This window comes from Dipteris shenzhenensis, chromosome 33, assembly GCF_047967505.1.
Source record: "Dipteris shenzhenensis isolate YYH24624 ecotype China chromosome 33, Dip_SZ_1.0, whole genome shotgun sequence".
NCBI classification, from domain to species: Eukaryota; Viridiplantae; Streptophyta; class Polypodiopsida; order Gleicheniales; family Dipteridaceae; genus Dipteris; species Dipteris shenzhenensis.
This window is the reverse complement of record NC_141628.1, coordinates 37,273,924-37,346,012: the sequence shown is the minus strand read 5'-3', so window position 1 is coordinate 37,346,012 and position 72,089 is coordinate 37,273,924. Positions and strand designations below refer to the sequence as shown.

Sequence of the window (72,089 nt, the reverse complement as noted above, 5' to 3'; positions counted from 1 at the left end):
CATGTCTATTAGCCTGTCTATCAACACATCTAATAGCGCAGTTATTCATGCATCTAATAGCGCATCTACATTGTGTTTTAGACGCGTTTATAAACGCGCATTAGAGAGTAAAATTTTTATACAGGCTGATAAATGTGCATCACTACTTTCCAAACATTGCCTATAATTACCAAAGCACATACTTTTTAAAAAATATCAATGCTATGCATGTGTCACACATGATAATATGCTTTTTGACAAACCCACATATACAAAAATTAAGTGAGGTGAGGAGAATGAGACAATATATAAAATAGTTTTGCCAATATTAATGATGGGCTATGGTTCAATCTCATCCTCAATGAGATCAACCCTTGCCACACTATCTACTTCAATACCCAAACCAATGTTGAGATCTACAAATACATTCAGCCCACTACTACTTGTGCTACTGTGCTCATCAAAATCAGCATCACTAATGGCAGGCTCATCCTATCTCATGATCATCCTCCTCTCTCGTATCACGATCATCATCACCTCCATGGCCATGATCATCTTCCATATGCTTTGGAACGTGGCATAATATGAATGTATTATACATCACTTTGGAACGTGGTGTAATAGGTATGATGTGCCACCACCTATTATTTTCCACCATTGGTTGATAGACAACCTAATTCAAACACAAATACAAACTTGTTATTTTCCTTACATCAAAGGTATCAAATATTCAAAAGTAAGTATTTTTATATATGCATACAGTACTTGTTCACATTGTTGTGGTAGTACTAGTGTGTCCTTGCTTTGCCAAAACTTTGTGGAGTCAATAGTTACAAAGCCACTTGCATGGCATTTGATTGTTGCATTAGGGCATCTTTCCACCATGTCCTTAAACCACTTGATATCCAAAACATATACAAAGAAGCGTCGAAAGTCAAGCTTAATTATATCTTGGATTATGCCACAATAATCATCCATGGCTCCATTGGCTCCCTCAAAGCTAGCAATGACATTGCAATCTTGTGTGTTTCTCTTATCATCAATCCGTTGTGTCAAAAATGCTTGCCCTCACACCATATAGCATTGAACGTAGTACACTACACCTCGAAGGGTACACTACTTAGAAACCCTATGTATCTCGTGCATTCAAGGGGTATTTAAAAAACCCCTCAGCTAGAATTTCCCCCCCATTAAAACCACCCCTCTTTACTTATGGACTAAGTGATTTTTTGCTAAAGCCTTGCTTGGAGCATTGATACACTTCATATTTTGTATATTGTAAAGTACCTCACAAGCTCACCCATCTTGTAAATATAATCATTCACATCCTTCGATGCACTACGAGAAATGCTAGTAGGTAGTATGAATTTAACACATGAGCGATGGTTGATTAGTTGCTTCTACACTCACAAATTTGGAAGGAAAAAGAGATTATGCCAAGTCATACTTGGAGCATCTTGTGCCAATCATGAGATCTCAAGCTGTATAATTGCTCTACACCTCTTTTTCTGCTCTTTGTGAAGGCCCCCTTCAAAAACCTCATGCATCCAATGGGAGTATGAATTGTAGTGATAGCTTGCTTCACCATATAGCACACAATACTTACAAACCCTTACCGGCTCATGCCAAGTGGAGGAGGAGTCGTGGAGTTTGTAAAGTAGACTTTAACGCTTACTTGAGTAATTCATTCAAACTTGCATTGCTACATCCATAGATGGTTTGCAAGTTTAGTAACTCAAGGGAGGCACGTAGAATAGATAATGTGCACCCCTCAAACAGTGGTGTCGATGCTCCAATAAAAAGTTAATCCTACTCCATGCTGTCATCCCTACTTGAGGACTAATGTGGACAATTAAATCTTGCACCATATCATCGAACACCTCCTCCTCCACGGGCTCATGAGGTAATGATGGCAGGCTACTATCACCATCACTCCATGCATCCATAACGGTCCCTCTTGAAGATCCCACCTCATATCGCCGATGCTTTGCCTCCTCACGACGAGTATAGGGCAACATATGAGGGTGTGGCACTGCATCCTGTATCAAATTAAAAAATGATCATATATCAAACACATGAACACCCATAGGTATCTCAATCAACCTCAACACTTTAACACTCGCCAAGGAGATGGTCGCATCCCATTCTCCATACTTTGAGATGTGATTGAGTGTAATTCTACATGCACTATACATATTTCCTCGACATCAATCACACATACATTTGATTTTTTTCTCCAACCACATTTCTTGATGGTGGATATGAAGGGATTCATCCTCACTAGAGGTACTTGTTGAGGATGAAGACATCTTATAGATAAACAACCCAAAAAATGTGTTTTCCCTTGAGGATTTAATGAGAAAACTCTGTAGCACATCTATAGGCGCATCTGTACTATGGAACACATCTATAGGCACATCTAAAGCATAGTGTAGACATGCTATTAGATGTGCTTTGAGACGTGTGGACTGGTTTTTAAACCTACATTTCGCTCATTGTCAAACTCCACTGCGCTTGCAAACCTTTCAATACACAAGTCTCTAGGCATACACACACAGCTCCAGGCACCCACTTTCATCTCCAAGCACACACTCATCCACAAGCATACAAGAGAAGAGGGTCAAGAAGGAAGCCACAAGAGAAGAAGGAGAGGAAGCTTTGAACAAGGACAAGAAGCTTTCATACCTCTATCCAAGGTAAGTCTCTTGTTAGTTGGTCTACTCTCTCAATCCATGATGCTTTTGGTACACTCTGGAAGTTGTTCTCTTCAAATTCGTCCTTTGTCGCATGCAAGAAAGGATGTTTTTGGTACTTTTGTTCTTTTTGGTGTCAGGCGCCTGTCATTGTTATCTTTTTGTCAAAATCTATCTATCGGAGCACGTCTAACAGCATGTCTAACAATGTGTCAACTGTTTGGCAAAATAGTGTAGCTGTGTCTATAGACACACTGTTAGCCACGTCTATAGACGTGCTCTAACAAACACATCCTGACCTTTTCTTCTCCTTCTCCTTCTCCTTCTCCTTCTCCTTCCCCTTTCCCTTCCCCTTCCCCTTCCCATCTCCCTTCTCCTTAATCCATTCCGCCTTCTCCTTCTGTTCTCCATCCTCTTTTAATTCTGCCATCCTCCCTTCTCTTTCCTTTCTCCTTTCCCTTGCATGCATGTTTAAGTCAAATTTTCAATGCCTTAAGCATTCATGAGGAAATAAGGGATTGCATGAATGAGGTAAATAAGTGATTGCATGAGGGCGAGATAAAGAAAGAGGGCATGCATGATGGAAATCACGGGATCGCATAACTCTTTTAATATATACATATGGAAAGAGGGCATGCATGATGGTATTATTATTTTCTTCTTTTCTGTAGTTCATCATGTGGCCAAGAAGCTCTTGAGGAGCCTCGCCTGATCTTTGGGATGCCATATTACAACAGTTATATAACATTTTGGGGCACCCTCCCACTCCTCAAGAGTCATACACATACATGACAAGTACTCAAAACACCCACCAGGAGTTGGCAGTACAAACTCCAAACCACCCCATACCCACACCAGCTGAGATTACTCCTGTGGAGTCGAGACATCCCAGTAGGCAGCATAGCTACCAGCCTTCTCCCTGATCATCAAGATTCCCTTCTCCCTTGCGTTTTGGAGTCCCTTCTCCCCTGCGGCAATCTAGAGTCCCTTCTTCCCTACCATCAAGAGGCCATTCTGCCTCCTAGAGTCATTAGTGTACTCCCGTGCAGTTGGGAGTTTCTTCTCTAGAGGTGAGTGCCCACCGTACTAGCTCGTCATGATAAGGCAACAAGTGTAGTAGTAGGGAGAGCTCTGGGGGATGTATGGCACAATGCTTTGGGGGTAATGGTGGGGGTGGGGAGGATTTAGATGATGCAGATGAGCCAAAGGGTGATGGTACAATCTTCTATGACATCATTGTGGCAGGAGGCATCTTGATGGGTGCACAAGGGAAGGACATCATGGCCTTCATGTGCTCTGTAGTTGCTAACAACTATAGGCTTTATTCCATTCAAAGAACAGAAAAAAAATTTGTGTAATGATACCATCAATGCAATACGCTCTAGGTATCCCAATCCCCCCAATGTTGAGTTCACAAAGAAATGGGCAAATTCAAAGATTACCATTATACTTGCCAATAAAAGAAATTTGCTTAAGAGGCAGGCACTAGCCAAGATTGCCAAGAGAGAGGGAGGTCAACCACCAAGGGGCCAACCCCACACCGATCATAAGCATGAGTGGAAGAAAGCGATGAAGGCGGCGAAGGCGGGACCCCTGTCTACAGCATGTGGAGGCACGAAGGATCCAAATGGAGTAGTATAGAAACATGCATTTTGGAGCAGGATGTATTGCATCATGGGACGCTCAATTTGTAAGTATCGATCTCAAATTATATTGTGTTTATGTGGTTTATTAGGAGGTTGTTTCTTTGTACTAACCCCTCTGCAAATTGTGTCATCTTGCAGCTTGATATCATGGGCAGATACCCTACTCCTGCAGAGACAGCCTACCATTGTGGACATTGCAAACGACATACATGGAGGCACTTCTATGATGAGGGGTTGATTATCGAGGAGCAGTATATCCGAGCTACGGGAGCGCCCTCTAGGTATTTAAAATTACTTAAATAATCTCAATGTTGTAAATAAAGATTTGATTTTTCATACATTGATACATGTTGTACCTCGTTTACAGGCCCCTGGGGATATTCATGAGGAAGAAGGCGAGGATACTCAAGAGGGAGAAGGTGACAAAGAAGGCTATGAAGAAGGGAGCGAGGACACGGATTGCTTAGATTAGTCATAGAAGTAGTGCTAGCTACTCTTTTTTGTACTTGAAGCCATTGGCTTGGCTTTGTGCCTCTCTTGTATATACATTCCTCTTATTTTTTATACTTGAAGCCACAGGTGGCTTGGCTTCATGCTATATGTATATACAAGCACTTTTCGGGCTATGAATTAATATACACTCCTTTTATTTTTTTGTCATTCAATTTCCTTGTGCAATGTTCTATCAATGAATGCCTTGTGAACTAAATGTTTTGGAGTTGTAATGTTTTATTCGAAATTGTAATAGTCGGCTATAGACGTGCATAGAATTGTGCTAATTAAAATGTGGTGGTTGTAAGAATTGAATTACACACAGTAGAAATGGGATTCCTGCAACCACACAGCATACACAACATTCTACTCAACCAAACAGAATTCTACTTGAAAAATAAAATAAAATTGTAGAGTGTCTATAAGCGTGTCTATTAGCGTGTCTTTCTATTTTTTTTAAATTTCTATAGAGCATCTAATAGTGCGTCTATAGGCACATCTGTCTCTTATGTAGGTGCGCCTATCGATGCAGATCCATAGATGTGCTAATAAATCCATAAATGGACATGTCCATAACTTTTTTTTAATTTAAGGAAATGCATCTATGGATGCATTGTGGTGTTGTGTTCGCCATCAACCTCATATGTCTCCCTCACCTCTATAGCATCACCCACATATTTTCATACCATTTTCATTCATGATTGACCTTTGAAATTCCAATATTTAGCAAAACTAACACCATGAAAGATACTGTGAATCAGCTAGCTTGGTTGCCCTTTCAAAAATGTGAGATTCTTCGAAGCTTTAAGCCTTTTTAATTTCGATAACAATTCAAAGGTGTTTTTTTATTGATGTGCACATCATTGATAACACTGTATTCAAAAAAATTGGACTTTCTCGCTTCCTTTGGACTTTTTTTCTGAACTAGTCACCTCCACTCAATATCACTTAGTAGACTCATAAATTGGGTATTTTGGGAACACTAGATATGTAAGTTCCACATAAAAAACCTAAAAATTCCCCAAGATTGTAAGTGGTGACCTCCAATCGAAACATCATGGGTAATTTTGCAAAAAAATGGATCACCCCCACACAAATATGGTCTAATAAAGCTTAAAATATTGTGCACCTCCACTCAATATGCAATATATGGAAAGAGTTGATTGAATTAAATATATAGGGGGTGTATAAATACACCATTTGATTGTATGGAAAAGAGTTTATCAAATTCAATATATAGGGGGTGTATAGATACACTATTTGATTGAATAATATATTTAAAGGTCACAATGTAAAGATATACCATTTTTCAGGAACAAGGCATACAATATATTATCCTATGCTTCTGAATCTCGTTCAGAGTCATCAGATTCTAGTATTGCATATTCACTTGATGGGTTAAGCCTAGCCAAATGATGTTTAATATGTGTAAGGCTAAGATTAGGAATTGTGATATATTTTTCAACATCATAGCCATGCTTCTTTTTGTAACTTCGAGTCCTTGATTTCCAAAAATGAATAATGCTACTCACTTCCACCTCTATCAAGCCCTCTTTATTTAGAATCCATTCACCTCCCTTTTGCAAGAAACCCTCATACAGTTGTTTCATTGTGTATTTTTTGGGGAGACTTTTCAAAGGTTTTGGTTCATACCATAAAGCTGTGAATATTATAGGCATTCCCTTCTGATCCCTTGCTATATGAGCAACCTTTTGGGTGGAGACTTTTCAAAGGTTTTGGTTCATACCATAAAGCTGTGAATATTATAGGCATTCCCTTCTGATCCCTTGCTATATGAGCAACCTTTTCCACCCAAATTGGGATACCTTGTTCATCTAACTCTGAATCTGCATCAGATGCCCAAGTTGCAACAAACATACCCTCTTCAATGTCATCATATGGTATAAACTTCTGGAAAGGGTTTATCCCCCTTCCTACCACAATATTTTTGAGGTAAGAGGCATTGCTTAGCTTCTTCCTCATCTATTGCAGTATTTGTATCCAATGTGGATCTCGGTGCCCTAGCTTCTTTTGGCCAAAAAGATTCAAAGTATTCAATGCTCATTAAATTTTCTTGTTTTTCTAAAGTTTTGACAAGTGTCTCAACTAACTTGATTATCTCCTCATTCTTTATTGCCTGCTCAGGATAATTTTGCGTCATACTTTGAAGATGTTTAATAAAGGCATACTTTCATTTCATCTATGTCAAGTGTTTTGTTCTTTGCAAGAACAAATCTAGTTTTCTCCAATGGAGTGATTCGCTGTAATAAAGCATATGGCTCACTCCATAAATTATCTCCATCAATTGAGTAGTGCTTCCATTGCATCACTGGAATATTGTTATGCATGCTAAATCAGAAATAGTGTGGATTTGTGTGCCCTATTAATGCATCGTCTCCCCCTTTTAAATTTGACTCTATGAATGATCTCCAATCTACCATTATCTCCAAGATAGCCACTTCTGGTTCCTCCTTTCAAGAGCCTCCAATTTTGTTCCAAATTTGAGACATCATATCCTCCCATGTCAGAACATCCCTTGACTTTAACTCACCAGAGTTAACACTAAAGATTTGATCTATGTCTTCATGTGTATGGCCGATAAGAAGAAAACTAACTTCCACTTCTTCAAATGTTTTCAAACCAACTAGCATAGAGCATAAACCAAATATATATCTATAATTTCTTGTTTTCTCTCCAGCAATATACGCAAGGTGCAAGGTAAACAATCCACATGCATCTCTAACCTTCCTTATTGCTTTCATGATGGATGTTGCCACTTGTTTACTATCGTGTTCATGCAAGCAATCAATCCATATATTGCAAAAGAGTCAAAATCCATGCACTAATACTCCACACAAATGTGTTTTTAGTCCACGTTTACCCTCCAATGGTGGTGGGGTAAGTCTATACCTTGGTAATGTTGTTGTATTTGGATCTATGCCATCAATATCTCTGATTCTCTGACTCTCTCAGAGCCTAGATAATGAAAGCTGTTGTTGTTGTTGTTGTTGTATTTGGTAGAGTCTAAATATCTCTGATTCTCTGACTCTCTCAGAGCCTAGATAATGAAAGCTGCAGCATAGACTTGATGACACCTGCTCTACAGACTCGATGACACCCGCTCTGATGATGGTGGCTGCACAATAGCCTTAGAAATTTTCAGAAGTTCAGACTCACAGCCTCCCACAGTCCTGTTGCGCAACTGTATTTCAGAGTAGGCTAGTACTAGTGGCCTACTAGTACTAGATGATAGTGCGTAGTGCACATGGTTCTCCAAAGTCCATTGTTCTGAGCTACTGCTACGCCATTAAATTGCTACTGCACCATCAAACTACTGCGCCACTAAAGCCCGCTATGGGCCGCACAACTTCGAGCATTAAAGTCCTTCTTGATGCACTTACTCTCATGGCAGTGAGTCTCGTCTCCTTTGCTTTCACCTTCCCATAACTCTTGTCCCCTTTGCTCTGATACCAATGAAACATCCTTGATTCTGAGGGCCTTGCTCATTTCCTCCCATCCATGATTTCGTAGTGACCCCGTAAGTATACTTTCCTTTTGTTTATCTTCTTGAAGATTACTCTCTGGAAACCTCCCCCAAGCCCAATGGTTGCAATGTGGCCTCCTCTTTTTGTCCCATGTGTCCCACAAGGAATCTTACCCTTCTAGCCCCCTCCTGGGCTCTCCTTTGCACCTCTCAATTAATGTATAGGCCTAGGCATGACCCTAGACCCAAACCCTCTAGGCCCCATAGTATGTAAGCATCGTCAAGCCCTCTAGTTTCCCGCCTAACCACAATCACAATACATGGCTCAGGGATTATGGCTGACGTAACACTCTCTCTCTCGGTCCTCTCTTCCTTCACCTCTCCCTCTCTCTCTCTCTCTCTCTCTCTCTCTCTCTCTCTCTCTCTCTCTCACGTGCTGTTACAGTAGCGTGCCTCTCTTTCTTCACCCCTCCCTCTCTCTCTCTCTCTCTCTCTCTCTCTCCCTCTCTCCCTCTCTCGCATGTTGCTGCAACAGTGCACCTCTCTTTCTTCACCTCTCCCTCTCTCTCTCTGCCTCTCTCCCTCTCACTCTCTCTCTCTCGCGCGTTGCCTCTCTCTCTCTCTCTCTCTCTCTCTCTCTCTCTCTCACTGCCATTGTAATGCACCTCTCTTCCTTCATCTCTCTCTCTCTCTCCCTCTCTCTCTCTCTCTCTCTCTCTCTCTCTCTCTCTCTCACGTGCGTGTGTGCTGCCTCTCTCCCTCTCCCTCCCTCCCTCTCTCTTCTCTCTCTCTCTCTCTCTCTCTCTCTCTCGCACGCACGTGCGAGCTGCCGTGATAGCATGTCTCTCTTGCTTCACCTCTCCTCCTCACTCTCCCCCCTCTCTCTCTCTCGTGCTGCCTCTCTCCCTCTCTATCTTCCTTCACCTCTCCCTCTCCCTCTCTCTCTCTCGTACACTGTTGCAGCAGCGCACCTCTCTTCATTCACCTCTCCCTCTCCCTCTCTCTCTGTCCCCTCCCTCTCTCTCTCTCTCTCTCTCTCTCTCTCGTGCACTGCCTCTCTCTCTCTCTCTCTCTCACTCACTCTCTCTCTCTCTCTCTCTCTCTCTCTCTCTCTCTTGTGCACTGCTGTGGTAGCGTGCCTCTCTTCCTTCACCTCTCCTCCCTCTCTCTCTCTCTCTCTCTCTCTCTCTCTCGCTCTCTCTCTCGCATGCTGCCTCTCTTCCTCTCTCTCTCTCTCTCTCTCTCTCTCTCTCTCTCTCTCTCTCTCTCTCTCTCCTCTCTCTCTCTCTCGCGCCTCTCTTCCTTCACCTCTCCCTCTCCCTCTCCCTCTCTCTCTCATGTGCGCTGTCGTGATAGCATGCCTCTCTTCCTTTACCTCTCCTCCGCTCTCTCTTTCTCTCTCTCTCGCTACCATAGTAGCGCACCTCTCTTCCTTTACCTACCTCTCTCTCTCTCTCTCTCTCTCTCTCTCTCTCTCTCTCTCTCTCTCTCTCTCTCTCTCGCTCTCGCTGCCCCTCTCTCTCTCTCTCTCACATGCTACATCTCTCTCTATTGTGCATTGCCTGGCGACAGTGTGCCTCTCTTCCTTCACCTCTCTCTCTCTCTCTCCCACTCTCTCTCTCTCACGTGGCCCTCTCTCTCTCTCTCTCTCTCTCTCTCTAGTGCGCTGCCGTGGTGTCTCTCTTCTTTCACCTCGCCTCTCTTCCTTCACCTCTCCCTCTCTCTCTCTCTCTCTCTCTCTCTCTCTCTCTCTCTCTCTCTCTCTCTCTCGCACAACCTCTCTCTCTCTCTCTCTCTCTCTCTCTCTCTCTCTCTCTCTCCCTCCCTCTCTCGCACAACCTCTCTCTCCCTCTTTTGCACGGCCCTCCCTCTGTCTCTCTCTCTCTAGTGCGACAGCGGTGCCTCTCTCATTTCACCTCTCCCTCTTCCTCTCTCTCTCTCGCTCGCTCCCTCTCTCCCTCTCCCTCTCTCTCTCTCCCTCTCTCTCGGCCCTCTCTTCCTTCACCTCTGTCTCTCCCTCTCTCTCTCTCTCTAGCTTCTTCTCTCTCTCTCTCTCTCTCTCGCTGCCGAAGCAGAGAGACTCTCCCTCTTCCTATCTCTCTCTAAATGTCTCCTCCACTTCTCTCTCTCTCTCTCTTTTCTTTATCTCTCTAAGTTCTCTCTGTATAATAAAATTTCAAAGAATAAAATTTAAAAAAAGTACCTAGAAGAAAGTTGAGATGTATGCTTGCTTGCTTTTACTTTTGCTCTTGCTCCTCCTTTTGCTTCTCCTCTTGCTCTTTCTTGTTGAAATGAGAGAAACAATGAGAGGAGGAGAGTATATATAAGAAAAGCTAGGGTTTTAAGTGCTTCTCTCTCATTGGTCCTTCTATATCATTGTCTCCTCTCTCATTGGCCTCTCCATCACATTATCTTCTCTTCCATTTGTCCCTCCATCCAAGTATCTCTCCCTCTCCCACCCACTCCCACTCCCATCCTCCCACCCCCACCCCCAACCCCACCTCCCCCATTCCCACTCCCTCTCCCACTCCCACTCCCATTCTCCCACCCCCACCTCCCCCATTCCCACTCCCACACCCATCCTCCCACCCCCACCCCTCCCCCATTCCCACTCCCTCTCCCACTCCCACTCCCATTCTCCCACCCCCACCCCCACCTCCCCCATTCCCACTCCCTCTCCCACTCCCATGCCCATCCTCCCACCCCCACCCCCACCTCCCCCATTCCCACTCCGTCTCCCACTCCCACGTCCACCTCCCCTCTCCTACTCCCACTCCCACTTCCACACTTCCACTCTCCCTTCCTCCCACTCCCACCCTCCTACCTCCCACTCCCATTCCCACATTCCTACTATCAATTCCACTCCCACTTATGAATCCTAATGAAAACTATTACTTAAATAAATGATATTACTGAAATCACTCATAGGGTTTAAGGTTTAGGGTTTCGTGGTTTGGGTTTAGGGTTTGGGGGTTAGGCTTTAGGGTTTAAGGTTTGGTGGTTTGGGTTTAGGGTTTGGGGTTTAGGGTTTAGGGTTTAAGGTTTGTGAGTTAGGGTCTAGGGATTATGATTTAGGGTTTAGGGGTTAGGACTTAGGGTTTAGGATTTGGGAGCTAGGGTTTAGGGTTTAGAGATTAGGGGTTAGTTTTTACGAGTTAGGGCTTAGGGCATAGAGGGTCAAGATTAACATTTACGGTTTAGGGACTAGGGGTTAGGGTTTAGGGTTTAGAGGTCTAAGATTTAGGGATTAGGGATTAGGATGTAGGGATTAGGGGTGGTTAGGGTTTATGGGTTAGGGTTTGGGAGTTAGGGTTTGGAGGTTAAGGTTTAGGGTTTAGAGTTTAAGGTTTTGGGGTTAGAGGTCTAGGATTAGGATTAAGGGTTTAGGAATTAGGAGTTAGGGTTTAGGTTTAGTGGTTGGAGGTTAGGGTTCAGGGTTTAGGATTTAGGGCTTAGGGTTTAAGGTTTAGGGGTTAGAGGTATATAAATCTAGCGAAACGTTAGAAGCTCGAGGGGATTTTTAAAATAGTGCTAGCATGTATATAGGGGATTTAATAAAGGGTTGTGCTTTTAAAGTTTACTTTATATAGTTTGTCATCATGATTGAATCAATAGTATTTCTCTTACATGATATGCAAGCTGCAAAAGATGTAAGTACTTAATGAATTTAAGGAAGGGTAATACAAATTGATAGCATGTGTATGTACGCAAGGGAGTTTAGAAATACAAGAGGGGATTTTAAAATAGTATGAAGACTTGTACAAGAGAATTCATAATATTCTCACATGCTATGTCACACATATATAGCATGCCCCCCCTCCCGCACGTGCACACCGTGTTCCAACACTAGGCCAACAGTGAGAATTCTCAACTATTTGTCCATTTTCTCAACACCTACACTTAGACCTTTTAGCTAAATCCTACACTCATAAGAATTAACAATATGCAAGTTTTCTCTTTTCTTGTATATTTTAGAATGGAACATACGTACAATTAATTTCATTTTTCATTTGGGTGAGATCGAGACTTTTTCCTCAATTATCACAAACAATTAAATTAAGAAACTATCCCATATCTAAAATGAGAATTTATCATATTCATTATTAAAAACTTTTCCTCGCAAGCTTAATTCTTCCATTACCCATTGCATCTGAATTCCAATTATGTAAGAAATTATTCATTTGCCATTTTCTCATGGACATCAAATAAGGGGAAATCTCATAGCACCTTGATATCCTATAATGAGAATATAGGTTTCTAGTAGCAAAGCATTGCTTAGAATATATGTTAATACATGAGCTTATTGAAAGGGTTTTTAATAGCATACAATCCATCATAAACTAACTAAGAAAAAATACAACTATTATGGATCACCAAATGGAAGGATTTGTTTAAAATATTGAAACCTACATATTGTTTTAGGATTGCTAGTTTGCCAATTCGGATGGAATGCACATGTAAGTTCAATAAACTTTAAGTGCAATCCACTTTATTCTATAAATTTTAGTTACTCCTGTGGTCCGCATGCACCCTCTGAAGTCCAATTCGTTGGACAATTGTGACTAGGTGATTGTCACTTCAGTATGACCACTCGTACTCTTGTCCTTATAAGATAATTTTGCAAAGTACATCGCCACTTCATTATGGTGTGGTGCCTTTTCATATACCTCAATATATATCTGCCTGGTATTTTGCTGAATCTGTTTGTCTCGGCAATTTGTTATCTTCCATCTCCCATGTTGATTGGGTTGGGTTAAAATATCCCTCCTTTTGAATGCACGTGGTACACTAAATTTTTTGGAGATGAACCCCCTGAGTATTTATACAACCCCTTATTTGTGAAGTTTTCATTAATAAAATGCACTCTTTTCCAATTCAATTTGTATTTTTTTTTTGAAAATACCTTTTTTGGCACCCTTTTGTCTGTGAAAAAGGGAGGAAATTTGAAATTAAATATTCCCTTATGTTGAACTCACGTGATAGTCACATAAATTATTGAGTGAACCCCCTCAGCAAAAGACGTAAGAAATGATACATCTAATATTAGAAGCATGCAAAAATTGATTTATTAAACATAAAGACCTCCAGGTTGAGCATACACATATGTACATACAGTAGTGTATTGCACATGCTTAGGCATTGGGCTGGCACCCTTGCGTAGCCACTTATATTACAAGCATTGATTCTTGACACGTTGAGCCTCCTCTTGCATCAATGGATGCTGAGTTTTCTGCTAGCAATGACATTTTCTGCGGATCCTCTATACTTTCTCCCATGGCCAACTTTTATTTGCCGCCTGCTTAGGCTAGTTTCTAACAAAGTGAGAGGTTGAATGACAAAGATAACAATAGTTAGGAAAGGGACCGAAGTGCACATGTTGTGCAATAGCCATGCCATTAAGAAGTTCGATACTAATGAAATCTAGTCCATCTGAGGTACATCCTAACCTCCCGAGTCAATACAGTAGCCTCGACCCTTCCTACTCTTCCTTTCCTTATGATAGGTACGCTTAGGTGATGACCCCTCGGTCAAAGGGGCTAGAGGAAACGGCTGTCGAGTAGGTCCAGCCGTCAGGGAAGAGCTGAGGACCTCTGGGATAACAGAGAGAAGAATCTCGCTACCTCCGCATCGCTCATCTGTGTGACAAACTCGTCGGGACTTCCAATGAAGCCATGGGCTACTAGCAAAGGAGTTCTCCGAGAGGTCGCAGTGCTAGGTCCGAGAGGTGTTGGGCCAGGGGTTGTTGTAGGGGTGGGCCCCTGAGGAGTCACCTAAGTGGAATCAAAGTCCTTTGGAGAGTAGAGATCATGATGTCTCCTCCTACGAGGGTTTCCATACTCATCGGATGCATGACATGATCCCATGTCTAATTTGGGGAGATTGGACAAATGTAGACACAAACATAAAGACAAAAACAAACACAAGAGTGGGTAAGAAGCGGAAAGACAATTATGAAATTCAAACTCAATTAATTACTTAAGACAATTAATCACTTGTGAAAATTATGAAATGACATCAACGCAGAAAGGACACTAATTTACTTAAGACAATTATGAAAATCCAGTTTTGAAATGACAAATATTTATGAAAGACAAGTGGAATCCAAGAAGGTTTTCATATATAAAAAATATCGCCAAAAATACTATTCTTAAACAAGAGTTCTCATGTACAAAAATAGAGCGCAAAATATGTCTCCAAAAGTATGCTTAAGCAAAATTTGTCTCCAAAAGAGACATTCTCCAAAAATGCGCTAAGCAAATCCATAGGACGATAGATGACTAAGACTTAGAACTATTTATAGAGTGCAAAACATGACCATATATTTACAATGCATGAATTCCACACAAAGTCCTAAGTTTTGCCTTTGGATGCCACATGCTCTTTCTTTTGCACCCTACACGGTATGTTAATTGTGCTTAATAAAAAAGGAGTGAAAAGAGAAAGCAAAAAGGAATCAAGATAAGGGAAATTTAAATCGCTGGGTTTCGATTGACAATTTAGTTTGGCCATCAATTGTTTATTTTAAAAAATTGATCGATTAATGGTTTCTAAAAGGGGTCATTTACATCCTGCTATGGAAGCATATGATTAGTGAGTGGCTAAAACCATATGGAAGAGAACGGTTAGTGGCAGTGATAGTGACGCTATCAAATCATGCAAAGTCCTAATTGATATGGAATAAAGACAAGCTTGTTGGCCAAGCTTAGCCAAGGGCAAGGTGATTTCTACATGAAGAGAGGGGATAGCTTAACTAAGGGCAAGGTGATTTCTACATGAAGAGAGGGGATCTATGTGAAAATTGTTATTTCCATAGTGAAAATCCTAATAGGATACATGCATTCCCTAAAGGATTTTTCCCCCTAAAGATGGAAACATTAGTGATCTAAAGTGAACACAATTACTACAATCTCTTGCAACTTTTAGAAATCTTATACCATGTTCAAGTTCCATTTGAATGAATATGAAGCTTGAATTGCCCATAGTGAAACATCTCTCATGCGAAACAATATGTGCACCCAATTGCATTGTTAGGTTATGTAATGGGAGATATTAGACATTCCATCAATAACTTGAGCACTTTTGTGCTCAATATGATATGAAATTTATGTGAGTACATAATATTGTCCATCTAAATGACAATTCACATATTGCATGCACTAATACTTTCAAATGTAGTAGGCACATGGACTTATATGTTCAAATGTAGTAGGTTAATATTTTCGACTATTATGGATATCCAATTGCATTCAGTCATGCACCCTGTGGGTGAGATGTGTGGGGGATTCACCTCAAAATAATTTAGTGTACCATGCACATTCAAAAGGAGAGATATTTTAATATTCACTTTGGAAAAAATTAAAGAGGATTACAATAATAGGTTGGGTATTTTTTAAATTCAAAATTTGAAAAACATCCATTAGTTCACAAGCAAACAGGGGTGGGTTTACTAGGGGAAATTTTTAGTTGATAGATTTTTAAAGTACCTTTCGAACGCACATGATATCTACAGTTTCTTAGTAGTGTATCCCCCTAAGGTGAGATGGCTTACACAAAATGTGTCAATTTGCTAAGCCAATGGATTATTTTTCTAGAAAGGTTCATGAATGTGTTGAAAAACCTTGGGGCGACTATTATTAGCCCAATTGAAAATCTAGAGCCTATTGTTGGACTAATGTTTATAGCTCTAAAGTGATAAATTCTCCTAGAAGCTAACATGACTTTCTCATACAATTTTAGCCTTGCAAGTACTCAAATTGATTGGTACAAGTCATCTAAACAAACGGATGAGGTTAGAGATTTTATATTATAGCTCAACTTCTACTTGGAACTACACTAAAAATAAACCTCGAGGGGGGGGGGGGGGGGGGGGGGGGCACTGCTAAGTATGTAAGTCTAGAACGTGCATTCAATAGAAGGTATATAGAAATAATGTCAATTCACATATTTTACATTTACATGTTAGGGTTAAAAATCATTGCATCTCTCAAAGTCTTAATATACATATAGCATTTTTTTGTTCAGGAGAAACGTGGAAGATGTTTGCCTCGGTAGTAAAACCTTTTGTCTTTGTCCAAGGTGACCCGGGTTCAAATCTGCTTACCCACACTTTTTCTCTTCTGTTGCCTTTACCAATTTGAGCATTCGATGACTCGCCAACGAACGACTTTCCTTTTTACCGCCTTTTGCCTCTCCATCAGCATCTCCCAATAGTGGTTTTCAGACATGGGACTGGATTCTTGAATTCTTAGCACGAATGCTGGGTTGGATACTGGGTTCAAGAATCTTCGGTCGCTGTAGCTTCAACAAACAAGCGGAATGTACTCTTTGAACCAAAGGACTCTTGATGGGAGAACCCAGCCTATTGTGGCTCTTAGGGCCTTAGCACATGGATGGGGCTAGCATGGGTTTAGGATGGGAATATTTTTGTCATCATTACTCCCATCCTACACCAAGTGGTCTAGGATGGATTTAGAATGGGAGTAGCCACTTTTTCTCCCATCCTGCACCATGGCCTCTAGACCCTGGTAGCCAGAATGGGTTCCCCTTTTTTTGGGATTCAAAAACATGGAAGGATGACATGTGTCCTTGTCCCCACAAGGTCCCCACCTCTTAAACACATGAAATGATGCCATGTGTCCTCTTCCTCCTAAACCCATCCCTAGTTCTTTTTTTGTTAGGACATGGTGGGATGGGAATAGGATAGAAATATGCATGGGACCACTTGGGACCACCTTTTTCCATTCCCATCCTATTTCTTCCCATGTGCTAAGCCCCTTAGATGGGGACACGACCGATCGAAATGCGGACTCTGCCTGACGAGCTGACAATGTGGGGAGTCTGGAGAAAACATAGGTTTGGGTCATCAACTCTACGTTTGAGTGCCCCAGAATGGTTCCCATCGTGCTCGTTCTGCGGCGTATTTCCAGCCATCTCTTGGGTGGAAGTAGGCACATTCTGTTTCCCTGGATTTTTATCGAGTCCGATCGATTTCCCGTTGAATGATGGAGTCACGCATGACACTACTGCGAATGCTGATTTTGTGATTCGCCTTTTTCTTGCAGCAACTCACCGACTCTCTGCATGTTGGGGATGATTTTCAGATGTTAATTGTAGTAACCATACAAAGGGTCATAGTCGGCAAGTGCAAACGTCGGGAAGTGTCCAACTTCAGGACTTCAAGAAGCTTTTCCCGACCTATGGTCTTTGGTCGGTGTTTTTGGGTCTGCATTGTTTCTTCTCTATATAAAGTTGTGGATGTTCACTACGATATTCCAAGCATTGAGAAGCTGAGGAGGAGGCATCAGCTAGGTATTATTTTGTCAAGCGTCTTTTTTGGAGGTTATACTTTGGAAGCAACTTTAGGAAGCGTCCTTTTTTACAAGACGTATGTTTAATTGGTCGGTGTTTGCAGCAGACTAAGGTCACTCAAAGTGTCTACCAGGAAAATGGAGCAACAATAAATCCAATCGTGAAATAGGGTGGTGTCACTGGCCACGCTTCTACAAATTTACTTTTGTGATATGCCAAGGCGTTGAGAAGGAGCATCATCTTTATTTTGTCAATTGCTGCTGAGAAGGAGCAGCGTCAAACTTTTTGAGGTAGGTCGGATCTCTACTGCTACAGGTCAGAACTTGGCGAAGGTCTCGATTAAAGGTGTCATTCTTGGAACGGTGCATTGAAATCTCTCATCGTTGTGAAACCTCCCTCACATGGTTGCCTACGTTTGTTGTACGTAGATTGTTCAGTTTCAAGATGGCACAAAATAGTTGAATTTGTATACAGTAGATCTGGGTTGCAAAATGTCAAGCAAAGTTTGCATCCTTACGAGTTTGAGTTGTTCGCCTAATCAATGTCTAACCTCAAGAATATGGAACTGTAGGTGGATGTTGCCTTGCGAATTTTGCAGCTTTCCAGTGTCATGCGAGTCTGTATTATGTAACCGTCAATAGAATGGAAAGATAAGAGCTCCACTGAAACACATACATCAAGATTGGATTGAAACTGCAACGAATGCTCATCAAGAATTCTTGGGAAACAATTGTTTAATCTGTTTGGGTGTGATGAGGGGACATACATCTTTTGGTTGGGTTCGTCTGCCCTCATATATACATACACCTGCTCTGACGCACTTCACTGACACACCGCCTTGCCAAGGCGACAACAAATACCTTCCCAGCTACCTCCCTCCCTACACAAGATCGATTTTTGATTTCAAATTCTTCACTATTACTGTCTCGAAGATGGCCCATCTCTTGTAAATCTTCTTTTGACTCATGAGTTGTCAATTTAAGTCAAGTCAATTCCATTGAGTTAACATAAATAGTAATATGTGTGATCTAGAGTGTCAATCAAAGTAGTTGGCCATGAAATAATTGCGGTACATTTTCAGCCAAATCCAAGGCAATCAATGTTTGTAATAGCAGGGATTTCATTGACTTCAAGTAGAACAATCACAGTAGTTAGACTTGAAATAATTGCGGTACATTTTCAGCCAAATCCAAGGTAATCAATGTTTGTAATAGCAATGTATCGAATTGGGCCATGTGCCCTTGGCATCTTCTTGCAGCACTCAATCGACATAAATACTAGACCAAAAGCCACCGAGGTACCCAACATTTGTGCTAGTGGATTTAAACATTGACATGCTTACCAAAGCTTTCGAGCAAGAGCAATTAGCAAAGCTTATGGAGCAAAATAAACTACATTTAGTGGATAAAACAACACCAACAATGTTATGTGAAATATTATTTTGTTGCTACTAGGGGTGGTTAGTGGGTTTTAGTGACGTGGTGTAGGAGGATGTGTTCGGTTGTTTTGTAAATCCACCTCCACTATGGAATCCAGAGGGAGGTGGGGTGTCGGCTGAGCTTTCATATAGGACTTGTTTCATGTTGATTGGGTAACGGGGGCCCAAGATCTGTAGTGAGTGTGTATGGTCGCGTTCCCATAAGGGAGGGGGTTAGAGTGGTTTGATTAAGGAAGTGCTTATGTACAGTTTTTTTTGGATATACATATATGCAGTTTTTGGATATGGTTCTCTCCCTCCTTCAGCCTTGTTTTGCATCCAGCATATGAGACATGCTTAGCATGTAGATAAACATTATATCATCATAATAGCTTCAGGGCAGGTGTCAGAGCCCCTCCTCCTCTGTACCTACCCTCCTAGTCCTTGCCCCTACCACCCTCACTCCACTTGTTAGACATCCTATTTCTCCTACTCTCCCCCCCTTTGCTAGTTTTTGTTCCTCAGTAGACTAGCATTCCTTTCCCGTCTTCCATCCCTCTCCAACTCTCCCTGCTCCCTCTCTACTAATTGATCACCCTTGTCACCCATTCCAGGACTCACCAGTCCTCGATACCCCACCCCTGAGCACACCTTGTAGTAGTAGATTTCTTCGCAATCCTTTCATCCTCCCCCCTCCCCCTCCTCTAGAGCTCCAACCCAAGCCTCATCAAGTTCCTCCCCAACTTCTTCCCTAGACTCGCTCTCTTTCACCTTCTAGGGCATAAGTCCCATCCAAGCTTACCTGTCCCTTGAGAGTTCTAGTTCCCATCTAGGTCTATTTCTCCCATGGGAATTTTGGTTCTTGGGGCCATGGAGCTACAATGAGGTACCGAAAGATTAATCTCAGCGTTTAGGGCATTAGGACTACATTGCCGTGAGGTAAGCAGACAGTTGAGAGGCTGAACAAAAGGAAAGGCCTGAGTAGAGAGAGAGAGAGAGATAGAGAGAGAGAGAGAGAGAGAGAGAAAGTTTATTAAAGTCTTCGGAAGACCGATGGGTCTATGAGACTGTGGAAAACCTGATACAATGAGCTGTGGTAGTGGAGCGACTAAACGAGCATCCACACCAATGCAAAAAATGCAAAATGGCAGTACTAAGTCCAAGTACAACATAGTCATGTCGGTAGTCGACTATATATCAGTCTCAGCATCATCATCAATATCATCATCATCATCAACCGCAAGACGTCAGGATGGATGAGTTAGTGGAGGCATGAGGTTGGTAATAGAGTGCTGTCACCCCCTCAAAGGTGAAGTCCTGGCACGTCTCCTGGTCGAAGCTCTGCGTCTAACCAGGGCCACCCTGTCGGTCAGGCTTCGACTCTAAATAAGGAGGGGATGTCCCCAGTGTGATCTATGTGTCAATCCTCTATTTGAGCTGTCGTGTCACTGGCTTCGGGTCACGGTCATGTCGAGGCCTCGTCCCGCGGGGGTCTACGTGGTCTGGCTGAAAGAACTCCGTGATAGAGCTCCGAGAGGGATCAGCCGAGGAAGAAGTTTGATCTTGGTTCCGTGCTCGGAGTATCCTCTCGCGATGTCTAAGTGTCTCATGAATGAAACTTGTCAAACATCGCTGGTCTGGGTAAGAGAGGAAACGGGCCAAAATCCCATAGCTATCTCTGAAGGGGCAGTAGAAATGCCCTCGGATCTCATAGTAAACAGGACACCTGAAGATGAAATGCTCCTCTGTCTCAACCTCCTGCATGTCACACAATGTGCATGTGCGCCTCTCCCTGGGTAGTTGCTTTGCTCTGCCGCTCTCGATACGAAGTCTGTGTGAGGAAACCCGGAACTGCCCAAGAGAGATCCTTAGCGAGTGGGGTAGGTGAATCTGCGTGTATTATGGTGGGTCAATGAAACCCTCTGCTGTGATATGTAAGAAGTGATCTCTGTAGAAGCCGAGCTTCACTGGAAGATCACTGGGGCCCAACCAGGTCCGGAATGTGTGTAGCTGTAGTAGATCCTCACAGATAACTTGGTTGGCCTCGTGTGATAGGAGGGGAGAAAACAGAGCATCCATACTGTACTGGAATGGAGGTAGTCTGTCCATGTGGAGCCCCAACCCCTCAAACCATCTCTCTGTGCATGCATACCAGCACCTCTGGTCTCCCCTTGCTACAAGTGCCATAGAAGAGGACAGTGATAGCCATGGTAGCCTGCTACGTCTAGAGGTGTAATCCCTATACTCCCTGACTCGGTACAGATATGTGATGACCTGAAATGCAGCATCTAGCTGTAATGGGGGTGACCCAAACTCTACCCGAATGATCTGGTGAGGAACGGATGGCTTACCAAGGATCATCCGTGATAACATGAGAACCTGTAGCTGCTCCACCTTGGCCCACTGTGTATCCGATAAGTCTGGCCCCCAACATGGACTGCCATACATCCCTGTTGGGCGGACCAAGGAGTCAAAAAGCAACCCTTTGGTCCATGGATCCTGAAAGTGAGAGCGGAAGCACTGCCTCTCTAGTCTTGCCAATGAAGCATATCCTCTGCCCAAGCGTGTCTCCATTGCGGGTCTCATAGTGAAGATGGGTTCGAAAAAGACGACCCCCAAGATAAGTGTATGATGCAACTACCTCAGCAGGTGACCCATCAAATGCGAACTGCTCCTGGCGTATAATGGCTCGAGATGTATTGAAGATCATAAACCTTGGTTTTACCCAGGTTGACCTTCAAATCATGAGACTCACAAAAGGACTGTAGTGCGTCAAGGTGTCTCTGGAGATCCTCTGTCGAGGAAGACAAGAGAGCCACGTCATCTGCGTAAAGCAATATCCGGATTAGTGTGCCCGCAAGAGAGCAACGTACCCCCCCTGTGTCTGCATCACTGTCTCAAGCTTCGTCAATGTAAAGGCCAAACAAGGTAGGTGATAATGGGCACCCTTGTTTGACCCCGATAGTGCTCATGATCTCGTTTGTCCCAGATCCTTCCCGGACTTTGCCTAAAACGCTCATAAAGTGCCATGATAGTCCAAAATGATCTCCTGATTGTAACCCAAATCCTGTAGGTGCCATAGGCGGACTCTTGGAACCGTGTCAAATGCCTTGCGGAAATCCACAAAGCAACAGTAAATTCTTTGCTTCCGTGTACTTGCCTCCTTGATGGGTTAATCCCATATGCAATGAACTCAGTGCATAGTCCCTCGTGATCCTTCACTCGGCCATTATGAAGTTTCATTACAGCATCCTTTACCCCCCCCCCCTAGTGAAGAGGGTGCAGGATGTGGGATGTGGCATATGTGAGAGATTAGGACTGGTTGATTTGGGATATCATAGAGTGTGCGTGCACAATCAAACCACACCTGAGTGTCAGTGAGTGGTGAGGGGGACTGCCCCTCTAGAAAATCTCTGCCAAAAGTCCTTAGAGTTGTTACTGAACAGAATGTTCAGTAGCTCCTCCTTGTTATGGCGAACAAAGTCTAGTTTCTTTCTGCGTACCAGTGAACGGTACTCGCGTTGTCTCTCTGGTTGGCTCGGAAGACTGTTTTTGGTTTCAAAATCTGAGCTGACGGTGGAAATCCTTACACTCATCATTGTACCAGCTATTACAGGGTACGGTCCCAGGGGGTGGTGGGCGGGTGGAGCGGGTGGGGTGGGGGAAAGCGTGGAGAGCAGCCTCGTGTAGTGAGCGGGTGGCTAGGGTAGCACAATCCTCTAATATGGGTATAAAGTCAATGTAGGTGAGAAGTAAGTATAGACGGCGAGAGTAAGTAGGTGAGTGATCGCGATCAAAGAGTATATCATGGTAGGTGGAGTAATAGCTAAGCGGGGTGGAGAGTGCTGTGTGAAGGGGAGTAGAAATGCTAAAGAAAAGATAGGTGTGATCAGTCCCTAGAGGGAGAGGTACTACAGTAAAGTCAGTGATGCAAGATGTGAAGGCAGGGGATCCCATGATGTAGTCCACAACACTGGAGCCTCCCTCATATGGAAAGCATGTGAAACCACCTAACGCGGGTGATCTGTCAAGACCATTATAAATAACGAGATCATGTATCCTGCAGAGGTCTTATAGGCCCTGCCCATAGGATGTGAAAGGTCCTCGTCTGTCAGCCGAAACCCTTAGCATATTTGCCTCCTCAAGGTCAATGTTTGGTAGTAGAGTAGAATCATTAGACTTATTCTAGTCTTACAAAGGTATATATATATAGAATCATCCCTGAAGTCAAGGAGTGGTGCCTGACAAGCGCCTGTCCTCGCGTTGAAGTCCCCAACCAGGAGGACTTATCTGTGGCTAGAGAAGTCAACAATGGACTGATAAAGAGCAGGAAATGGGGATGTCTCATCCTCACCTCGAATATCTCTGGCAAAGTGGGAGGTCTCAGGGGGGAAGTAGCAACCAACAATAAACAGATCCCGGCTGTCCATGTGTCGAATCCGGATCCAGAGGAACTTGGAATGTGTATCTCTCTGCTCTACTGAGATGGCCCCCAAAAGTGTGGATTTGTAAAGGACTGCGACTCCTCCTGACCCTCGAACCCCTTGTCTCATCTATGTAGGCAGACTCCCATATATACCCCCTGACTACTGGTAGTGGGCCCTCTGGACTCTGATGTGCCTCTATATAAAAGACTATGTCGTGACGTGTAGGATTTCGAGAAATTCCCTCGTTTTGACCATAAAGGTACCATTACAGTTCTAGATGGTGCAGGATAGGGTCTCGGATATTTGAGTCTCATAGACCCCCCCCCCCCCTATGTGCGAGAGGAGGTGGGTGACAGACGGGGGTCTGTAAGGAGTCGTCCATCGCGTACTATTGCCCACTTTCCCTCCTTGTGGGCCTGATTTCGCTGCTGCAATAGGAAGCACCTCTCCTCAATTCGTAGTGGAGTGAGGTCCTCATCCATAGAGATCGCTGGCTGGTCTCGTAAGGTTGACCTACGACGTAAAGCCGAGAGTCATGCCTGAGCGTCATGAAACCGTATGATAAGGGTCTGCTCTTAGTTGGGGTCCCTCCCGACCCGCCATGCTCTCTCAATCCTGTGCTTAGTTGCCTCTAGAGTAGTGGCCACGAAGGCCGTTGCATCTGCCATCGGTGTAGCCTCAGTGCATGGGATCCCTCGTACTCTGATGTTGAGAGCCTTACTGGCTCTCTGCTGCTGCTCCAAGAGGGTAGCCGAAACGGTTACCCTTGAAGGTTCCCGTTTGGCTACGTCGACCCATCTGGATGTCTTCTCAATGGCAGATTGCATGCTCGCAATCTGTGCCTCCACCACTATGGTGCTCCTTGGGACTGTGCGTATAGCAGTGACCTCCTGTCCGAGGTGTGAGATCTCCTGTGTGAGTCCTTGAATAAGATCACCCTGGTCTCGGATAGCCTGAGCTTGCTCTTGTATGAGACGCGCTTGCCCCTTCGTGAAGCGGGTCTGTTCCTGTGCAAAGCGTGACAACTCCATCTCCGCTCTTGAATGCTATGTACCTCCATCAGCAAGGTCTCCCAAGCCTCTGATGAGTTAGCTCGTCCGTGTCCCAGTGGAAATTGAAAGGACTGTGGCATGAAAGTGTGGGGATGAGACTGAAGGCTGGGTGATGAATGGGTGAGATGGGTGTGATATGGAGATGATAGTGGCCTGGAGGAGGCGATCCCAGCAGGATGTGGGAACATGGGCTGACTGAGAGGAAGAGGGGAGAAAAAGGTCGAGTAGTGCGGAACAGTGTATGACCAGGTGTCATAATCGGAGAGGAAACTGTAGCGGGAGCAGAAGGGAGAGATGGAAAAGATGGTGTCAGTGACAACCCCTCTATCCTAGGGGAGGGTGTAGCCATCGATATCATGGGTAGGGGTATATCAGTGCCTGTGGCTGTAGTTGCGGATGTAGAGGCTGTGGATGGAAGTGGAGCTGAAACTGAAACTGAAACTGAGGCTGACCCTGAAGCTGAAGCTCAAGTTGAGGCTGGCGCTGAAGCTGAGGATAAGGATGTAGCTGAGACGGAAGCTAAGACTGAAGCTGAGGCTGAGGCTGAGGTTGACACTGAAGCTGAAGCTGAGGCTGAGGCTAAGGTGGACTCCGCCTTTGCTTTGCTGTCGACTGTGAGTCCACTGCGGTTGTAGCGTGTGTCCACATCTTCGAGTTTCAATTGTGTTTGTTTCTTGTTTTTGTTTTTGTCACGATCTGTGACGTATTCCTTTCTCTATTTCTAGACTTATGGATGGTTTGATGAATGGACACTTGTGGAAGGGTATGCCCTTTCGACGGGACACTTCCTAATGAGGCATAACCCTTCACAAGAGACACTCTATTGAAGAGACATTCCTATTGTAATGAACCCTCTCATTAAGGGTCACACCCTTCACAAGGGGTACACACCTCTTCATGCACATACCCTTTGGAGTACACACCTTTTCATGTGTGACTCTTCACTCTCTATATAAGAGAGGCCCAATTGTATGGATGACACACAACATCTACACTACAGACATTCAAGCAATACAATTATTCCTTGTTTTCTGCTATCTCAGTCTCCTTTTTGTTCCTTAGCACATTTCTAAATATAGTAAATCTAGGATTTCTTACAATGGTATCAGAGCAAAATTCGCTCCTGCCTGTAGGAAATGCCCCCCACCTTCTAGTGCCGATCTGATACATCTTTTCCGCTAGAAGGACATCCGTGCACATTGTGCATGGAAGAGATGGAGAGGATGAGCGTAAAAATTTTAAACGCCTACCTTGCCTAAAGTCATCTATGGCCTCTCCATCTCCCACACATCACAAGTTGATGTGAATGGACACGACAAAAATCGTGTCTTTTTAGGTGCTTGGGCTGTCCCAAAACCAAGGGATGCACCTTTTCCACCATGGGACACACCTTTTGATGAAGAGTCTCGACTCCTCACTCAAGGAACACACCCCATCGTGGACAAAAGGACATACCTATTCATGTAGGGACACACCCCTTCATGAAAAGGTGCACCTATTCCAAGGGTCACACCCCTTCGAATAGGCACACCTTTTAGGCACCAAGTACCTACAAAAGGGTACCTAGAGGGGTAAAAAGGGAACAAAAATAAACCCATCCCCTACCCTTAGGTTTATTTTCATTTCCGTATGGCCTGCACCGTACGGAATTCCCTGCAGCCCTGCGCAGCACCAGCCTTGCACTGTACGGACTTACCTGCAGCCTGCACCAGCCATCACCTTGTGCCGTACAGTCCGCCAGCCTTGCGCCGTACGGTCTGCCAACCTGCGCCGTACAGTCCGCCAGCCCTGCGCCGTACTGCCCGCAGCCCTGCGCTGTACTGCACGCCAGCCCCTTGCGCAGCCTCGCCTCTCCAGCACGACCAGCCCCTGCGCATTTCATTGGCCTTGCCAGCGCCCCCCCCCCCCCCCCCCCCCCCCGCGATATCATTTGGCCTCTCCAGCACACAGCCCCCCCCCCTCCTGCGCAAGACCTGCCTTTTCCTGCGCAGTCCAGCCCCAGGAACTGCCATGTGCTTCGCATTGACAGCCTGCAGCCCCCCCCTTGTTTCGCCATCTTTGTCCTGCCAAATCAGCACCAGTTGCAGCCTCCTCGCGCGATGAAGACCGCCTGTTAACAGCCCGGACCAGACAAGCCTCGATCCGCTTCTCGCAAACCACTGCAACATGGATCTTTGGACAGCGATTTGCAGCCTTCTTCTACGCAACAATTTGGTAGATTAAATTATTGCCAGGTGGAGTCTTTCCCAATCTGCTTTTCAGGATTCTCTTCCCTTTAACAAATTACAGCAAATGAAAGAATCCACCTTAAAGCATGGAAACCCCTGGTAATTCACCCGGCATTTCAAGGACACCTCAGGCATCAGCTACCACACAATATCGTGTTCAAATTGCACAGCCAGCCCATTTCGGAGCTTTTGCATCTTGGGTCTTCTGTCACGTGCCCTCCTAGTGATTTGGACCACATCCTCTATCTTCTGCGTGAGGCACCTCAGTTACATTACTTCCTCAGCACAGTACAGGTTGTGTTCCACGAGACACGAAGATATCCTGAACCCGATATTCCTAAAGAGTTTGCTGTCCATCTTTGGAGAGAAATTTACCCCTCACCTTCAGCATCTCCAGGGTACTCTCCACCTCCTTCAGCTCCCATATATCCTCCTCTACAGGTTGTTGTTGAGAGTTCACGCTCAACATCATGTGATCATATGTGCATAGCACTAACCTTATAGAGTGCTATAAAGGAAAGGGTTAGATCCCCTAACCCTAAAACCCTAAGAGGGTTTGTATATATTCTATTTTTTCAACTAATTCTAGTGTACAGTTAGTCATTTGTGGTGTGCTCTCTAGCTGTGCCCTCTCTCCTCATCTCCACTCTTCTCCTCTCCCCTCTTCATATTTTGTCATGGTATCAGAGCTTCCTTGTCTTCCGCTGAGACATTGAGTTTCTTGAAGTGTGAGAGAGATTGTGAGATTGAGAGTTCTCTTGAGTGATTGTGAGATTTTTTCCCTTCACTTCCGTTGAGAGAATTTCCGTCCATTGAAAGAAATTTCCGTCATTGTGCTTGAGAGATTTCCGTCATTTGAGAGAGTTTATTTGAGTGTTTTTTGAGTTGAGAGAAAAGAGAGATTTCAGAGACTATTGAGATTTGTGAGAGTTTCTTGAAGAGAGCTCCCTTTATTCATTTGGTTCATTGCTTTTTGTGAGAGAAAAGATCTCAGCTCTTACAAGAGCTTGTGTGAGAGAGATCTTCACAGCATACAAAGAGCAGACCAGCCGACAATGAGCGAGTAGACTGCTATCTACTCCACGACGACAAGCCGACCAAGACAAAAAAAAAGCGGCCAAGCTTCTCCATCTTCAAGCTCCAACAAGCTTCATATGAGGCGACATCAACGTACAACAAAAGGCGGCATATCTTAATCGACCCGATTGTGCTTGAGGCCCATTCACGGATTCATAGTACAGATGCTCAGACGAGCCCCTGGGACTCTTGGCTTCCTCCATGAGTTGATTTGAAGAAGAAACTGCACCTCTGGCAGTCCACATCATCACCGACTGCCACGTCACCACCGACTGCCATGTCACCACCGACTGCCACGTCACCTACCACGTCATCAGTGACACGTCATCAGCCACGTCACCTGTCACGTCATCAGTGACACGTCATCAGCTACGTCACCTGTCACGTCATCAGTGCCACGTCAGCATTGCCACGTCACCCTGTTGACATCATCTGTGCCAACTCAGCACTGCCACCTCAGCAGTCCAGTCAACACTGACCCCTGCAGGCACAGTCCCTTGCCAGGCACACTGTGCACACACTGCATGTGCACACTCCTGCCACCTCAGCACAGAGCTTCACTGGCACACCTCTTGCTAAGCACAGTGTCACATCATCACTGCATGTCACTCACAGTGACACATCATCATTGAGCACCATTTGCACTCCTTTTGCCCCTCCACCTAGATCAAGTCGTATCTCTTGATCCAGGAAGAATTTGAGGGTGCTCCAAAAAGGAAAGTCGCTCGTTTTTTCGTGCTCTACGCGCTCGTTACATCACGCGCACATTTCGGCGCAAGTTACACTCACATTTGAGCCTCGCCGACAAAACCACTTCCTTCACGCACATTTGCCTCTACATCGACGCATCTGACCCAGCACTTAAAAAGAACAAAAGAAAAGGAATTATTTGTTGCTCTTTCATCGATCGACGGTTGGTTTAGATCTAGATCAGAGTAGACTAGATTGCCATAGAGGGGACGCTTTGAATTCCCCAAGTTGCCAATCTAAGCCATGCCCGAAAGTCCCGACTAGTACCTACTCGGAGTCAGTCCATACGCTCACATCCGATTTCACATCATTACATTCCATCACACCCCTTTAATGGGAATGTCCTTCCTCTGCATCATTACATTACCTGAAACCTTACGTTCATCAGTTCAGTGAGCAGACTTCAGAGTTCAGAGGCATTGCAGCTTGATTCAGTGGGCAGATAGCACTTGATTTCACACACACATGCCACCATTGTAAAGCCTATTTGGCTATCTCACGGCATCGTGCACATCATTTTTAGCCTTGTAAAGCCTCTTGGCTATTCCCGGCATCATTGCCACAAGCCTTGTAACACAGATCAGATCTTATTTACTGCAGTTCTATCTTCACCGACGGTACAGAGATTTCACTTGGCATCTTCAGTGTATTTGCAGTTGATTCATACAGAGTTTTTCAGGACACTTTTGAGTACATTGTTTGCACCATGTCGACTAGCAACCTCAATCCGGAGGCATCTGCTAAGTTAGACAACTCCAATTACGGTACATGGAAATACCGAATGGAGACCATTCTTGTGCTTCAGGACAAATGGGAGTATGTCGATGGATCTATACCTAGACCATTGGCCGATCCAGCCACCAGTAGCTCTACTCCATCTGTTGTCACAGTACCAGCAACGGGATCTACATCTACACAAACAGTTTCCGCACCAGTAGCAGATCCTGCCATTGCCCGAGCTCAAGCAGAATGGGATAAGAAAGACAAGTATGCCTATCACCTTATCAAGCAGAATGTGCAAGATGTCATGCTAGGACAGCTCAACACAGTCAAGACATCAAAAGAAGCATGGGATATGTTCGTAGCTCTCTACGAGTCCAAGAACACATCCAGGATTCTCACCCTGAGAAATTAGATCAACCAGAGTTTCTGCAATAGCAATGAAACCGGTCATGCTTATGTACTCCGCATCAAAGACTACAACAATCAACTTGCAGCAGCAGGAGAGACTATGGATCCCGCAGAAATGGTTCAAGTAATCCTGAATGGACTAGGAGAAGGATATGAGAATCTAGTCCAGAGTATTGCCATCCAATGGCAAATTCCAACACTGGAAGAACTTCAGTCAGTTCTACTTAGTGAAGAACTCAGGACTCAGGCCATTCAAGCACGTAAAGGTCATTCTAATGATCAGGCATTCACAGCTTCAGACAGAAGCAGAGGCAAAGGCAGAAACAGAGGTAGATCATATCAGAAAAGTGGTCATCATCAACAAAGTCAAAATCAGCATCAGCATCAGCATCAGCATCAGCATCATTCTCAGCAACATCAGAATCAGCAAAGAGGAAATCATTCCAACCGAGGAAGATTTCAAGGACGAGGGAATGCATCCACCAATGTGTCAAACATTCAATGCAACTACTGTCACAAGTTTGGACACTATGAAAGAGATTGCCGCAAGAAGCAGTATGACCAAGGCGGTCAATCCAGCAGTAATCGAGGGAATTCCCGAGGAAGAGGAAATCATCGTGGTGGACATACTAGTCACAGTCATTTTGCAAATGAACATGGAAATATGTTTCTTGCAAGTGAGAAATTGCATCAGACTGATACAATGCACCTAGACAATGCACCTAGACACTGATTTCAATCCCAAAGAGGATTTCAGCTATGAAGTTGACCAAGTGGAACATGATCCTTGGTACATCGACAGCGGTGCATCATCTCATATGACAAATCACCAGGAATGGTTCACAGAAATGAAGCCATTAGAAGGTCAAAAGAATGTCATCTACACAGCAGACAATACACCGAATCCGGTTCAAGGGACAGGTGTTATCCCTATGAACAATTTCACTGGTACAAAAGGATTAGTCAAAGATGTGCTTTATGTTCCGAAGCTCAGCAAGAATCTTTTGTCAGTAGGTCAAATGACGGAACACAACTACAAAGTCATCTTCGACGGTGATGAATGCACTATCAGAGACAAATCCAAAAGAGGTCAGCTAGTAGCAAAAGGTGTCAAGGAAGGACGCTTATACAGGATGCTAGCTACAGTACCAGATAAGCATGCCATGTCAGCTCAAATGCAACAGATGCCACTATCTGCAAAATGGCACAAGAGATATGGTCATGTCAACTTCAAGTACTTGTTAGATCTCCGGAATCAAAGTATGGCAATTGGGATTCCGAAGCTACAGTTTCTTGGAAAGGTTTGTGAAGCATGCTGCTTCGGCAAACAAAAGCGAACCAACTTTGTCAGAAGTACCTCTCGTGCACGAGGTATTCTTGATTTGATTCATACAGATGTATGGGGTTATGCCCAGACCCGCAGCATCAATGGTTCACTTTATTACTTGACCTTCATCGACGACTACAGCCGATATTGTTGGGTTTACTTTCTGAAAGAGAAATCTGAAGTGTTTGCCAGATTTCAAGAATTCAAAGCCATGGTAGAAAACCAGACAGGCAGAAAGATCAAGGTCATGAGATCAGACAGAGGAGGTGAATACATGTCTTCAGCATTCATGAACTTTTGCAAAAATCACGGCATTCGAAGACAATTCACATGTGCAGATACTCCTCAGCAAAATGCAAGAGCTGAAAGGAAGAATGGGACTTTAGCAGACAGTGCTAGAGCAATGCTTAGTGAAAAGCATCTTCCGAATCAGTATTGGGCAGAAGCAATCATAGTCACAAGAAACGTTTCGTCCGTTTCGTTGTTTCGAGGTTTCGACAGGTTTTGTCTCGTTTCGTTTCGAATCATCGGACGAAACGGATAGGTTTCGAAATGATACTTGATATATACAAGGATAGGGGCAGATAAGACATGTTATATTCAGGTTTAGAGTGAACAAAGAGAAATACAAGTGTCAAGTGATAAGTCCTTAGTCAAGACACCGAGTGTCTAGCCTCTAGGTAATCCAAAACACAAACACATTCAGGAATCAGAATTCAAGTCTCCTTTCTCAAGTTTCAAATTTAGACCAATTAATATTTATGGAGTCAAAACTTAAAAGCATATTGACATTGGACATTGGATTCTAGCATCTAGACTCTAGAGATATGAACATCATTGATTCATTGAAATTTGAATCTAGATATATGAGTCATTACTTTCCAAAATGTCAAGTAAATATAAGTTCCCAAAATAGACATATGAAATAATAAGTTCCCAAAGTGACGAGTTGTAAGCTCAAACTTCAAAGTTCCAAAAATGAGTAGCATGAGTGATAACAAATCATAATTTGAAACTACTCAGTGCTCACTACTCTCTCTACCAAGTTCACTATCACTATCTGCATCTTCATCTGTGGATTCTGTGCCATCGGAACTCTCTTCCTCCTCTACCCTTGCTACCATCTCCTCAAAGGAATCACTACTATGACCACTAGTAGCAAGGGTACGACCACGATCTCGTCGGCGTCTATAACAGCGTGGTGAAGATGAAGTGCCAATGCTTGCAATCAAGGGTGGTGCACTAGTAGATGCTTGTGCAATAACCCTTGATTGCGAATGTGTGACACGTCGAAAGCGTGCCTCATCCTCTCGAAGGAAATCATATGCTATATCCTCATCGCTGCGCCTTTGGATGAATGATATATCAATATTCTCCCCTCGAGCCAAGCCTTGCTCAAGCTTTCTTAGAACTTCAGGATCAACCTCTTTCACCTTCCAATGTAACACTTCAGCCCCTTCAGCCCCACTGGTACTTTCTTTGTCTTTGAACCGCTCCAAGAGACGAAGGTTGGCATTTACATAGACCAACCTATCAAGCTGTGATGTGCTCAATCTGTAACATGATACATGATTACATCACATAAAACGTAAATATTTTGAACTAAAACAAGATTGAAAATGCATCTAGAATCTAGATTCTAAGTAGTCATGATTCGTAAAATTGGAGAAGACTCAAGACTCAAGAAATGCATCCAACCATTCATAACTTATAAGTTGGATTACCTATTTCTTTTCTTAGTATGGATGTCCGCACATATGCTCCATATGCGCTCAGCTGATCCACTAGTACAATCCTGTGATAAAACTCGAAGAGCTAATCTTTGCAAAGTGGGAGTAAGTCGCCCATTTATCTCCCACCATGATACAGCAAATTTCCTTTGCTCTAGACTCATAGCCACATCTCGCCTGAATTGGCTACGGTCATGAACATAGAGGACAGACTCTCTTTCAATCCTATAAGTTGAGTCATGGACATTGCTTTAGTGTTAGATAGGAATTAGGATAATGATTCATGAAGTAGACTTTAAAGGCATGCATGCCAGAGTCAAAAGAGGTTGCAAGTAAAAGCTAATTGATCGTATAATATACTAGAGTCTAGAATTAAGAATCAAGATACTGGATAACTGTATCCACATAGGATGTCCATCCATTCATAAGAACAATATCGGACCAATGACTTTCCTGCTTGTACAATGGATGCACCATGTAGGAAACAATATGGATTGGTTTATGAAACCAGTTCCATCTTTTTGTCCATATGGCACGAAGATCATCCGCCCTGTAAATTGCAATATATTAAATTTCAATACTATGTATAAATAAACATTCTCTAAATTCTATGTAGTAGCTCATGAGTCATGATAGAATCACTAAAGAGTTTGCATACCTATGACTTGAGAGAGATCTACAATTGAGCATACTCTCTTTAAGCTTTTGCATGTAGTGATAAAGATGACTCATTGTACTTCCCTCATGGTCAAATAATCTTAAAATGAAGTACAAAGGTGCAATGGCAGCCTTTATGGCTGCAGCTTCTTCCCAAAACATACTGTCCAAGATGTATGAAGTGATTGTACAGGCCTCTGCTTTGCGGCTTCTTCTCCAAGCTTCCCACTCTTCACTACAAACGAGACGCCTAAGCGCATCTTTCGTTTGTGTCATCCTACAAGTTTAGGACAAGTTAAGAATCAAAATTTGAATACATAAGTATTAAGAATTGAAAATTGAAATTAACTCTCAATTGGCTAGCTAAAAAAGGATGTTGACTTACCTTTGAAGAACAAGAAAGAGATAGCCAAATCTTGTCTTAGATGGCTTCACAAGATCATACTTGCATACTGCTCTGAAAAGAGCTAATGCAATGCTCTTTCTTGTTATGAACTTGATGATTTGGCTTGCTTTATTAAGAGTAGATTGCACCCAATCCAACTTGGCAATGTCCTCCATCATCAAGTCCATCGAGTGAGAAGCACATGGAGTCCAAACAATGCTTTTATAATCTCTCTCAACCAATTCTCCCATCTTGGCACAATTGGAGCCATTGTCAGTAATAATTTGGACCACATTTTGTGGCCCAACCTCCTCAATGGCATTTTTAATGTGTCCATAAATCCATTCCCCAGTGATACTCAAGCCAGGGGTGGAGGCATCAACTACACGAAGTAATGTAGTGCCAGCACAAGATGAGACCAAGATATTTATCATGTGGCGCCGCCGCTGGCCACATTGCCAAGTCACAAGAATCAAGATCCATAAGTAAATCATACATTTGTTGTTAATACTAAAATCAGCCACCACAAATCTTACCAAAGACTCAAGAGTCAAGAGTGAAGGGTTGTACTTATAACTTACAGTGTCACTCCATCCATCTGACACGATGCTACAACCATATCGCTCCCAACAAGCTCTCAAACCCACAAGCTCCTCTTGAATCTGCCTCACTTGGTTTGTCAAGTGTGTAGTTCTCAAGGACTCACAATTTGCTGGTTGTAGACCTGTAGCTCCTGCTGCGGCTGCTGCCACAAGTGCACGATGGAACTTTTGGTATGCTGGACATCGAGCTATGTTGAAAGCAAGGTTGCATTGATAGAAGAAACGATGCTCAGCTATTTGAGCCTCTTGCTTCAACTTTGGAGCAAAGCTAGCATCAAGGGTGATTTGGCGCCTTGGCAGGTCTCTTCCCCTCTTTCTTGTTGTTGCAGCCTTGAGATGAATATGGGAGGATGTTGGGATCCTCTCATGACCCACAGCAACACTAACAAAGCTTGATGAATGTGGAGAAGCCACAACATTCGAGGGAGCTTCATCTGCATTGACATTGGGTAAAGACTCACCAATGTTAGAAGACTCCGGGGTGATATGAACTTGGGAAGAAGCCCCAGTATTACTTTGAGAAGACACTTGAACTGAGGTTCTTGTTGAAGTAGAGGCCCCTCTTTTCAGCGCTTCACTTTCCTTGGCTTCTTGCACCTTCCCATCAATTATCTCCGAAGGCAAAGGTAGAAGGAGCAATGACCGGACCTCTTCAAACTTTGATGGCAATCCACCATGGGCCAAAAAAATACCTTCTGGAACATGAGTGCAGCCATGTGTTCCTTGAGCTCTCTCCCAAATGTAATGTGCCTTCACCCGGTTTGATGCTCCTCGAATTGTTTCCCCACAATACTTGCAAACCACACATTTTGTGCCAGAAGTACCATATTTGCTAATGAGAACTGAATCTTGCCAAACATCACGCTGAGTGGGAGACTTGCGAGGAGGCATGATGGAGAAGGCCTTGAAATTTGGGAAGAAACAGAGAATTGGGGCAAATTGGGCTGTTGCTCCTTGATCCAGGTGCTGCTCCTTGAGCAGAACCAAAAAACAGCAGCAACAAAGGGGATGGTGGGCAGGACTGTCGATGGCAGCAGGCTGCAGGCCCTAGGCGTGGACGGTCACCGGTAGGAGTCGAATCTCGATTGCAGCCTGTAGATCGTTGATGGCGTCAGAGCGTGGGAGTCGATTGCAGGCCTTGTGTTAGTGGTAGCTAGCAGCAGCTAGCTTGAGCCTTGCAAGCAGCCTGCAAGTCAAAGGAGCAGCGGCAGTGCTGGGCTGCAGGTCAACGCCGAACGGAGCAGCGTCACGAGCCACAAGCTCACGTGAGCGCTCACCGTAGGTAGCATAGGGAGCAGAAGCGGGCTGCGGACTAGCAACAAAATCAGGCGGGAGGATCGCAATCGATTCGCGAAGGGCAGAAACAAAAAAACGGGCGAAATCGCCATTTTGAGATTTGGGCGAAACACGCGTTTCGTTGGGAGCGTTTCGTATTGTTTCGAAACGTTTCGGCACGAAACGTTTCGTCCTGTTTCGATAGGACGAAACGCGTTTTCATGTGACTATGGAAGCAATAGCTACAGCTAACTACTTGCTTAATCGGCTTCCTACCGAACCGATACAAGGTATGACTCCTTATGAAGCATTCACTGGACACAAGCCACGCATTGGGCATCTCCGCATATTTGGTTGCATAGCATATGCCCACATACATGATGATCATCGCAGGAAATTGGATGCAAAGTCACGCAAATGCATCATGGTTGGCTACAGTGAAGAAAGCAAAGCATACAAATTGTATGATCCCATCAACCGCAAAGTCATTATCTCCAAAGATGTAATCTTCGATGAGGAATCAGAATGGAGAACCTCACCTACACAGGAGATAGAAGCATCGACTTCACAGTCATCTACAGAACAGGTTGATGAAGAAGAGCAAGAATTGCCACCAACACCCCAAGCAGCGCCACAGCAGCTCAGACGGTCTACTAGGGAAAGCAGACCACCAGCCAGATTGACATATGCTCAGAAAGGCAAAGCAATTCAGGTGGAAACCACCAACTATGCTCTTATGACTACCATCATGGCTACAGAAGAACCAGTGTACTTCGAAGACGCAGTAGACAAGCCCGAATGGCAAACTGCTATGAATGAAGAAATGGATGCTTTGTATAAAATTAACACTTGGGAATTATGCGACCTTCCACCAGGAAAGAAGGCCATAGCCAACAAATGGGTATACAAAGTGAAGTACAATCCAGATGGTAGTATTCAGAGATACAAAGCCAGATTAGTTGCAAAAGGATTTGCACAACAATATGGCCAAGATTATGATGAGACTTATTCTCCAGTAGCAAAGATGGATTCCATACGGTTCTTGATATCACTAGCAACACTCAGTAAATGGAATGTGTATCAGCTAGATGTCAAGAATGCATTTCTCAATGGTTATCTAGACGAGGAAGTCTACATGCAACAACCAGCCGGTTATGTTGAACCAGGAAAGGAGAACAAGGTTTGCCATCTCAAGAAAAGTCTCTATGGCTTAAAGCAAGCACCCAGAAGTTGGTACAGCAGAATTGACAAGTATTTTGCTGATCTGGGATACATGAAGTCCAATGCAGATCATACTCTCTACTACAAAGTTCAAGGGGACGACATCACTATTGCACTTTTGTACGTAGATGATCTGATTGTGACAGGAAGCAAGGATAGCTTCATCAAAAAACTAAAACAAGACTTATCTAGTTCGACATGAAAGATCTTGGACTTATGCACTATTGTCTTGGAATTGAGTTCTGGAGAGATTCAGATAGCACATTCATGAGTTAGCTCAAGTATGTTGACAGTCTCCTGAAGAAGTTTCATATGGCAGATTGCAAGATTGCAGCCACTCCCATGGAACAGAGTTTGAAACTTACTAAAGATTCAGAAAAGCCTACAGTCAATGACAGATACTACAGGCAACTCATTGGATCTCTTATATATCTGACAATCACACGGCCAGATATTTGTTATGCAGTAAGCTCACTAGCACAGTTTATGGCAAATCCAAAACAGTCTCACTGGAATGCAGCCAAAAGAGTCTTGAGATACATCAGAGGTACAAGACAGTTTGGGATAGAATACAGAGGAAGTCATCCACGGTTGCATGGATACTGTGACAGTGACTATGCTGGAGATCATGAGACCAGGAGATCGACACAGGGATATGCATTTTTCCTTGGTCAAGGTGCTATATCATGGTTGTCAAACAAACAGCCAACTGTTTCTTTGTCTTCGACTGAAGCAGAATATAGAGCACTCACTATAGGTGCATGTGAGGCTATATGGCTCAGAAGACTATTGTCAGAAACAGATTACTTTGATGAGTCAAAGCCAACAACAATATACTGTGATAATCAATCGGCTCAAGCATTGGCCAAAAATCGAGTATATCACTCCAGAACAAAGCACATTGATGTCAGAGAGCACTTCATCAGAGAAAGAGTGTTACTTGGTGACATCACACTGCAGCATTGTGATAGCAAAGAAAATGTTGCAGACATCTTTACCAAACCGCTCGGGAAAGAGCTATTCGAGAAACACCGACTAGCTCTTGGTTTGATGCAGAGGAAGGACATTCCCATTAAAGGGGTGTGATGGAATGTAATGCTCAGTCCTTCTTCGATTCCCCAGAATCATCATCTTGAGGGAAGACCTACTTCATGATGTTGATCTTGAGGAAAGTTGTTGAGAGTTCACGCTCAACATCATGTGATCATATGTGCATAGCACTAACCTTATAGAGTGCTATAAAGGAAAGGGTTAGATCCCCTAACCCTAACCCTAAAAGGGTTTGTATATATTCTATTTTTTCAACTAATTCTAGTGTACAGTTAGTCATTTGTGGTGTGCTCTCTAGCTGTGCCCTCTCTCCTCATCTCCACTCTTCTCCTCTCCCCTCTTCATATTTTGTCAGTTGTACCTTCTCCAAGTCAGTATTTACACTCTAAAGGCACTCCTTCTCTTGGATATCCTCCATTTCCGACAGCAGCTCCTTATCCCTTCTCTGATCCGTGGACTCTGCTACCTACTCTTGTCCTCTCACGAGCAGTAACACCACTTTCGGCATCACCAGTGTTACCTCAGACCGGACATCCTTTACCAGATTTCCACGGGTGGTTCCATCCTGTCTCGCCTACCCCCTCCAACATGAGCAACCTCAGGGAGCAGCTTGAATCTTCTTTCAGGAATGATACAAACTAGAGCGCAAGTTCGCGCTTTTCCCACAGGGATCTCCGATATGTCGCAACGCTCGCGTGAAGCCTCTCCAGAGATCAAAGACTCAAGTCCAAAAAAGACCCCTGAAGTCAACGTACAAGGCGAATCACTATTGTAACTTCAAATATCCCAGCTTCAGGACAGCATCTCCGACTTGGTCCAGAAAGTTCAACAACTTCAAGATTCTCGAAGTACTACACATACAGAGGATGACGTGATGCAACCAGACGACTATGCGGATTCATTCCCACCAGAGGTAGAAAACACTGAACTACGTGTCCTCTACCGTTTACTTCAAGCTTCCAAAGCTAAAAGACTTGACATCAAACTTCCGGAAGCCTACACTGGTCAACGCAATCGCCGAACAGTTGACGAATGGCTCACAAAAATGCGCATGTATTTTGACACTGTTGACCTCACTGAAGGCAAAAAGATCGCCTTGCAGCCTCCTTCCTCAAGGATACAGATTTTCTATGGTGGCAAAGACGCTTAAAGGGCGGCAAAAGTGTGTTAACATGGGAACGTTTTGAACACGTGCTCCGTAAGCAGTTTATACCTGCCAATGTGGACTTCCAAGCACGTTCAAAACTCCGACAGTTGGAGCAAACGGGTTCCCTGTCTTCCTACATCTCTCAGTTCACCACATTGGTGCTGGAGATTGATGGTTTAACTGAGGATGATCGCCTTCATGCTTTCATCTCAGGCCTAAATCCCTTGTTACGCATTGATGTCCTTAAAGCAAACATCACCACCACAGATGGCGCTATTGCTTACGTAGAGCGCATTACAGATTTCCAAAACACAAGGAAGCAGAGTGCTAATCGCACATAGAACTCTCCTATGGCCAAAGGTGCTCGCCCTCAAGATAACACCAGGTTTCGAAAAAACTTCGGTAATCAAGGTCAGCGACAGTCTCAAGATCCCCAGAAGCCTCAGAAATCATATGCTGGATTCCAACAGAAGCACTCCTCCAAGGATCGTGCCTCTTCTTCTTCACAAAGTCATTACCGACATCCCCAACATAAAGGTGCGGCCACTGACAAGAAGAACAGCTCCAGCACAAAAGGACTTTGTACCATCTGTATAGGCGACCATAGATGGTTCGATTGTCCCAAGCGACCAAAGCAAAATTCAAATATGGAACCTAGCACTTCCCATAAAGAAGATGCTACCTCAGCACAAGACAAGAAAGGCAAAGTTGTTCGAATGGCGAATACCATCCACTTGAGCCTTGCCCGCAACCCCGAACCTTCCCTGGCCACTCAAGTACTTTGTGTTCAAGGATCGATTCGTGGAACAACGGTCACCATCCTCATCGACAGTGGCTGTTCTCATAACTTCCTAGCAAGTTCTATGGTCGACAAACTTCGGTTGACCACCAGTCCTAGTCTCATGGACTATTAGATTGAACTCGCAAATGGAACGACTTTCTTGTGCAACACCAGGATCAAAAACTTGTCTTTTCGCATCCAACATTATACGGACAAGTTGAACTTCGACATCATGCCTCTTTCTCGGTACGATGTCATACTCGGACAACAGTGGCTCTACAACTATGATCTATCAATCAATTTTCGCAGCCATACTATCCAGTTTGTCCACCAGGGAAAACTTATTGAGCTAACTGGTTCTAGGGACTCTCCTTTAACCCCAGTTGCCTCTGCCCTACAAGTAAAGAAGTGGGTTCGTAAACGTCAAGTAAAGACTTCACTTCTGTTGGTTACGGCAGTCGAGGAGACACCAACAAAGGATCCTCCTGAATACCTCAACCGACCTTTTCCCAGCCTTACCTGGATATTTTTCCATAGGAATTGCCAAAGCAGTTACCACCTCGACGACCAGTGGATCACCCAATCGAACTTATTCCAGGCAGTAATCCACCGTCGAAACCTCCTTATCGGGTTTCTTACACTCAAAATGAAGAAATCCAAAGACAGGTCACCGAACTACTCGACAAAGGTCACATTCGGCCCAGTCGCAGCCCTTTTGGATCTCCTGTACTACTTGTGGAAAAAAAGAATAAGTCAATGCGCCTCTGCATCGACTACCGAGCCCTCAACAAGCTCACTATAAAAAATAAGTATCCATTGCCTCGCATCGATGATCTCTTCGATCAACTTCTACATGCAACACACTTCTCAAAGATTGATCTTCGTTCAGGTTATCATCAAATTCGCATACAAGAAGGCGATGAGTACAAGACAGCTTTTCGAGCAAAGTATGGACACTATGAATGTTTGGTCATGCCTTTTGGGTTAAACAATGCCCCGGCCACATTCATGACACTCATGAACGACATCTTCAGGCCTTTCCTCGATAAGTTCGTCCTCGTTTACCTCGATGACATCCTCGTTTTCAGCACAAACAACATCTTCACCAAGTTTTTGAAGTTCTCCGCGCAAATTCTCTCTACATCAACATTGAGAAGAGTGAGTTCTTCAAAACCCAACTCGAATATTTGGGACTTGTTATTTCAGCTCAAGGCATCTCTGTGGATCCCAAGAAGGTCGAGGTAATCGGAAACTGGCCCACTCCTAAGAATGTTCATGATGTCCGCTCTTTTCTCGGATTGGCAAACTTTTACCATACAAAGGTCTATCAGTTTTCCGAAATCGCAGCTCCTATGTCCGAATTATTGAAAAGCACAGCAGTTTTTCAGTGGCTTCCCGAAACAGAGTATAGTTTCCAACAACTGAAGCAAGCACTCACTACCACACCAGTTATGGCTATTGCTGACCCAAACCTTCCATTTGAGGTCATGACCGACGCTTCCGACATCGCTACAGGTGCAATCTTGATGCAAGAAGGCAAAGTTATTGCTTTTGACAGCCATAAACATTCTGATATCCAAACCCGATATCCAGTTTATGATAAGGAGTTTCTTGCCGTTGTACATGCTTATCGCTCTTGGAAACATTATCTCATGGGAGCCGACTCTGTGGTCAAAACAGACCATCACTCTTTAAAGTATATCTTTACTCAGCCAATCATGAACGCTCGACAAGCACGTTGGGTTGAGTTTCTGGCCAACTTTCACATGACCATTGAGTACATTCCAGGACTACGCAATGTGGTTGCAGATGCTCTCAGCAGGTTACCTCTAGCATCAGCCATGGTAATCTCTACATTATCTGTGGATGTTCCGAATTCATTCAAAGGAAAGTATTTCAATGATAAAGACTTCGGCACAGCAGTACAAGCTCTTTCAAAAGATCAACCTTCGACTTCCGAACAGAAGATTTTCTCATCCTATTCTTATACGGACGACCTTCTGTACTATCAAGATCGTGTCTGTGTACCACATGACAAGGATGTTCGACGTCTTTTGTTAAAAGAGCATCATGTAGTTCCTTATGCTGCCTATCTAGGCATCAATAAGACTTATCGGTTACTCAGTGCAACATACTACTGGCCTCAGATGAAAAGCGACGTCATCAAAATGGTTACATCTTGCTTATCTTGTCAACAAATGAAAGCAAGCCGACGACTTCCAACAGGACTTCTTCAGCCTCTTCCAGTTCCAACTGAAAGGTGGGAAAGTATTTCCATGGATTTCATTACAACACTACCACGATTCTCCAGAGGTAACACTCAAATTATGGTAATTGTTGATCGATTGTCCAAAATGGCACATTTTGTTGCTTGCAAAAGCAGTGCACAGGCTCCGGACATAGCCAAACTCTTCATACAACACATCTTCCGACACCATGGATTGCCCAAGAATATCATATCCGACAGAGATCCTAAGTTTACCAGTCACTTTTTTCACTGTTCGAATCTTTGGGTACAACTCTACTGTTCAGTTCAGCCTACCACCCAGAATCAGATGACCAGACTGAAAGAGTCAACCAAGTTTTGGAAGAAATGCTTCGACATTATGTTCAGTCACGCCTAGCAGCTTGGGAAGAGTATCTACCACTCCTTGAGTTTGCTTATAATAACTCTTTCCATAGCGCCATCAGCATGACTCCATTCCAAGCAGCTTATGGACACACTCCGATTGTACCAACGAATTTTGTACTTCCAACATCGCGTGGCCCTAGCTGATCAACTGGTTCAAGAAATGCAAGATATTCTACTCCAAGTCAAGGATCATATGCGAAAAGCGCAAGAGCGGTATCAACGGTCTGCCAACAAACATAAACGTCACCTGGAATTTAACACTGGTGACATGGTGCTATTATTTGTAGCCCCACATCGCTATAAGACGGTTAAGTCTGTGTTTCCTAAGTTGCGACCAAGATACTATGGACCTTTCCGGATCGTCAAGAAAAAGTCACCTTTAAGTTACAAATTGGAATTACCACCATCATGGGGTAAAATCCATCAAACATTTCATATTTCTTGGCTAAAGACGTACATTCCAGGCGATGAAGCAGTTCCTCCTGCAGGTGATTATGTCCTAGAAATCGAAGACGATTATGTTCTCCTTATTCCTGAGCGTATTCTGGACCATCGACAGCGAGAGACTCGACATCGACTTATCACGGAATTCCTTGTTCTTTGGCGAGATCTGGATGACTCCGACGCTACTTGGCAATCTGATGAAGACTTACAGCAGTACCCTGACATTTTACAGCAGTATTTTCAGAATTTACCGTGATATTTTCTACATCAGTTCATTATCTCCACCAGGGTCTTCTTTTGAGTGGGAGGGGATGTCACGATCTGTGACGTATTCCTTTCTCTATTTCTAGACTTATGGATGGTTTGATGAATGGACACTTGTGGAAGGGTATGCCCTTTCGACGGGACACTTGCCCTTTCGACGGGACACTTCCTAATGAGGCATAACCCTTCACAAGAGACACTCTATTGAAGAGACATTCCTATTGTAATGAACCCTCTCATCAAGGGTCACACCCTTCACAAGGGGTACACACCTCTTCATGCACATACCCTTTGGAGTACACACCTTTTTATGTGTGACTCTTCACTCTCTATATAAGAGAGGCCCAAGTGTATGGATGACACACAACATCTACACTACAGACATTCAAGCAATACAATTATTCCTTGTTCTCTGCTATCTCAGTCTCCTTTCTGTTCCTTAGCACATTTCTAAATATAGTAAATCTAGGATTTCTTACAGTTGTCGTCTTTCTTGGTGGCTTTATCCGTATCTTTGCCACCTTTCCCCATTTTCCTGGCTGGTCCCGTGTTCGATGTAGGTCTCAGTGCAAGAGCGGGAGCATGAGCCCCCCCCCCCTGACAGGAGACACACCCAGTCCTGGGGGTAGAAATGGCGGGGCTGTAAAGCAGAAGGTGGAAGAGGGTGGAGAGCGGAGTGGCAAGGGAGGGCTGACAGGGGAGCTGCAAGGCGGGGGGGGGGGAGCTGTGAAGGCGGGCTGCAAGAGGGGAGTCGGAGCAGCAAGGGGGGGAGGTGGGCAACGAGTAGAAGGGGAGGCGGAGTAGCTAGGAGGGGAGGCGGAGCAGCAGGAGGGGAGGCAGTGCTGCAGGGCGGTAGCGAGCGGGCGGGCTGGAGCGGAGAGCAGCGAGCACACACAGAGAGAGAGAGAGAGAGAGAGAGAGAGAGAGAGAGAGAAGAAGAAGAAGAAGAAGAAGAAGAAGAAGAAGAATAACTCAACAGAAGGCATTCACAGTGTGCAAATCCAAAGAAGAGCTTAGGCTTGGGTACTTCTGAGGTCATAAGATCTTCTTTGCTTACATCTTCTCTTTGTCGTTTTACAATTGTTTGTTGGTTTGTACTTCTCGAAATGTGTGTGGATCTAATATGGATCTAATATCCTGGTTGTATATTTACTCACGGGTTCCCATTATTCAAACGAATGTGGAAGGATACAGGTTTGCATCTATCTCCCAAAGGCACAGACTTTCGGTTGACTTACACTCAAGCAGGGGCTTCTCGTCCTTTGAAGACCAAAAAATCGGCCTATGGGACCTGAGCAATACAAAATCCTCGTACACAAAGACTCCTCCCTTGGAGGGGAGGGTATTAAGAGAAACTACCTTTATGTCTTAGGTGAGTTCCTGTGCTTGAAAAGCTTATAGACAAACGTTCCTAAAGCTGGGGGTGACCCGCTATGTAGCATATCAACTAGTCTGTTATGTCCCTCGAGAAGAGAGCTAAATGCTTTCCGGATGTGAGTATAGTAAGGGCATATCATTACCATGTGTTCTTCAGTTTCTGCCATTCCCTGGTCACAGAGAGAGAAGAGAGAGAGAGAGAGAGAGAGAGAGAGAGAGAGAGAGAGAGGCTGAGGTGCCCACCATGCACTGTGGAGGAGAGGCTGAGGTACCATATCACAACACAACACGCATTTGCATAACACAATTTAAATTTGAGAACCTGAGAATAGGTGGTATGATATGTGTGCAAAAAGGCGCTTAGCCAACTCTGTCGCTCTGAGACCGACAGAACTCCTAACCGATTGGTTGGAGGTACTTGCTCCAATTCTAGCAAGCCGTTCAATGAAGCTTTTTGCACAAGATTCCGGAGTCCTTGGACACAACCACCATCATACCCATGGATGTAAGCAACTACCGGACGATCATGGTTTTCCAATGGCCAAAGTATATGGGTCTTCTCTCAAGATACACATCAGCAAGCAGGCTGAGAGGACGAGCTAGGACACGATGGGACAAGGGCATCTCTTGTGTGCTATAGAAAGCAAGGGCTTCTTTGTGGGTGTGCCTGCTCAAGGATAGTGGAAGATTCTTTCTGAAAAATACGGAGTTAGTTGGGTGTCGTGCCAGGGCTTTTAGCCAAGGTATGTAGGTGTGGTTAGGGGCTGGAAAGAGAACCTGGTTAGGGCCTGGCAGAGGGTTGTTAAGGGCCACAGTTAGGCCAGGAATAGCAGCTGGTTGCAGACAGTTAGGGCAGCCAACCACCCAACCCAAGGATTGTGTCAGGTGACCTGACCAGGGTTGGGTGATCCGACCAGACCAGGTTGGGTTAGAAGACCAACCAACCGAGACCCAGTTGAGTTAGGTCAGCCAGTCTGCAGCCTACCCCTCCTATAAATAGGGCATTTTTCCATAAATATTGCAGGTGCAATTTCAGGCTGAGTTTGGAATCTTCCAGGGTGTATTTTTTTTCCTGGGTGTGGTCTTCCAAGTTGTGGTTTTTCTCAGCGGCAAAGAGCAGAGGTTTTCCCCACATATGTTCTTGCAATCTTTGCAGTTTGCTGTGCAGAATCTTCTCTCTCTAAAAACAGTATTGTCTGTCTAGACACATTCTTGCATCTCTCTTCCACATGCTATCTTTTGCTGGGTACTTTGACATGGTATCACAGACAAAGGTAGCCTAACTCCCCTTCATAAGTGCAAGGTCACCCCCTTGAGATAGTAAGTTTGCTAGAGATGGCTGAGAAGCCGGTGAAGATCCCCATGCTTCCTATATACTGGTGGACCGTTAGTTGGATGGAAACAACTGCGGTTTATGGATGATAAGGATGGGATGAGTATTGGATGATAAGGATGGGATGAGTTGATTTCATTCTTGTTTGAGTTATTAGACCAATCCAGGGGAGGAGGATCTTGGCATCCTGGAGTGGTGGGAGCGGAAACCTTGGCACAGTTGTGGGATTGTGTCAATGCTTGAGTACGTTCCTTTCTCTTCCTCAACTGTACCCCTTAGGTGATCAATCATATGCTGGCCAAAGGAACATGGGAGCATTTGGCATCTCTCGATAATGGATACCATGAAGTACGTCTCCTTGGATGTGCAAATGCAAGTGCTGAACCCTGCGAAGCCACCAACCATGCAGGAGAACATTGATAAGCTGCAAGCCTTCAACATGAGGTCCTTCAAGCTAGGAAAGAGAGATTGTTGGAGGAAATGGCCATCGCGTTACTGTCCCATCTTTCCTCGCGGTACTCAACATTCTATATTGAACACTCTCACGTGGGAGGAGCTTGTGCCGATGGTGTTGGGCCAAGATGAGCAATTCGAACAACCCTCCACAAGGCAGAGGATCGGAAGCCTTTTGCCCCACAGGCGATAGTGTGGAAGAACAACAACAATAAGGCTAAAGGAAAGTCTTTAGAAAACAAGTCCGATGTGGATTGCGAGGTCTTGAAGGTGAATTTGTCCTGTAACCATTGTGGCGAGCAGGGTCACTACTGTCACGATCTGTGATGTATTCCCTTTTCTATACCTTAGACTTATGGATGGTTTGATGAATGGACACTTGTCGAAGGGTATGCCCTTTCGACGAGACACTTGCTATGAGGCACAACCCTTCACAAGAGACACATTCTATCAATCCACTTCCACTCTCCAGGGTCCCACTGCAAATACCTAATGGGAACTCCCCCGTAGAGGCAATGCCTCCAAGATCCGGTGGAGAGAAGCCGGGGGTCTGGGTCAAGGAGGATTGAGCGGTTTAAAACCCACACGGTCCAGATTGGTTGGAAAGATCATACTCTTTCTTTTTTGCATAAAGGTACGTGAGTATATATCCAGTGTGATGATGTTCATCCCTCCTAGGGACCTTTTATATCTACTATGCAACAGCAAAATATATTGAAAACATCTTCTTATTGATTTCGCTTTCTTCATTTGTTGTCTCTATTCACGACGACAAGAATGAATTAAGTGTGTTTGAACAAATGGAATTAAAGAAGTTGTTGACTGAATTTAATGTTGTATATCATAATTTCCCAAGGTGAATGGTAACTCTACCAGTGTATGTGCAGCAACATTGAACCACAAATAGACTTCCAGAAATTGGAATTCACAAGCCTACAACAATTCGCCTTCCCTTTGGTAGTCTTGGATCAGATTTCCTAAACGATTTCAAGCTCCTGCACTCCTTTCCTACGTTTCTTCGCTGATTTCAATTCAAAAACGAAATTCCACCCTTTTCTACTGGAAAAACGAAATTTCCACCTTCCCTGTTCAGGGTAATCTTGCACTATATCCAACCTTTCTACTCAAAAACAAAAATTTCCCTCGACTCTGATAGACAAATTCAGTGAGCCTATGGACGAGTCATCCTAGGAGACCTTGGCCAACGTTTCCTTGTATAGAAACTTGACTTTCAAGAATAGCTCTGATACCCACTTGTAAACTACTCGGTGCTTTCTATCAATTCAGACAACGGATTTTGCAGAGGTGTTTGAATGAGATGATTGCGAGTTGCCAAACACATATACTTGAACTTAAGAGTTTGCAATTAAGCTGGAATTAAGACTTATACAGCTTAAACACAAAGAGACATCATTGGAAAATGCAATATGATTGAGGGGCCAAGACGGCCCCCCCCCCTTATCCAGGCTCACTTTATTCTTGAAAATGGAGATACAAGACCAAGGTGCAATGCACCTTCCAAACTGATGAACTCAGTGAAAGCCTAGGACCTAGATACAAGACTCAAGAGCATATGTACAAGGTAGACAACAAAAAGGAGGACTTCAAGCTCAGGTTTCAACTCTTGGCTTGCCCAATCCACAAGGAAGAAGCCTGCAACAATCACCACTTACATCCAACATTAGAGACAAGCACTAGTTTCTAGAAAGATAGTAGAAACAACATGAAATAGTGCTGTAAATGAGATAAACTTGACAATACAGGCTCCCTTCGTGACTTGACCTTTTTGTAGATGAAGTCCTTGATGCCTCTGAAGCTACCTTGGGTGAGGAGAGTGTGGAAATGGGGCTGGAATGAGAACAGCTTAGAAAAACAGCCTGTAGGCTAGAGAGAGAAAGCTTTTATGGAGTGATAGCTGTAGAGAGAGAGTGCCAATGCTGATCCCAAGGGAGGAGATGTAAGAGAGGAGCTGCTGCTGTTCCAGAAGTGCACAGAAAGGCAGATTTCTGCAAGGGAAATGGGCTGGAATAGTAGAGAGAGAAATTTTGCAGTAGAGAGAGAAAGACTGCAGCAGGAGAGAGAAAGGGGCTGTGGCTGCTCCAGGCTAGGTGAAGGAGAGAGGATGCTGCTGCTGTTCCAGAAGAGCTGAGAGGGGGCAGATTTCTGGAGAGGAGGGGTTGGAACTGTAGAGAGAGAATGTGCTGTTGTAGAGAGAGAAAGTGCTGCTGAGGTGAGAGATTGGCCTAGGGAGAAGCTGGCTGCACCCAAGGAGCTGGAGAGGTTTTGCTGCATCAACCAAAAGGAGAGAGAAGAAAAGTGATGAATTTTTCATGTGAGGAATGAAGGGGAGAGGCCTTCTTTTATAGGCTCAGCCCCCCCCCCCCCCAGGCCTAGAGTGGAAGGTGGACACTTGTCCCAGATTTTTGGTGGGCTGCAGTCCCAAAGAGGACAGCCCACAACCTGCCTCAAATCTACCAGATTTGGGGCCAAACACTTGGCCTGCATGCCCTGCCACTTGCCATGCATGCTGCCACATGTGTGGGACAGGTGGACTGACCTGCCAGCTCAGATTCCATGTGGCAGTCTGCCACGTGTCAGCTGCCACGTCACTCCCAAAAACCCTAAAATTTCAAAGTTGTCAGAATCTAATTCTGATCGCACCCACGGGTTCCTAACAGCTTAGACTATCTATTGACGTACTCTAAGGTCATAATTGAGCCATATTGAGTTCATTTGTTTGTCGTCTTATCTTGTATCTCCATTACTCTTGGCATGCTGCCAGGCCCACACCCAAAGCTCAGGGAACATTCTCTTAAATGGTTCCTAGGTCGGTATGCAATCTGTGCATTTGATTGGTCCCATGTTTGGGTACTCAGGTGGGGTGTGGTTTGCAGATGTCCCTTTCAAAGAGAGGCCATCACTCTTGTGGGTCACTAATGCCCATAACCCCAAGCAAGGGGGTCCACCCTCAAATGCTAGACCTAGTCCCCATTGTCCGTAACTGAACAGTAGGAAAACATTTCATTTCTTAATAAGCATACTATTGAAAAACAAAAAGAAATAGTACCAAGCAAGTGGATACACGTTGAAGCAGGATGACACCACTGACACGACCCCGAGGCTCCTGAAAACCCGAACCTGCAAAACAAGCACAAAGGAACAACCATGGAAACAACAAAGATGGGTGCAGGTTATCTCACCACCAACCATGACATCCGGGAGGAAAAGACTCGAGAAACTTGGGATGTCCCCTCCGAGCCATGAGTTGAGCTGCTAGCACATCTCCTAACCAGATCCCAACCAGCTTGGCATATACCACCAAGTAGCGTCCCATGGGCCTTGGATCAGCTGTTGGGTCTTGGGATTATTTTAGAGATCCCCCAACATGCTATAATATGTGAAGATATAGTTGTGAACATAGACATGGTAAGAATCAGTTGCTTTTTTTTTGCAATCAATCGGGAAGAAACTCTAGATGACATTCCAAGTATGTTTTATAATGTGTGTTCAATGATAAACGCCAATAATTCTAATCGACCTTTGTTTGGAAACTGCATGCTGTTAAATTTTTTAAAATGTTAATGCTTTTGGTCCTAATGCCATCCTAAGTTGGGTGTTGATAGTTCCAAAAGGAAGCAAAAGTGAGCATATAAGACATGATATTGTTGGCCTTGTAGCTACTGTCAAGCATAGCAATGGCTTAAATAGTACTAAGTAGAGATAGAAAGGTTACAGAGTTTTATGATATTTTGCTTTATTATCCTTGACGCTGACTATTGTATGGTTATCATTAAAAAAAGAAGAAAAGACTTCTACAAAGTATGAAACAAATTCCAAGAGCAAAGATCATGTCAGAAATACATCATGTGAAGCATGAGAAACCAAACACCCCAAAAGAGGGCTAGGAAAAATCTAAGGTTGAGGCTGAAAGTGCCACCTCAACCCTATGGAGGACTCCAAGAAAACGGGTATCTCCACTCCGTAAGAAAAACAGTGCTCCTTGCAAAAGCTGCCCAGTATCTGTCCAAATATTGGCCAATGTGTGTGAAGGATGGATGTGGGAGCCATCCAAAGCCACTGTGCATCTGGATCTCCAAACCTGCCACGCCAAAATGCTCGCCAGGATTTCCCAGGAAGTATCCACTAAGGCATGTGCCCGTTTGAGGGAGAGCCGGTAATAGTGTTTCATCACCCAAGATTTGAGTCAACATAATCAAGAAAGCATGACTCAACTAGAGTCCAAGAAGAGTTATGCCTTTCGTGAAATACTTGAGGCGCCGAAAGAGAACTTGCTCTCGCGGGTTTTTTTCATACTTTAATAGAAGTCTCTTTCATGGAAAAAAAAAACTTGGGTCATATTTTTGGCCTCACACCCACCGGATCCAGGCAAGTGTTAGAGGGTGATCGCAAAGAGGTCTTTTTTCTCTAGTTGAGTTCCCTCGACACTACCTAGGCCTTGTGGAGTAGAGTCCTATTTTCCTTGGTCCTTATTTGGTATTCTTTATATCATAATATCATGGTTTCACAGTGGATGATAGGATACGACACACCATGTTCCATGGCTCCTAGTGACGCTTCATTTCCTAGAGCTTCCGAAGGAGTATCGGCCTATATGGTTTTCCATCGGAGCTTGTTTCGGTACACACTGAAAGGCCTTGTTTGCCCCCCCTCCCCCCCCTCGAGTTTGATCATGGTGGTGAGTTGAAACATGCATGGTCATGTAGACTGGGCACGTCAATAGCTCTGCATCAACTGATATTTCATCAAGAGGTACAATGGGCTTGGGTGCAACAGTCAAGGACATCCTCATGATTCAGGAGCACATGTTCTTAGATTCGGACATTAGACAATGGTCTCGTCTTCTTTCATGGAGGTGTCTGGAGATTGGTCTCCACAATGGACGAGCAGGGGTGTGTATATTCTTGTAGTCTAGACTCTGGCCGCAGACATGTTTGAACAAGGAGAGCTCATTGGAGATCGAGGATGGGAGACTCCAAGATTGGGATCTTGAATGTGTATGCATCTGCTTGCCCACAATAGTGACCTTCTTTTTGGAGTCGGCTTAATGAGAGCCTTCCTGATTGAAACTTTTGGATTGAATCTAGAATTCGAGGAGGACAAGCAAGGTGGAGGCTCCTTCTTAGCGATGCCTTCGTTAGGGCACAACACGTGAGAGTAGCTCATCTTCACGATTAGTGGCTGAGATCCTCCTTGGAGTGAGAAAGAGTTCCCTAGACTCCTCAGACTAGCCTCATCCACTCCTTTTGCCATTGATGGCACGATGGATTTCTTCAGAGACTAGATAGATTTTACCTGGGCGCATTGGGCGATGGATAGGCAGAGCCATGGGGATTTTGGTAAGGATGACGATGCTTGGTAATTTTAGATTATGCTTCACTTATTCACTTGGAGCATCTTTGTCGTGGACTGGCCTTGAAGGGGTGTGAATCCCTGATGATTGGTCCAGAAGGAGGTCTAGCAGGCCATAGCCAAGATTTGGCAGCGATTGATGTTCCTTCCGCATGGGCCAACTGGGTAGTGGAGGCGATGGTGTTGAGCTTCAATCGCAGGCACTTCAGAGACGGCAATCTTTTTAGGAGCAAGAGAGAGCATTTAGATAGTATTCAACCTCTATGGAGAGGCTTAGGGAGCAAGACCTAGCCTATTAGCCACACATTCATAGAATAGAGTTCTCCTATCACTCTTCCATAGCGCGTTGGATGTAACAAGAGGATAGGATGACCAGGTAGTTTTTCTAGGCCACTGGCATGTGCTCAATAGGGACCCAACGTCAATATCTATGTGATGAGAGCAAGATCCGCTTGGACCTCAGGAGATTCTTGTGATGACTACGTCCTCCTATTCAATCAAAGGAGGTGTCTACATGGGTTCTTGTACTCAAGGAGTTGGTTTGGGCATCTGCTCCTACAGTGATCTTTTTGTGCATTCGCAATTAGCGGATGCCCCGTTTAGAGGAGCTCTTGGAGGCCCTCAAGACCCTTCCACCGTACAAGTGTCTAGGCAAGGATGTCCTGACACCATCCTTCTATACAAACATACACCATTGTGAAAAAAACCATTTCAAAAAAGAAAAGTGGACTCCATACGCTCACAACAAATTGAACTTGCACACCAATGAGAGCAATGAGAACACTATCATGGTAGGATATAACCATAGGGAGAATTTTTTTTCTCAGAGCCACAACGTGACCACCCTCTTAATGCATGCAACACCACAAAAGAGCAGCTTTATGTAAACAAAAAGTAGACATTCCAAAAATTAAAGCTATTGACACAACCACCCCATTGCAGTACGCTTCCACCATAACCCAAGCAAACTTTGAATCTTGCAAGGCACAAGGAAGTGGCACTGTTGGCCTTGTGAGTTTTCAGCTTGCTGATATTGTGATGAATTCTTTTTATGTTAAGTGGTGCATTGTCCTATCAGCTACACTATCTAAGCATGTTTTGCTTAGAAAGGCTAGTTTAGGAAACCAAAATGAAATTATATATTCTTTAGAAGGAGTTGTAGCTTGAATGAAGATAACATGGACTAATTTTGATAAGCCTTCTCCTTCAGTGCTAGCCTTTGTTGTCATGGTTGAGGCTATCCTTCACCTCCAGAGGACTGAAAGAAACTTAGCACAAAGACCTTTGTATAAATGGATGCTCAAGTATGTGTGGGTGTGTGGATCTGTATGTGTGAAGATATATTTTTTGCTATGGTATATATCTATGTCAAAATAGCTAATCTCTCCTATGCATGATGGAGCTTATGGTTTTCAACCTTGTGACTATCATGAGATTGAAATTGAACCATGTTGTGTTTTCAAAGCATGAGTTTGGGCATGTTCTTGGATTCATTTAGATGTATGTTTCCGCCTTACTAGCAGACATGCAAGTTTCACCTTGTGAAGTTTCCGTCCATGTTGTGACTTGCTGATATTGCGATAACTTCTTTCTATGTTAAGTGGTGTGTTGCTCATCATCAGATAGATTGTCTTTTGCTTGGAAATGCTCGTTTCGGAGAGGCTAAAATGAAATTGTATAGTCTTCACAAGCGGTTGTAGCTGAAATGAAGAGAATGCGGACTACTTTTTGAATAGCCTTCTTCTTTTGTGCTACTCTTTGTCACGGCTGAGTCTTCCCTTCACCACCAGAGTGTTGACTGAAACTCAATACGAAGATCTTTGTATCAATGGATGCTCAAATATGTGTGGGCATGTGGAGCATAGTTGCCACACTTTTGGAAAGGAAGCATTTGCAAAAATGTTTGGAAACGTTTGGTATGTTTTCCAAATGCTTGGAAATTCAAAAAAAAAAAATCATGTTTTTTGCACATGCATGTACTGCACATTTTCATTGAAGATGCTTAAACAAGACAGACTTCTCACTCATGTTGACTTGCATATAGAGGTCTAGCTACTTCCTAAGTTCTTCAATTCACAAAGCCATAGATATTTGATTAGATCACCAAGAAGCCACCACCTTTTTGCAGTTTTATAATGACTTTATTAGCCTTATACAATGGTGGTTTTTTCAAGAAGATTACTTCATTAAGTATGAAAGAAAACCGCGAGAGCAAGCTCAAATGCGGGAGTACATCATGCAATGCATGAGGAAAAAAATCAGCTCAAAACGAGCTAATAAAGATCCAAGGCCTTGGCTGAAAATGCCATCTCAGCCTTGAAGGAGACTCATAGAAGAAGGGAGATCCTCTCTAAACTCTGAAAAAAGTAACTCTCCTGGCTGTGGCTGCTCTGGAAGATCCTTGCATGCTCGCCCAAATGGCCATCAGAGTGTGTACTGTGTCGGTCCAAATACTGGCCATAGTATGGGAAGGGTGAACCTGGATACTCTCCATCGCCTCTATACATTTGGCTCTCCAAATATGCCAAGCTGCAATGCTAGCCAAAATCTCCCAAGACAGGTCTATTGAGGCATGAGCAGCTCTGAAAGGAGTGAAGGGAACATCCTAGAGGGAACACGACTCCACTGAGTGTCGCCGTACAATGAAAGATGGATCTGGATCATGTCCCTCGAAGAACACCTGTGGGCCAGTAAGAGATAACCAAGCCACTGAACCCCAGGTCATATAGAAAGGTGCCGTATGAAAGAATACAATGGTGTTTTGACAAGAGAGTTCAATGCTTGCGTAAGGATACTTTTCCAATTGCATTTTATCATCCATTTAATTTTTGATTCCAACAACTGTAGAGTGTTCCTCATCAATGAAACATGGCAATATACGTTTTACTTTGCTTTTATTTGCAAATATGCTGATGATGCTTCCAGTGGCACCTAGTTGTCCATTGAAACCCATTTATCTGATCTGTGCGAATGCCAGTCTGGGAGCAACCAATCATTCCTCAATTTCATTTAGTAAATTTACAAGAGGTAGCAATTGCCATTCCCCAAATTACATTTTGTCCTCTTTTGATGGGACCTGCAAAAAAAGTGTGGTGTGTGGAAACATCCAAATGTTTGAACGTGTTTGGTATTTTACCAAACACGTTTGATTGCAACAGTGGTGTGGATATGTATGTGTGAGAGCCTATGCTTATAGTATGGTCTAACCTACCATTGGGCGCTGATGACGTTGGTGGGATGCCATAGTAGCTAGTCCCTGCTATGCATGGCGGAGTTTATGGTTTTCAATCTTGTGAGTCACTGTCATGAGATTGAAACTCCATTATGTGTGGTGTTTTCAGAGGACGAGTTTGGGCATGTTCCTGGTTTCATCTAGATATAAGTGTTGTCTTGGAAGCACGATCACAAGTGGCGAATCCATAATAGTTGTGCGCAAAAAAAATAATTTGTAAGATTGGATATATTTTAGTCTTAGGTATATAATATGGATTCTTGCCTGGCACACTAAGACACCCTTAAACAATGGTATCAGCCAGGAATGGATCATTCTCCTTTCTCTAGTGTTCAGCATCTGATGGGATCTGCAAGTCTCAAATGCCACGAATACCAGAAGAGGTGAGAGTTGTGGGGGGGATCTTCATTGCATGCGTCATGGAGGATCTACTAAATAAGACCAGAGAGCACTGTAATTCCTAGTTCAATGAAAAAGAAGTCTCCTACAGTACCGACAGAGAGAGAGAGACGAAAATTATGAAGGTGATTGTGAATATGGAGGAGGTATTGGAAAGGAAGTGGTGGAGAAGAAGAAACCATTCAGGGATGATTGGAGGGATTGGCAGACCTGTTAAGAACATGCAAGCTTGCCTCATTGTTTGGCGGGTTGCCTTTGTTGTGGATCACATTCAAAGGGAATGCCTGTCCACCATTAGCAGGAGGTCACATGACTGGGATAGGGGCTGTCCAACTTCCAGACTGGTGCTCAGTCTGGCTTTTTATCCCAGTTGTGCAGCCTCATGGGGGGTCTTTGAACTCCCTATTCTTTGGTGTCAAAGGGCTATTCTTCTGGTAACCAGTCTTCCTCCAGCTCAATTTCTTGACAGGAATGGGGGGTGCACATATTCTGCAGCAAGAACCAGTGGTGGTGGCCAGGAGCAGGAAGGGAGACGATACATACTGCAGCAGATGGGCAGCATGGGTCATCAGATGAGCTTTTTGGAGGGAGGCAGCAGGTGGTAGACTCTGGGCGGGCGGAAGATATCAGTGGCAGGCAGGAAGGAGAGAGCAAACAACTTGGGAAGGAGGGAAGGGTCGAACAGAGAGGAGAAAAAAAGAGATCAAGTTGGTTACACCTTAGTATCAAAGTTGAGTGGAGGTTCATGAAAGTTTTATTTTTACGATCCATGTTGACCATTCTGCCTTGGTCTCTCCTCTGTCCTGTTGTCATTGTTTTGTTGCATGATTTTACACTATGGATACAATTTTGTACTTTTTCAGTAAAGTGTGTAGCTTGACAAGCTCTTGTTCACAGTTTCTGGATTTGAGAAATGTGGAAGGGATCAGTAGTGAAACTATGGCTTTGCTTTGGAGCATGAGAGAGTGGCATAATGCACAATCAAAGTTTGCAACATACTTTGCATCCTTGCCAGAATTTGTCAATACTGGTATGTGTTGTATGCCAAAGCGCTGTCTTGTTCGTACGTGACTGGAAAGAACTTGACTCAATGCAAGGCAAGGGTTGATCCTTGAGGACGAAAAAGCTTGTGTAAGGCTTGTCAACTTAGTTAGTTTTGCAGGCTTGAGCTTTGGGCCTGCTGGCCTCAAAGCCCTTGATGGTACCATGGTCCTAGAGGAGATACTACAGGCGAGGGAGGTGTATCTTGTTCAACTTCACATCAAAGCTCTGTTATATCAGCTTGAAGCTCCTAGAAAATATGCTTTTGTGTATTGCTCCAATTGACTGTGGCTTTATTCTGCAATGGTTCATGCAGCATCTGCAGTTGCAGTACAATACTCTTTTTCCAGCCTTGACTGCACTTTATCCCCTTTTGTTTCCTGAAAATACTTACACATGGGAGCTATTTCTTTGGGCCTGTGAATTGTGGTACTCCAATGGACTAAAGATTGCCTTTCCAGATGGTACCATTAAAACTTGCCTAGTACCTGTGGCAGGACTTTTGAATCATGGGGTATGCCACTATCTATGTAAAATTCAGTTGCGAGATCATCTGAGCTGTTTAATTTAAGATATTGTATTTGGATATATCTCATGTTACTCATTCGTGATAGGGATATCTATTTTGTTCTGCAGCTGTATCCTCACATCACTCATTTTAGCAAGGTTGACTCCACAAGCAAAAAATTGACTTTGCATGCAGCTAGACCTTGCAAAACTGGGCAGCAGTGTTTTTTAAGTTATGGAGCATTTTCAAATTCACATCTGTTGACATTCTATGGCTTCCTGCTTGGCAGTCACAATCCATTTGACAATGTCCCAATTGGTAGGAGTCAATTTATTTTGGCTTTAAGCTACAACATTATTTAAACCCTATTCATTTCTTTTTTGTCTCTTCAATTTCAACTGTTTGATTTATACTTATTTGAATCGAAAGAAGAAAATTTAGGCAAGAATGTCGTTCAATTCCACAGCTTTGCATAATCATTTCATATATGTTGTACAAGAGGACATTTAATCAAAGCATAAATGTTATATTTGGAAGAAGGAATAAAAACAAATCTTTTTATCCAATGTGCCACTTCATGGGACGATGGAGAACTACAGAGACTTTTATACAAGTAATAAGTTCAAACTACAACTAGCATGCATGTTTAGAATGCATATTGAAAAGTGTTCTTTCATTTTTTGGCCAGCATTTTAAGGTTTGGGTTTAGTAAAGACCTCTTTATTAGGATGTTTGATGTTAGGAAGTTTTTGTTCATGTGAAGTTTTTGTGCGTTCTCATACAAATCAACTCCCAAAAGTTAGCTTTCATCATCACCTTGTGGAAATGGACAGACAAGGCTTTTGAGAAGCTAAGCTATAATATATCTATACAGTCTGCAAAAGTGGTGCAATGGTTTTTGGCCAAATTTTGATGTTTTATACACTTTATACTTAGCTTAATAGTCTGCTTGTGTCATTTATCACGGGCCTAGATGCCTGTGTGCTGATCCTCTGCACTCTCCATCTATGGGATGTACCTTTCAGTATCTGTTTTGTAGTTTCCTTTCAGTACATACTATAGAGATCTGACAAACACACACTTTGTCTTTTTATAGAATGCATTAAGAGGAAAATAACATTCATAGCTGTCCCTACTACTGCGTGAGGAAGATTTAAAACGTTGCCCTATCAGCTAGATTTAGATGCTCGTTGGGGAGAGACTAAAATGAAATTGTTTAGACTTCACAAGCAGTTGTAGCTTTGTCATGGCTGAGTTTGCCCTTCACCTCCGGAGTGCCGACAGAAACTCAGTACGAAGACTTTGTATAAATGGATGCTCAAGTATGTGTGGGTGTGCAGATTTGTATGTGTGAGAGCATATTTTTATACTATGGTGTACACCCACTGTTGGGCGCTGATGACATCAGTGGGGATGTCATAGTAGCTAGTCCCTGCTATGCGTGATGGAGTTTATGGTTTTCAATCTTATGATTGACTATCGTGAGATCGAAACTGCACTATGTTGTGTTTTTAGAGGATGAGTTTGGGAATGTTCCCGGATTCATCTAGGTATATGCTTCTGCTGTATTAGTAGACATGCAAATTTCACCTTGTGAAGTTTTCATCCAAGTTGCGGCCTGCTGGTATTGCGATAATTATTTCTATCTTAATTGGTGCGTTGCCCTATCAACTGGATTTAGATGCTCGTTTGGGAGAGACTAAAATGAAATTGTTAAGACTTCACAAGCAGTTGTCGCTTGACTGAAGAGATTTGGACTACTTTTTGATTACCCTTCTCCTTTAGTGCTAGCCTTCATCATGGCTGAGTTTTCCCTTCACCTCCGGAGTGCAGACAGAACTTAGTACGAAGACTTTGTATAAATGGATGCTCAAGTATCTGTGGGTGTGTGGATTTGTATGTGTGAGAGCATATTTTTATGCTATGGTCTACACCCATTGTTGGGCGCTGATGATGTCAGTGGGGATGTCATAGTAGCTAGTCCTTGCTATGCGTGATGGAGTTTATGGTTTTCAATCTTATGAGTGACTATGGTGAGATTGAAACTGCACTATGTTGTGTTTTTACAGAATTTGGGAATGTTCCTGGATTCATCTAGGTATGTGCGTGAGGAAGGTCTCCAAGGGAATGAGCATCTTGTAGAGACCGAAGCAAAGAAGCTTAAAAGTAGGAAAAAACATTCATTGAAGAGTGCTCGTACAGTCGAATGTTACGAGCATGATACAATGACACGGATGGGAGCATGTCTTCCAAACAACCAAAACTGCTTCCCAAAGGAAATTGAGGGAAAACGAGCTCGAAGCCCTGTCTTCAATATGAAAAAGAAATCCCGGGCGAGAGGACATGTCCAAAATAGATGTAAGACCGTCTCTCGTGATAAGACCATCTCTCGTGAATGAGAACAAGTGGGCAAGCTGAAGAAGCAATGCGCCTAGCAACCAAGAAAGATCCAAGTGGTAAAGCCCCAACCAAACAACTGTTGGAATGGTCACCTCCCCATGTGTAAGCCCCCATATGAGGAGAGCATGGGGGGGGGGGGGGGTGAACCTAAGCACAAAAGCATGGCACCCAGGTGCCAGAGAAGGGCCTGGCAGAGGCAGCTCAAGGCGCCTTCATGGCGGGATACAGTCACGTAATAGGCGACCCGGATGGCAAGGGTTGCAGGCAGGATCTCGACCTGCAGCAAGCCCTGGACGAGGCGCAATGACATCAGCAGGAACAGCATCGCTTTGGGGCCTGGAAAGTAACCTGGCAGGAGGCGATACATGCAGGGCTCATAGGCGCCTACTAGAAGCACATGGCGGGCCAGCACAGCAGGCTGGAACAGGCCTCACATGGAGGCAAACAGTGGCGCAGGGCCACGTGGCAAGGCGGGGGAGCAGAGGCCAGCAAATGGGCTGGCAAACCCCCCGGCCTGGTCAGTAGGTTGACCCCAAGGGGGTCGGTTTTGGTGGGCCAGGGGCAGGGGGCTGAACCGACCAGCAGTCGGCTCTTTCTAGGGCTGCTGGGTCGGTTGGCTGGCCATGCCCTTGGGCCTATATAAGGAGGGCCTTTGTGACCTCATAACTTATCACTTGCAGCAGCAGTTCAGGGAGCAGAAGGAGCAGTAGAACAGGCACCTGTGGGCTTCTTATTAGGAGGATTCAAGTGGGCTGTAGAGCTGCAGACCTAGCTCAGAGTGCTGCCCACCTAGGCTGGTGCAAAGACAGCAGGCTGGAACAGGCCTCACATGGAGGCAAACAGTGGCGCAGGGCCACGTGGCAAGGCGGGGGAGCAGAGGCCAGCAAATGGGCTGGCAAACCCCCCGGCCTGGTCAGTAGGTTGACCCCAAGGGGGTCGGTTTTGGTGGGCCAGGGATAGGGGGCTGAACCGACCAGCAGTCGGCTCTTTCTAGGGCTGCTGGGTCGGTTGGCTGGCCATGCCCTTGGGCCTATATAAGGAGGGCCTTTGTGCCCTCATAACTTATCACTTGCAGCAGCAGTTCAAGGAGCAGAAGGAGCAGTAGAACAGGCACCTGTGGGCTTCTTATTAGGAGGATTCAAGTGGGCTGTAGAGCTGCCGACCTAGCTCAGAGTGCTGCCCACCTAGGCTGGTGCAAAGACAGCAAGGTGGAAGGGATCTGGACGGATAGTCTACAGAAGCTCGAGGTGGAGCACGTGGGCTCGAGTGTAGAGATACTAGCAGATAGGAGAAGGACCTTGTGGTAAGATCAGAGGACCACACCATTGGTGGGACTCTGGATCTCTCTTCTGTATTGTGTCCATAGCTTTGGACAGAAATATATTATTTTTGATCTGGCTGGTTCATTGTCTATTGATGAGTCTGCACATCTATTCTATGCACATTAAGTTAAGAAGTTTGTGATTCCACACCCCACGCCACTGAGGAGGAGGGTGACTCAGGTTCAGTCAGGTGCGTTCAGAGTTATGGTCTACTGAAATTGAGTTTGGTTGACTACTCTGTGTGGTATAAACAGCAGAGATGTCGACCTCTACAGCCTCTTCATCCCCTGCTCTCCCTTCCTCCTCCCCCATTTTTCTCTCATTCACTATTCCTAACTTTGGAGAGTCTGGGAAACTGGACGGGACCAACTACCCGATCTGGAAAGTGAAGATCCGGAGTCATTTTGTGGCTCGAAAGTTGTGGAAGCTGACCACGCGAGTGGAGGCGAAGCCGGAGGACATGGTGGATAGGCAAGGGGAGATAGTCATGGCAGTAGACAAAGAGGAGCTCGAAGCTTGGAAAGATAGAGATGCCCATGCCCTGGCTTTAATCATAGGGACTACGGCGGACTCTGTTCTTCCATATATCCAGATGGTCGAGACGTCAGTAGAGGCGTGGGCCACTCTGAAGGATCTGTACGAGACGGACAACACCTCTCGGATTTTGCTTCTTTAGCATCAACTCTACAATCTTGATATGGAAGAAGAAGATACGGTACATAGCCACTTGACGAAGGTCAAGGTGGTGAGGGATCAGCTGGCAGCAATTGGTCAGAAGACAGACTCATGCCATTTGGCCTTGATGGTACTGAGGAGACTACCTCGGAGTTTCAAGAGCTTTGTTACGACTGTGACAGCAGGACAGATGACCAAACCTCTAACATTTGAGGAGTTGGGTCCATTATTGCTACAAGAGGAAGCTCGGGAGAAGCTCTACAACGAGGATAAAGACGACAAGGCGATGTTGGCGAAGCATTACGCTGGCAAAGGAAAGGGCAAGCCTAGCGGTGGCAAGTCCAAGAAAGACGACTGTGACGACGAGGAGACTTCTAAGAGGAAGCAGAAGAAGAAGTGCTTCTATTGTGATATGCCAGGACATTTTGCAAAGGACTGCAGAAAGAAAAAGGCGGATCAGAAAAACAAAAAGAAGTCCGACTCAGATTCAGAGGGGGAGGCCAAAGCAAATGTGGTAATCAAAGAGTTGTTCCTGGTGACATCACCGAGTGTTACCGAGGTCAGATATGTTGATCGAGAAATCACAGTGAGGATGTTTGACATAGAGATGTGGGTCGACAAGAAGTCAGATGCCTTTGTGAAGGTGAAGGACAGCATGGAGCGCTTGGTACCTTCCAGGTTCGTGGCTGTTGACACTAACACGAGGGTGGATTCCATGGAAGGCCTTGGGGTCTCATGGTCAGACGGATGGTGTACTTCAAAAGGGGACAGTACAGGATTACACAGGCTCTTGGTAGGTGCCTCGATGAGGTACAGGGTTTGCTTTCAGGGCAAACACACAGGCAGTACAACAGTCTGGTATGTACTTGATATTTTGCATTTTAGCCTTTATAGCATGCTGTGGAGAGACTCTGCTCTTCATTTGTCTCAGGTGATATGAGATTGGAAGGAATTGGTCTTCTTCAAAGGTAGAAGGGGAAGTATTGGTGCTTCTTCAAATCTCGGACGTAGATTGCTAGAAGGTGATGGACAAAGAGTACTGAAGCCAAAAGAGTACCTGCTTGAGAACTCAGTGAGAGTTCATGGTCCAGGTTATTTGGAAATATTCATTGGTTGCAAACCTTTTCTAAAGGAAGGACGGGTTGAAATAGACCCTAAGAGCATGGTGCCTGGAAGACTCTAGGTTGTTCACTCATTATGAGGGGGACAATTGGAAGATCATGACGGCTGGATTGCTCGAGTTTGAAGGCAGGAATGTGATGGAAGATGATGGTGCCAGGAGGTGCTACCAAAGATGGACCTATGTACCAGGATGGTGTGCAGAAGCGGAACCAGACCTGGTGGAGCGGATGAAAAGCCAAGAAAAGATTTTGACATCCAAAAGTTCCAGAGGACTATGACCAGGGAGTTACTGGAGCATCTTCATCGACGTGTTGGCATTGGGCCTGGATGTGTCGATGAGAGGGGGTGTTGGAATGGTCACCTCCCCATCTGTAAGCCCCCATATGAGGAGAGCATGGGGGGGGTGAACCTAAGCACAAAAGCATGGCACCCAGGTGCCAGTCAAGGGCCTGGCAGAGGCAGCTCAAGGCGCCTTCATGGCAGGATGCAGTCATGTAATAGGCGACCCGGATGGCAACGGTTGCAGGCAGGATCTCGACCTGCAGCAAGCCCTGGACGAGGCACAATGACATCAGCAGGAACAGCAGCACTTTGGGGCCTGGAAAGTAACCTGGCAGGAGGCAATACATGCAGGGCTCATAGGCGCCTACTAGAAGCACATGGCGGGCCAGCACAGAAGGCTGGAACAGGCCTCACATGGAGGCAAACAGTGGCGCAGGGCCACGTGGCAAGGCGGGGGAGCAGAGGCCAGCAAATGGGCTGGCAAATCCCCCGGCCTGGTCAGTAGGTTGACCCCAAGGGGGTCGGTTTTGGTGGGCCAGGGGCAGGGGGCTGAACTGACCAGCAGTTGGCTCTTTCCAGGGCTGCTGGGTCGGTTGGCTGGCCAGGCTCTTGGGCCTATATAAGGAGGGCCTTTGTGTCCTCATAACTTATCACTTGCAGCAGCAGTTCAGGGAGCAGAAGGAGCAGCAGAATAGGCACCTGTGGGCTTCTATCCAGGAGGATTCAAGTGGGCTGTAGAGCTGCAGACCTAGCTCTCGCGAGTCTGTCTTTTTGTGTTCTTTGGGTCCCGGAAGTGTCCTATCCCTTGTTGCCTCTGAGTTGAGTCACCAGAGACTTGTGGACTCGGATGGTGGGGGCTCTTGGTCTCTCCTTTGCACTCGTAAGAGTCATCTTGGAGAAGACAACCCCTAGATATGTATATGATGAAACTATCTCAACAGGAGACCCATCAAACGTGAACTGCTCCTGGCACATGACGGCTTGAGATGTATTGAAGATCATAACCTTGGTTTTACCTAGGTTGACCTTCAAATCGTGGGAGTCACAAAAATACTGAAGTGCGTCAAGGTGTCTCTAAAGTACCTCTGCAAAGGAAGACAGAAGAGCCACATCGTCTGCATAAAGCAATATCCGGATCAATGTGCCAGCGAGAGAGCAACCAGCCCCCCCTGTGCCTGCATCACTATCTCGAGCTCGTCTATGTAAAGGCCAAACGGAGTGGGTGATAATGGACACCCCTGTTTGACCCCAATAGTGCTCATGATCTCATCTGTCCACCCAGCCCCTGCCCGGGCTCTACCTGCAACTCGCTGGTAAAGTGCCATGACAGCCCAAATGATCTCTTGGTCATACTCCAAATCCTGTAGGCGACGTATGAGGTGGGTGCTTGGGACTGTGTCAAATGCCTTGCGGAAATCCACAAAGCAACAATAGACCCTCTGTTTTCTCTCCCTCGCCTCCTCGATGACACACCTGAGCATGAGAATATGATCCATAGTGCCATGATCACATCGAAAACTAGCCTGTCCTGCTGCTCTAAGTCCTCGACACTCCACAAATCGGCTAACCTCGGAATCAAGCATGGATGCATAGATCTTGGACATCACATGTCCAATCATCCTCATCCATGGAGATCCCTGGCTGATCTCGTAGTATTGACCTGCGTCTTAAAACCGAAAGTTGGGCATGAGCGTCATGGAACCATATGATCAGGGGCTGCTCTCGGTTGGGATCTCTCCCCACCCTCCACGCCCTCTTGATCCCGTGCTCAGCTACACCCAGAGTAGTGGCCACGAAAGCCGTTGCATCTAACATTGGCGTAGCTTCAGTGCGTGGGATCCCACGGACTTTGATGTTGAGAGCCTTATTGGCTCTCTGCTGCTGCTCCATGAGGGTAGCCAAAACAGTGGCCCTTGTGGGTTCCCGTTTGGCTACGTCGACCCATCTAGAAGTCTCCTCGATCACAGATTGCATGCTCGCAATCTGGGCTTCTACTACCGGTGTACTCCTTGTAACTGTACGAGTAGAGGAGAACTCCTTCTTGAGCTGAACTATGTCCTGCCTCAGCACCTAGATGATATTGGCCTGCTCTTGGATATGACGAGCCTGCTCTTGAACCACTTTAGCCAAGTCCTGAGTGAACCTAGCCTGCTCCTGGGCATAGCGTGTCAACTCCACCTCTTGACCCATATACTCTGTACCTCTGTGAGTAAAGTCTCCCATTTGTCCGGTGGGTCGATGAGACCCTGTCCTAGCTGAAACTGAAAGGGCTGAGGTACAAAGGTAGGGGTGTGTGGCAAGATAGTGGGTGGTGGTCATGCCATCTCAGCAAAGGTGGCGGATACCTGAGGTACAGATATAGGGGTCACAATGGTCCCAATCGGATAGGAGGTAGGGGGCTGAGTCAGTGGTGAAGCAATCCCAGTGGTATGAGGGAAAGGTGGCTGGCTGAGCGGGAGAGGGGATGGGAAAGTCGAGAACAGTGGCCCTGCGTGCTTCACCTCTTGTGGGGGTGACATGGGTGGTGGAGTGGCTGGGGTCTCTAGAGCAGCGGGTGAGGAGGACCCCAATGAAACGGCGATTGTCATGGGAAGGGGTGTCGAAGCAGTGGATTTGATTGGGGTAGTCGAGGTCGAAGTTGACTTCAGTGGGAGGGTTGAAGCAGGCCCTCTAGGCGGAGGTGTAGATGTCGGTGGGACAACTCCTGTGGGAGCAGATATAGCTGTGGTGGCTGATGATGATGAAGACCCTTTATGGATCACTCGGCTGTCCCCTCCAAGCCCACTCCGGTTGAGGCGTCTGTTGACATCCTCAAGCTTCGCCTGCATCTGTTGAGGTTTGTCTTTTTCCTTCTCAGAATCTCTTCCTCTTCCCTCCTTTCCCATCGCATGTGGGAGTGGAGGAGATAGGCTAGGACAGACGGGAGTCGAGTAAATACCTCAACAAGAGGTATATTGCATTCACAACTTGTGCCAGTGACGGGCTGTCAGCTCAATGCAAGAATCCCCAAAATTGCATTGTCCCTTTCCTGGCTACTGCAGAAAGCACTCAAAATGCATCTGTTTTCTCCTTTTTCTGTGCAAAGGCATGCATTCTTTCAACTCAGCAATTCTGTGATTTTCTCTGATTTTTCTGTTGTTTTCTGACAGGTACAGATTGTCTCTGACAGACAGAAAATGACAGGGGCAAAGGGGTGACAGGGGAGAATGAGTAGAATGGAGAAAACATGAAAGGTGATGAGAGGGAGGTCATATAGAAGGAAAAGAAGGGCAAATGGGAAAACAGAAAGGATAGAGGGGGGTGAATGGGAGCAGAAAGGGACCACAGAGGCAGGCCCCAGAAATAATTCAACAAAGAAGGGGTAATGGATGAAAATAGAGGCACATGCTGGAAAACCTGCCTGAAAAGAAGTGAAGAGATACAAGGGGTGTGATAAGGAAGACGGTGAGGGAGGTGAAGGCAAGCAGGTTGTAATAGATTGATAGGAGAACAGCATCCACCAGGATTGGATCCTTTTGCCTAACAGCCTCTCTTATAGCACAGTATGATAAAAAACTTTAGAGGTTCCCTTGACACTCAAAGTTTTGAAAGTTTGGAATATATTAGGAAGTATGACTGCTGAGAGGACTGGCATGAGCAATCCTGGAACCTTTAGAAAAACAGAGTACATCAAAGCAGAGAATCATGCGACCACATCAAGGCGAAAATCAACATATGGGGTTCCTGATCCTATCCAAGACAGCCAAAAAGATTCCACAATCCCACAGTCATCCCTCTTATCTTCTGGTGAACAATTAATAAAAAATCAAATGATTCTTCCTCTCACTACTCCAGAACTCCCAGAGCACTTTTCAGGAAACAAAGCAGTGAGCCAGAAACATAGGTTTCTTAACCCATGGTAAGACGAGATAAGAAAGCATCGAGTGGCCCTCTTCTCATTGCTGCAGAAAATCAGAGAACTTTTTCAGGGCACAAATGATTTTTTGGCAGTAAGGCATGTACCAAAAAGCATATACATAGGTTTAGTTCATGCAGTACAGAGTTTCCAGTCCATGGAAAATGTAAGTCCCAATTTCCAATTGCAAATCTGGTCCTCTCTGAATAGCCCACTGTCTACTTATTAGAAAAATTCTTGTGTACCTACTTGATCTAAGACTTTATTTTTTTCCGGAATGTCCCGTAAAATGCAAGTCAGAGCTCATTCGGATGTGTGATTTTACCTTACCAAAACTGTTTCAATAAGCCAATACTACAGTTCTTGACATTTTACCTCAAGGTTGAAGTTACAATGTGTATCTTTACTAATTTTGAAGTTTTGAAAATGGAAAAGACGATGGTACTATATAATACTACCATTGTAAGCTGGCATGGCAACAACTGCAGATATTTATGATTCTTCATTCCATTTCTTTTTCCTTTTCTCTTTTCTCAATAGATATCGATCTATTGGATGCTCCACTGCGGTATGCACTGATTGAGAAGTCAAATCTGGGGTTCTCGCACATGATACAAGGAAGCTGGTTCTCAAAGACTCAGCTGAGCCCGTTTGGATTGCCAAGTCGTCTGTTAGCGACAATCCGAATTGCTCTTCTGGAGGACGGTGAAGCTGAAGACTTGTGCTTTCTCCGAAGGCATGCTGTGGTGAGTCAAAAGATTAAATCAAAATTATCCAAATTGCCATCGTAAACTTATTTGCTACAATTTTGTGTTTCCTTAATTTGTGCAGGTAGGTGCTGAGAATGAGATCAAAGCACATGAAACCCTTTTATCAATCTTGACCCCTATGCTAGATTCTATTGAACAATCATCCAGGTAGAAATGGATCCTTGCGAATATTTGTTGTAAACTATGGTTCGGTTTTTCTTTTGAAGGAAATCTGTGATCTTTTCAAGTTTTGCAATATGATATATTCTGCTTTATAAAGACTCATTTGCTTTGGTTTTTTTGCGAATTCAGTTTCTCTGAAGATGCAGATACATGTGCATGGGATGCGACTCTAGCAATGGCTTTCAAGGATGGCCAAAGGAAATTAATTCAGTCTGTATGTAGATCGTGTTCTATGTCATTGAAGGCCTTAACATCATAAAGTAGCTTAAAACACAAGCTAATGAATGCAATTTATTTCATTTTACATGTTTTCTATTTAGGCTGCCAAATTCACCTCATTTTGGTCTCCCCAAGAAATTATAACAAGTTGAAAGACTAGCTGTAAGAAAATATACTGTGTGTTGTGGGAAGCTTTCCCCGAGAGAGGTTTGCAGCTCACGGACCTTGACCTGACATAATACAAATCAATGGATCCTTAGAATGTTTCGCTAGCCCATGCGTCTTCCATATATAGTACAATGTGACCTATGAATGCTCCTCAATACGAGTGCTTGGTGAGAAGGCGAAGGCCTGTACCTGGAAGTGCAATCTCCAGTAGGATGATAACCTTAGTGTTCATTCATTCACATATTCTTGGACGCCTTGACGCCATTTGCACTGTATCCTATCCATAGTTGAAACAGAATTTAGCTTTCTCTTTCCTCTTTTGCTATTTCCATATATTCTGGGGAGAGCCTCAATCACATCAATTTTCCATCAGTAAATAAATTGTTTTGTAATCAGTGCATAGGCCAGCTCTGCCCCTCTCTGACTCCTACCGTCTTTGAAGCAAACTCAGTTATAATTTGCATATTTAAAACTGAGCAATGTATATTGTTTAAGAATAGCCATTCTCTTTCAATGTAGAACAACGCTCTGCCATACAATTGATTTAGCCTCTTCAAATCCCCTGCAAGCTGCTATTCTACCTGGTTGCTTCAGTAAAAGTCCAATGTCATCATCTGCCTTTCTTCATAATTGTTGATGATGGAAGGAACACTAGTGTTATAATGTAATCTGGAATATATGAACCTGTGGTACAATCTGAGGTGACCAGGCAACAATTTGAGGTAATCAAGCAATGGCGGTACATCTGGGGTGACCAGGCAACCCGAGGTACACCAGCAAACAATGGTACTTCTGAGGTGACCAGGTAAACTCTGGTACATCTGACTGACCAAGCAGCCCATGGTATATCACTGGTGATGTTGACCAAGTGGTGACGAGGATGCAGATGGTGACATCAAAGATCACAACAATGACAAGATTGGTGACATCCAAGGTGAGTTGGCACTGGAGGGCACTTGATCCACCGCGAGTTATCAAGTGATACCACCAGGGATCCACTTGTCCCAATTCTCAATGGTGGAAGCTCTTTACAAAGAGCTGCACATGGAGGTTTTATGATGCTATGGAAGAGCCAGAGCACTGCAGGGCTATGGAAGTGCACTGCCAGGCTATGGATGTTTTATGATGCTATGGAAGAGCCGGAGCATTGCTGGGCTTCTAGCGGCTCCAAAATCCCAAGGTCATCAAGGATCTGAGCGGTGGAACACAATGACCAGTGGGAGTTGGGAAGGACATTCCATCAATGGGAGAAGGGATTGGTCAATGTGGCACGGGAGAGGATAAGAGGCTAGAGCTACTAGCTTACCGGTGTACTTATGGTTCATGGCAAATGTGGTTTTCCTTCATACTGGCTTATCATTGAGTGCAGAGCTATAGTCCATCATTTTTGTGTAGATATGTAGCACGTGTTTTGTTTCACATAGCACTTGGCACTTCGTGATTTTTTTTTTTCACTTGAACCATACTGTCCTCCATTCCACCTCAATACTTCTTGTACATATGCGCCATAGCACCTTCTGTGCAACTTGCATGAGTAAGATGTTAGCACAATGGGAAAGACTCCTCCCATTACTAGCCTTGGGATGTCGATACTACTTCTGAAGAGTACTAGGCCCCACCTTAGACATTTTGGGTGATCGCGATGAGATATGTCTAGTGCTAGTAGAGAAAGGGTGGAGTGACATCTTAGGGTTTTAGCAGTTTGGTGGAGTTTATGCTGAACAATTTTGACGACTTGGAGACAATGCCTATGAATGAATTCTTATAGCATGTATGGATTGGATAATGTTGAATTACTCGAACTTTACTTATCCTATGCAGATGTCAATGCCATACGAGGACACAAGGAGAATCTTCCACGGGTGGGCTATGGGGTGCGCCAAAGCATCCCCGAAAGAGCAAGAAAAAGATGTCACCTTATAGTTGAATTAGCATCCCATAAAGTTCATGAGGAGGTACCTATTAGGGACATTAGCCAGATGGATTCTTCTATTATAAGAGTTTGATTACTCAATGACTCATACCCAAGAAGACAACATGCAATTGCAGATTATTTACACAGATTGGAACCAAGAGAAGCGCTTGAAGGCGTATATAATCACTTACATGATGCATCATTATTTAAATTCAGCCCATTGAACTCAGACAAGTGATATGATTAAATGCTTCTTTTTCAGAATGATGATTTATTTTAAGAATCTTTATCTAAATATCAAGAAAAAGGTTGTGCTCTGAAGCAGACCAGGTAATCAGGAGATGTGTCCTTGATTTTGAAAAACAAGTAGTATTGTCAGAAGTCCATCAAGGTGTATTACTAGGCCATTCCTTAGGAAACATTACGGGCGAGAAAATCATATAGGTTGGCCTTTGGTGGCAACAATTTTTAGAGATGTATGTATTAAATTATGTCAAACAGTGTCTACAATGTTAGAGAGAAATTGTAGTTGAACTTGAAAATGAGGACCCAGATTAAAACCAACCAAGTGTTTTTGCTGAAACATTTGTGTTGATTGCACGGGAATTATGATGCCATAAGTTTCTTTCTTTAATGCTTCAACATTTGCCTATGCAATGCTTTTTACCTATATTACGTTTAGGTGCATCTCTTCAAAGCTTCCTACTAGGTGTGCTAAGTGTTAGGCATGATCTTAACATCCCTATTTGGTGATTTGGAATTTAGAATATGAATGATTTAGAGTTAGTAATAGCCAAAATTTGAATAGTCCCAAGAACTCTTCACTGACAGTTTTAGCTTTGATGTTTCAAGGACTAACCTATTAGCTATATGTATGTGCTTTTGTCCCGTTTTGCACCAAAGAGTAGTTTCCTTTGCTTGCCATCTTGTCTTTTTTACACTTTTGTTGTTTAGATACTTGTGGTTTAAGTTTGAATTGTGTTTATGCATCATGCCTCTCTATTTACAAGACTGTGTATACTTTTAGCAATATACTAGTATTTTGCTTGTAAGAGAGTTGTTTTCCACCTAACATTTATAGTATAAACCAAAGCCTTTGAAAACTCTCTCAAGAAGATATTAGAAAAAACAACTTTAAAATGTGTGTGTGAGTGAGTCACTATCTTGCCATCAATACTGCCAAGTAGAAAATCCCATTTGAGTGGGCTACCAATAACCAAAAGTAGAGGTAGTGATGTGCAGAAGCAAATAACGCATCATGGCAGCCCAAGGTTGATCACCTTGCAAAAATTCATTTTGCCCCCACCTTTGGTTTTTGATAAGGGAAATCAACTTTGACACATGAATCGCCTAATAAAGTGGTGGAGGAAGAGATTGCGGTAGCTTTAAAGATCCAAAGTTACTCTTTGACAATTTTTTGTGGGGGGTGATGTTGGGGTTTTTTCCATGAGGACAGCTGTTAGCACGCAGACACACTGCTCATGCTATTTGTCACAGATGTTTGGCTCCACTAGAAACTGTGCCTCCTTAGACATTGTTTCACACTCGAGATTTTTTGGGTCTTCTTTAGTAGTGTTTGAGAGCTAGATTCTCTACTACTACCTTTAGCAGACATTTCTGACTTTTTGGGATCCACTCTTGAAGACAAGGCTTCAATTTATTTTTCTTTTGGGTTTGTTACTAGGCATTTTGGACTGTATGGAAGGATCAAAATCATAGTCTTTGGTGATCCTACTTTTTTCACTTTTCCTTTTCTCAAACATTTTGTGTAGCAATCATTTTTTGATTTTATATAGACTCATTACATAGACTACAATGCATATTTGTCATATACTGAGATCTTCAGCTGATGTACTTTTGAGCTCCCCATTTAGGAGAAGCTATTGTGTAATATAAAGCATCATCATTTTCATACAAAAAACGTGTGTGTGTCACGTAGACATGTTGCTCCATTTGTTTGTCACAGATGCTTGGCTCCACTAGAGGTAGTGCCTCATCTTCTTTGGCATTGCTTTCACATGTGATTTTTTGGGATTGTTGCGCCAACATTTACATACCAGATTTCCCAATGCTGCTTTGGGAAATTCTTTCTGGTTATTTGGGATTCATCCACACATACATGGTTTTGATTTGGTTTTTGTATGGGTTCGATATTGGGCACTATGGACTCTTTGGAAAGATAGAAATCATAGAGTCTTTGGTGATCCCGTTTTCCCCCTATACTCTTTCTTTAGGCACTCTTTGCA

The 72,089-nt window shown here is 44.3% G+C and overlaps 2 protein-coding genes and 1 long non-coding RNA gene across 3 annotated transcripts; 2 read left to right on the top strand and 1 right to left on the bottom strand.

Moving 5' to 3' along the window:
* The first annotated feature begins 17,154 nt into the window (after window positions 1-17,154).
* Window positions 17,155-18,476, top strand: LOC147880063 (uncharacterized). The gene is made up of 3 exons (XR_015540698.1): window positions 17,155-17,603; window positions 17,707-17,893; window positions 18,175-18,476. It is a non-coding gene; the product is annotated as an uncharacterized LOC147880063 (long non-coding RNA).
* Window positions 18,477-31,954: 13,478 nt separating this feature from the next.
* Window positions 31,955-33,675, bottom strand: LOC147880062 (uncharacterized). The gene is made up of 3 exons (XM_087372139.1): window positions 33,401-33,675; window positions 32,737-32,967; window positions 31,955-32,566 (listed from the first exon to the last, which is right to left on the bottom strand). The coding sequence occupies exons 1-3, from the start codon at window positions 33,673-33,675 to the stop codon at window positions 32,032-32,034; spliced, it is 1,041 nt and encodes a 346-aa protein (XP_087228265.1). The 3' UTR covers window positions 31,955-32,031.
* A 15,853-nt stretch (window positions 33,676-49,528) lies between these two features.
* On the top strand, window positions 49,529-67,880 carry LOC147880061 (uncharacterized). The gene is made up of 9 exons (XM_087371650.1): window positions 49,529-49,553; window positions 49,668-49,789; window positions 56,262-56,394; window positions 56,527-56,603; window positions 56,722-56,919; window positions 57,042-57,231; window positions 67,150-67,359; window positions 67,445-67,513; window positions 67,661-67,880. The coding sequence occupies exons 1-9, from the start codon at window positions 49,529-49,531 to the stop codon at window positions 67,798-67,800; spliced, it is 1,164 nt and encodes a 387-aa protein (XP_087227776.1). The 3' UTR covers window positions 67,801-67,880.
* Window positions 67,881-72,089: the final 4,209 nt, after the last annotated feature.

What these genes read in the sequence shown, in the direction of transcription:
- LOC147880061 (XM_087371650.1), top strand. Translation starts at nt 49,529, where the DNA reads ATGGAAACAACAAAGATGGGTGCAG. An exon ending in CAGGACTTTTGAATCATGGG is followed by an intron (nt 56,920 to 57,041) that starts GTATGCCACTAT and finishes TTTGTTCTGCAG; the next exon opens with CTGTATCCTCACATCACTCA. An exon ending in ATTTGACAATGTCCCAATTG is followed by an intron (nt 57,232 to 67,149) that starts GTAGGAGTCAAT and finishes TTTTCTCAATAG; the next exon opens with ATATCGATCTATTGGATGCT.
- LOC147880062 (XM_087372139.1), bottom strand. Translation starts at nt 33,675, where the DNA reads ATGACACAAACGAAAGATGCGCTTAGGCGTCTCGTTTGTAGTGAAGAG. An exon ending in AGATCTCTCTCAAGTCATAG is followed by an intron (nt 32,968 to 33,400) that starts GTATGCAAACTC and finishes CTCAACTTATAG; the next exon opens with GATTGAAAGAGAGTCTGTCC. An exon ending in CATACTAAGAAAAGAAATAG is followed by an intron (nt 32,567 to 32,736) that starts GTAATCCAACTT and finishes ATCATGTTACAG; the next exon opens with ATTGAGCACATCACAGCTTG.